The sequence below is a fragment of the Diabrotica undecimpunctata genome, chromosome 1 (genome assembly GCF_040954645.1).
Source record: "Diabrotica undecimpunctata isolate CICGRU chromosome 1, icDiaUnde3, whole genome shotgun sequence".
NCBI classification, from domain to species: domain Eukaryota; kingdom Metazoa; phylum Arthropoda; class Insecta; order Coleoptera; family Chrysomelidae; genus Diabrotica; species Diabrotica undecimpunctata.
In genome coordinates this window covers 72,059,489-72,131,577 of record NC_092803.1, presented here as the reverse complement: position 1 = coordinate 72,131,577, position 72,089 = coordinate 72,059,489, and the positions used below count along the sequence as shown (strand labels likewise).

The following is a 72,089-nucleotide window of genomic DNA, read 5'->3' as shown; positions in this document are numbered from 1 at the left end:
GTAATAAGTGCTTCTATGCATACAAAGACTTAATGAAAAGTAAGTTACTGAATCGTGAGTCTAAGCTTAGAATCTACAAAATGGTAATTAGACCAGTTGTCACATATGAATGTGAAACGTGGACCCTCTCAACCACTAATTAAAATCAACTGAGAATATTTGAGCGCAAAATACTAAGGAAGATATTTGGACCAACCCAATGTAGCGATGGTTCGTGGAGAATTAAAATGAACCACGAGCTGGATAAACTAATGCAAAGCGCAGATATTGTTAGATTTGTGAAGTAACAAAGACTATACTGACTTGGTCACCTAGAAAGAATGCCAGTCACTGTAAAAGTAGTCCAGAGATGGAAGTCTCAAGAAAACAGAACAAGAGGAAGGCCCCGTAAAAGATGGATAGACGACGTAGAGAGGGATCTTAAAGCCATGAACATCAGGCAGTGGCGAAGGAAAGTATCCGACAGGGCAGCATGTAAGAACATTGTTAAGCAGGCCAAGACTCACAAAGTTTTCAAAGCTCCTAAATACATCAAAATATTGAATACATCCAAAAGATTCACTTACTTTCTAAAAAAGTGCATTATGTTATCACTTCATAAATTTGAGAATTTGTTTTTTTTTTAAGTATTTTATCTCGAGATAAAGAAATCTACCAATGTATTAAAATAAACGTCATAATAATGCTCTGGGCATCGAAGGTTATTTTCTTTTTTGTCCGGCTAACTTCGCATACTGTAGATTTAAATTGTCAAAAGGTTTCCCTACTGCGCCTGCGGTTTATCGAATAAGTGTTTCATTTAAATATTTCAGAATTTAAAAATTTGTTGCCAAATTTCTAAAATATTTTAACCGGCTATCATTTTTCTGCATTACACTACAACTCTCTAGGAACACATGACATTTACCAGGTTTGTGAAAGTATTAGGAGTTATTGGTAATGGTTTCGATAATAAAAAAACTCGATTATTTTTCTTTTTGAAAATACTTTTTTTTAATAAAATATTACAAAACATTACGGAGAACTTTTAAAAATACTTAAAAAATGAACTCAGTAACAGATTTTTATAGATTACGATTAGTTTTCAACATATAACATAACAGGCTACTACTGTTGAAGTACTTCCAACAAAATATTGGATGTATCCAAAAGAACTTCGCTTACTTTCTGAAAAAGTGCATCATGTTACCACTTCATGAATTTGAGGATTTGGATTTTTAAAGTCTGATTTTTCTAAGTTTTTTACCTCAAGGTAAAGAAATCTGCCAATATACCCAAATTGCTGCAAATACGTTAAACCTCCGTCATTAACATTATTAGTTTTTAGTAAAACAGGAGCAACAACATTTAAAACAACACTTCTCAGATGTTTGGCTTCCAAAAGGACTTGGTTGTTTTCTTTCAGCGTAATAGTACTTGCGGATTGTTCAAACAAAAGAAACAATATTTTCCCAATATTGGATAAATGGGGAAGTAAAAAGGTTTTAATAACTTCATCACCCAAACTGCCTAGTCCTTTGATGGCCCCATACATAGAAGTTAGATGATACTTTGCACAGTTTTTTAAAGGTTTTAAATATATTCCTATTACCCTATTTGTTATATTATTAACTGGGTTATTATATTTTTCGCAAATAGTAGCTGTTAAAAACACAGAAAAATCTCGTAAAGTCCAATGGTTATCGTAATAATATTTACTTATTTTCCGTGCCAACGCGCATGACAAAATGGCTGGAATGATCTCATGCAGTACTGGAACTAGGTTTATATGTGGGTTACCCAAAAGGCTCTTTACCATACGTACACAATATATTAACAACGTTAAGTCGGGATAGGCTATATTCGCGTGGATTCCATCTTTTATAAAAGTACTTAAATAGGGAAGTAGATACTGGATATTACAATCTGAAGCCAAAATTCTAAGTCTTTCATTTCTTATTTGCTCGCTGTATCCAAAAATGCCCTCAGTTAGTCTCAAAAAGAATACTTGCTGTTCCATGGAGATCTCGTGAATATCTGGTGATATTTTTATGTATACCGTATCACCTTTTGCTATAATTTTGTTTGTCATGTTGTCCTTTTCAACAAAATGTTGTTTGTTATTTTTATTATTTAAAACTTTCGTTTTATTATTTCAAATTTATTCACATTTATATAAAATGTATTTTTGTTCTTACTTATATGTACAACTGATATTTTTTTTTATGTAGTTATGTCAAAAGTGATGATTGACGTATTTACAAAGGTGACCACGTGTAAAATTTCGATTTTTAAATAGAGATCAAAACGTCAATTTATTTTTATCTTTGTGAATAATACTGTTAATAAAAATATTATTCCATTATCAAAAAAGATAATAGGCACAAATACAAACAAACAGTATTATAACAATATTTACGGGATGTGATACAGTGTCAACACTTTTCAAATGTGTGAAAGTTTTAGTATTATAATATGCAACAATTAATTTAATTACTACAAAAGAAAAATAAAATTAACTGGAATTACAGAAAAATAAGGGGTACAGAAAACTAACACTAAGATAAAAACAAATAAAATTAACAAGTTAACAAGAGCTTTACAATGCAGACATTATCTCTGCAGACTTTGAGTTTAATTTAATTAAGGGTACAAACAAAATTGAATATTTATTTATTTTTACAGAAAAGTCATCTTGCCGCAGAGGAACATGCTTTTTATATTGACTGTGCATAGTTTGATCTATTAAGCTACTAGAAAGTTATAATAAACTATAATATCTATAATAATCTTCAACAAATGAATGTTTTAAAAACTGTTAAAAATTAGATTTGTTAATTGCATACTCTTCAGTCAGAGTCCACGCTAGGTGCAGTAGAAACTAACTACCTGCAACATTACAAAAGAAAACAGACAAGGTGGCCAAGCTACAAAACATTAGTAACCGAAACAATAGGAGCAGTTTCTACAATAAATACAAAACATGAAGTAGAGAAGTGTGCGTTAAAGTTAGAAAAAAACATACAAAACGCCATAGAAGGCAGCAAAAAGGAGGGAACTACATTAACCATCAAAGGAAGGTTAAGATACATCAGGAATGAGTTTAAGAAACTGATTCAAGAAAAAATCCTACAAAGAAGAGGAGCCAAACGGACGAGGAACCGAGAGGACAAAAGAATTGCTAACGAGCTAAATAAGAAAGTCAATAAACAAAGGACAAAAAATACATTTCGGTCTTGACAGAATGGTGTACACCGAAAGGGACAAAGCGGAAGTCATGAAAAACACACTAAAATGGAGGTGTAGGAATAACTACTACCCCAATGAGGACTTCAGAAATCACGTTAAAAGTGGAAAGGAGAAGCCGAATTCTAGGTAGCAGAAGGGGCGCAATAGAAATCAGACAGTCCTCTAGTTAGGACAATCCTCTTAGGACAATCAGAAATTAGGCAGTGTTAATGCTGTCAGAAAGAAAAATGTAGAAAGTATACGATACATTGTTCTTCATGCATGATTTTATTAATAACTGGGAGTTTATTTTTAACAGTGGAAGTAAATCTGGTGACAACCACGATCCGACGAATTCAAATAATTTTGAAAAATGGTTTGAGAATAAGCTTTTAAAAAATTTAGAAGAACCATCATTAACTATAATGGACAATGTTCTTTAACCATGAGTTTCTTCTTCGTCTTGGACTGCGTTTGCCTGCTATTTTTCCTTGCATGATATTTTGAGGACCCTTAAGCTAGCGGGGACAAATGAGCGGAATTCAATTTAACCTACGTAATATTTTTTCACCCATTTTTCACTAATTTATTACCACTCTAATAATTTTTCACCACCAAACCACCCTTAATGGGAGCGATTCTGCTGGCTTAAGGTTCAAGCTAGCAGAATTCGGAAAAAAAAACTTTTTGCAGATGACATATTTTTTTACCCATTTTTCACTAATTTATTACCATTCTAATAATTTTTCACCACCAAACCACCCTTAATGGGGGCGATTCTGCTGGCTTAAGGTTCAAGCTAGCAGAATTAGGAAAAAAAACTTTTTGCCGATTGCGTATTTTTTTACCCATTTTTCACTAATTTATTACCACCCTAATAATTTTTCACCACCAAACTACCCTTAAGGACAGAGAGTTTGCTGGCTTATGGTTAAATCTAGTATAATTCCAAAAAAATATTTATGATATACCTCAGTGCTCTGCTAGGTTTTTATGAATTTATTACCACCCTAGTAATTTTTCACCCTCAACTAACTCATTTGGTGGATGATTCGACACCATAAAGTCAGACTGGAAACACGTAGCAGCAAAGTAGGCGGATCCTCAATGCCAATTTTAGGTCTCTGTTACATAATACCTTGGACATCCTTCTAAAAGCCGCTCTAGCCTGCTCTATCGTAGATATAATTTCGCCGTGACTTTCTGCGTTACAATTTAATTGCTGTCCAAGGTAAACGATTTTATCAACTTCCTTAAGTTTGGTATTATTTTCATATATAGACGGTTTTATATACTGTTGTTTACTTATTACGAGTATTTTGGTTTTCCGTATGTTCAGATCCAGACCTGCCTCCCTACAACTCTCAACGACACTATCAAGTAGTGTTTGCAGATCTTCTTGACTAGAAGCTAGGAGTACTGTATCTTCCGCATATCGCAAATTATTGATGACTTCACCGTTCACAGGTATTTCTTCTTGTTTTTCAGAAAGTGCTTTTCTGAAATTTTTTTCGGAGTAAACGTTGAAAAGTAGGGGTGACAATGTCATCGAATGCCATAGTCTGTGGACTAGTACGCAGTTCGATGCGCATCGCCCCGCCTCAAATTTTCCCATTGGCTCTTGACCTGGAAATCCCTATTTATCGCTCGAACAGCGCATATAAATATTGGCGATTTTCAGGTCAGTCATACTCCGTGGCTGAGAATTGTTTCACCTTAACTTGGTGTTTTTATTTCGACGAAGAAATTGTCATGTAAGAAATATCTTGCCTTTTTCAAGGCAAGACACCGAAATATTTACAAGTCCATAACCCGAAAATGGACTTAGAGGAGCTCCCGACGTTTACTCCGAAGCCCTCTACAGAGCACCCGGGGATATCAGAAGGTGGTTAGACCTTTAATTGTTCCCCCGAGGTGACAACAAGAGGCATCCCTGCCGTACTCCTCTTTTAATATTAAGAGCCTGTGATTCCACACCATCTACTAAAACTGATGTTGTTTGATTTCAATATAAATGTGCAATTATTCGAACATCTCTGCCGTCTAAGCCAATGTCTTTTAGAGCTTCGATCAATATAGAGTGCTTAACACGATCAAATGCCTTTTGGAAGTCAATAAAACAACCGTATATGTCTACAGATAAATCTCGACATCTTTAAGCAAGTATGTTCATTCCAAACAGTCCTCTGTTAACGCTGTTCAGTACTGACATATTTACGCATCACGGTATCTTTTTTGAAAATGAGTAGACCAACTTTTTCCAGCAACAGCGAAAAAGTGAAGTTGTCCATTCTCAGGTAGTTTTTGTAATCATCCTCATCAATGACATTAAGCAATTTCGTGTCACAATAGTTCACACGATCAACAAATAATTTCTTAATCCAACATTTTTTCTTCTATTTTTCAAATGATAAGGATACCAAGCACAATGCTGCCATTTTCCTTCTCCTCATTATATTTTGCGTAGTGTTTACTCGATACATTTTTTGGTTAAGCGATATACACCGTCGTGAAAACAAACTAAAACTGAAGTTGGACCTATAGTTGGATAGCAAGTCGGAGCGTGAATGTCCAGCATTACTGTTGTTTCTGGCGTTATGACTAATGGGATTATATTTCTAAGTATTCCTCCTTCTTTCAGTATCGTCTCTTTCTATTGTATTATAGGCTTGTATTAAATGTATTAAAGTTGTATACAGTTTAAAAAAAGGTAACTATTTGATTACTGCGCAACTTGCCTATCTAATTACTATCGATCAAAATTTTATGTAGTATGTGGAGTGGTTTGGAAGTGACATAGGCACAAAAAAATACAAAATATTCGTTCTCTAGTTTTATATTAAAGTCTATCGTATAAGCGTAATTGATATTAAAAATAAAAAAGTTTAGTAAATCCTGACTTAACTGCTTTGCCATATTTTGTTAAAGGCCTGCATCACATAAGAAAAGCTGCAAAGTAACATATCTTTGAATTAAAATCCCGGAATATTTCTGCGACTTTCTCGGAAACCAACTATATAGAAGTAAAGTTTTTTGATTTCTTATTATTTTTTGTCTCGTTGCTTATATTTCTTTGATCATTTTTAAATTCCTGGTATAAAAACCTTTGGAGAATCAACTTAAAATAAAAATAATCGTTTTTTATTGTCGATAAAATTTTCATTCGGACCGGCATACTTATTTTGCTTTGTTTTGAAATAATCCTTCGATTTTATTTATCGCGTAGCTGTCAAAAATCTATTCACATACCTTCATATTCAATTGAAGAAATATTGATATCGCTTTTATCCGAAAAAGCAGATTTGTTTGTTTTTTATTGGCAATCTGATTGTATCCAGAAAACATTTTTGGCGTTTAGAAAGGAACATAAATCAGCAATTATTGCTAGAAAAACAGCTCCTCCTTTATCTTTTATTTTCTGGCTGAATTAATGCCAAATAAAACAAATGGAAATCGCTGAAAGAACCCTGAAAGGCTGAAACGGTTGCGGTGGCATTGGACAGGGGCGCAATGCGCAAGTTGAATCGGTGTTGCCATATCTTCTTAACACCGCATTAAGTCCGAATTTAAAAAAAATATTAAATGTCTTTGAGTCTTGAGCCACGCGACTATTACGATTTTTTTAATATTACACATTTTTTATTAAACTGATTAGGTATATTGTTATCATTATTGGTGAGTTAAAAACTATATATAAAAAAAGATATTTAATTCAAACTAAACTGACCTAATATTATATAAAACTAACTAAACATCATTTGTAATTACGACGAATAGATCATCATTAGCGGCTACTGTAATTGTAACAATAAAACACTGAAAACTTTGTTTTCAAACTTCCACAAAGTAATTAACCATATATATGTTTCTGTATTGAACTATTCCAATTCCAATCTTATTTACAAGCACGTGTCATCTAAACGACTACTATGTACTTTTTGAACTTCCCCTTTTACCATTAATCACTATAAATGTGACACTTAGCAGTTCTTCATGGCAATTTTTCTTCTTCTTCTTTAAATGCCGTCTCCTTTAAGAAAATTAAATTCAGAAAATTAAATTAAAGAAAATCATTACGGCTATCTTTACCTTTGAAAGTGCTGCACCAAACAGCTCAACAGAGTTACAGTATTATACCATTGTCTCCAATTGTTTAGCCAGGATACTCGTCGTTGGATTATGCTGCTTCTGTTCAGTATCTTTCCTTGTATATTGATCTGCAGCAACGCATATCTGTCACCTAACGCATATCTCTCACCTCTCATGACATGATCCAGATACTGAAATTTTTTATTTAAATTGTATTTAATATCCCCTTTTCCTTTTTCATTATTTTTAAAACGCCGGTGTTCGTAATCATAACGACCCAACTTATTTTTAAAATTCTTTTCAAGTCCACCTTTCAAACGGAGGCGATTAATGTAGAACTTTGTCAAAGGTCTTGTTGTATAACAAGGTTAAGAAAACAGTTATAAAGAGGTTGGTTGACATCTGTGAGCCAAAACATTAAGGGCAAACCTTTTCTTAAACCCATTGAGTATCTGAAACCAAAACTGAGTGTTTGGCTTCAGTATATATACCTTAATATACCTTAAGTATCTAATTTTTTGTCATTTCAACTCTTTTTTTTTAAATTTTATTCTTTTTTGTCACCCATTTAATTATTTTATCTTCTAGTTTACCTATTCAACATTTAGTAGTGTACATCTTACGCTTCCATCAAGTTCATCCATCACGCTCTAACTTCACTGCCTTTATTTCCTTTCCTTCTTCTTTCTTCTTGGTATAACCCATCCTTTAAGGACATTGGCGATCATCATGGCACATTTTACCCTATCTGCAGCAGTTCTAAAGAGTTCTATTTTTGTTTTTCTACTCCACTGCTTTACATTTTTCTACCAGGACATGCGGTATCTTCCTTTCTCTTTTTGCTTCCACTTTCGCTTGTATAACCAATTGCATTAACCTTTTTCATTACTTAGTATGTGATCAAAGTAGCTAATTTTTTGTTTCTTCATTTTTGTTTTTAAATCTTTCTTAATGTTTCTGTCTCCACAATTCTCTATACTTTAACTCCATATAAAAGGGCAGATTATTTCCTTTCCTATAGATATATAAATATTTATTTCATGTAAGATTCTTCCTCTTATTGTTCGGTTTATGGCGATCTGTTGTCATCTTCAGATTTTTAATAACCCTAAGTCGGCCTCAACCATAGATATATAATACAAAATAGACTAACCCTTGAAATACCAGCCCGTTCCCCGAGTGCGACAGAAAAAACTGAAGCAAAGCAGTCCCTACATCTTGTTCTAATTTGCCAGGTTTATCGACCACCTGACCTTAATGACTAATAAGAAGGTCGTTGTCGATAAACCCGGTCCATTAAAAAGATATACAGGGACTGCTTTGCGCCACTCTCTCTCGCACTGGGGCAACGCGAGGGTAATGCAGCAGTCAGTCTATTTGTATCATATATTTATGGCCTCAACACCATCCAACCACTTAATTCGAGGTTGGCCTCTGCTTCTTTTTCATGAAGATGTTTCTGTGGTTAGCTTTTTAGCGATAGAGTTGTCGGACATTTGTATAATGTATCTAGCTCATCTTATTTACTATGTTTTGTAAACATTACGACGTTTGATTCAATAAGGAGTTAGTATAATTCGCAGTTATATCTTTTGCGTCATTGGCCTTGGTCGTTTATAGTTCAAAATATTTTTCTGAGTATTGCCAAGGCTACGAAATATTGTTCAACATCTCGCTTGCTACGCTCTATAATGTCAATGTCATCAGTGTATGCTAAGATTTGTATAAATCTATTGTAAATTATAGTGTCGTCTTTAATTCGCGTATCTCGGACTGCCAATTGCAAGTCAACATTAAATAGAACGTATGCCACCGCATCCCCTTGTTTAAGTATATCCTTTATTTTAAAATTTTTAAAAATCTCTCTCTGTATACTCAAGTTGCTTCTAAGTTTAACCTTCTTTTTCCTATTAGTCAAATAAGTTTTTTTGGTATACCAAATTCAAGAATTAATTGGTTTGTTACTATTTTCTTGACACTGCTATACATTATCTTGTAAAGTAAGGTGATCTTGTCTTCCTGTATTGTGAAAGTCGACGAACAGGTGATGGGTTTCAATGTTTAATTTTAATGTCTTCTGGAGAAAATGTCTTATTAAATGAATTTGGTCAATTGTTGATTTTCCAGCAGTGAATCCGGCCTGGCATTTTTCAATGATTGCCACTGTGTAGTTTAGGCTACACACGCAGACTACAAAACTTGTAGCCCTTCGTAGAGAATATTTACTAGTATGTGCTTTTAAAGGAGTCGTTAACAGAGTTATACCCCGGTAGTTGTCACGCTGGAGCTTGTCGCCTTTTTTATTCAAGGGGCATCTCACATCTTGAGACCATTTACAGGATATGGTCTTATTTTGGCAGCCAAGAAATAAAAGTTTATGCAGTATCTGTAGTAGGGCGCCGCCACTTAACTTGTAGATCTTACTGCAAATTTGATCAGTTAACACGTCAAGCTTGTGGGACCCTCCCCTTTGTGGGAACTTAGTTATTTATGTTTTTTGTTATAAACTGCAACTTTTTTTAAGTACGTCAATGAGTTAGTTCTAAGGTTAAAAATTTCATTACTATTATAATACGCTTTAATTTTTTCAGTCTCACACATTCTTTTGTTGTTTGCTTTTAGCGCACTGGAGATCTTATGTATGAAGTTATACACAAATCAGTTACAATAATTTCTCTAACAAGTAACATTTTAAGATTTCACACACAACCATTAAACTTTTTTTGGGTACCAAATGTTGTCTTTTAACATATAGGGCCTTATTGTTAAAAAGCTTTCATTAAACCATGTCTTACAACTACAACTTCCTCACATAAGGTTTTACTTCTACAATCATACCCAGACTTCTTATTCATACTTCTCACCCATATACTTATTCTCAGAATCCATTTAAGTTTAGTCAATTTAACTAATATTCAGGTGATACATTATATTAACATCTTAATAATCCATATTTTCTTCGACACATCCATCTACATTAAATTACAACTTTTTCTATAGTAGGTTTCTATATTTTAGAAATCCACACATACTACAGTTTATCACTAAGTTTTTATTAACAAACAACTTAGCATTGTATACATATCTAACATCTAATTTTTAGAAACCAAATTTGACTTAGAACATATAGGGCCTCATTAATATTTCAGTTTATTGAACACATAATCTTTCAGGGTATATTACACTTTAACCTCAATTAAATGATATTTGATACTGTTACAAGATATATTAAACTAAAATTTTAACATTATCATTTGACACATTGTTGGTTAGTGTCGCATTAAGATACATACTTCAAGTTACATTGACTGCTTTGTGCAAATCCTCCTAATAATGTCATTTTGATCAGTTGTTACCTTGGGTCTATATAGAAACTACGCCTCAGGACCAGTAACCTCGGTTAGGAGTATTCCCTTGCTATGAAGTAAATCTGTTTAAACTATAACATCTTATAAATTTATCAGCAACGATGTAATAGATAACACATTTCATATTATTTAAAGGGTTTTACCCACATATTTAGTGGCTTCACTTATGTGCACCTTGTAAATATTCCACCACATTTGCGTCAACTTCAGTCAAAATTTAACCTTTACATGTGTCTTCATTAAAGTGATATTCCTTATTCCATGTAATAGTACTGATGACGGACTTACCAGTCCAAAAACGTTCTGTGACGTAGCCCGAAGGGGAATTTTTTAAATATATATACCTTTTATAAAAGTTTTTTTAAATAAAATTTTTGTGATTTATCGTATACAATTTCTTTGTCGAGGCTAAAATTTAATATTATTCATACAAGAGATGTTTATTTCGAAAATTACATATTTTGTATCAGTATTATGAAGAAATTAAATGTGAGTATAATTAAGATTTAACTATCGCTACTGCGTTTTGTTGTAAATTGAAACTTTGGTGAGTAAAAATTTTCGCTATTACACAAATCGTCGAACCAAGTCTCATAGCCCCAATGTGAAACTACATACCCTATGGATAAACTAAATACTGTAAGCTATTGGGCGAAGCAAAAACAACCTAAAGATGAAAAGCTACGGATACCTATACAGAGTCCACTAGCCCCTTTTTTTTCTAATAAGAAATAGAGCAATAAACTATCATTAGTCTGTCACACCTGTCGCACACCTGTCGCGAAGACTAGAGGGATAAACATCACATACTCTCTTTGAAACTTTCTTGTTGTCTGATTTAAAATGAATGAAAGTAGATATCTGCGTAATACTGAGTCCTAATGCAATGTCACCCTCATATTGAATCAGAACTCTCTCCGAAACTTTTTTGAATCTTAATTTTTACTATATAATATCACACCTTTCATATTTTGACATTTTCACTAAAAAATCATTTTTAATTCGTACCAAATGAATTTTTCAACATCAAAAATGTATGAACATTTATTACTTCTTGCTAATATTCCTCTATTAGCTACCTGACATTGCAAATCTTATCTATTGTTCATCTATCTTCCATATATCCAAATAAATTTTAGGATATATCTAATACCCATCTTTCAATTATATCCCCCATTATTTTTCGACTTGCCAAGTAGTTTAGTGGCCCAAAAATCTGCCCGTCATTTAATAAACCCCCTACACTTTTTATACACAGGCACGGATATTCCGCTTCTGCGTTAGTCCGGCAATTGTTGTACTTCCATAATTCAAACAGCAAAAACAGTAAGGTCTTCTAACATTGACCATATTTCCCCAGAAATATTGTCATACAAGACAACTGCTTTGCCTTTATTTATTGTATGTAGTGTTCAAACAAACTTTCTTCTTTGGTACTTTAAATACCATTTCTGTTACTATCTCCTATTCTATTTTATATTTTCTAGCGCATGTTTACATACTTTTCCATGTAGCAGTGAATTGCTTTTGTTAATACATTTGATGTGACTAAAATCTTTTGATTTTTTTGCTCTATATTTGGCATTTCTGTCCCATCTGGTCCAATAAAATCTCCCATCTAATCTCTTTGATGTTAAGTTCATCATGAAGATTTTAAAAACTTCGGTTTTAGCTGTTAATAGAATTTTAAAATATGGGTTTGGTTTATTACATATTTTATTTTATTTAAATATATTACTTTTGTCAATGCTTTCTTTTCTGAAAACTGAAAAGTTTCTTCGGGGAAAGAGCATACCCGATTCTACAGTAGATTTCCTAGGAAAATGTACGTTTCATTTCGGACCGATTTGATACTGGAAAGCTTGTCTGGGAAAGAAACCAGGAAATCCTTCCGATACTTTTTCCTCATAAGCTCTGCAAAATTTTCACAAGCAGGCATCATCGACGCCGGGTGCAGTGTAGATCGATGCCGGCGCCTGACATCGGCATCGGTCTGGGTCGCTCCCGGTCGTTCACCTGTTTCATCCCCCGATTCAACCCCTGTTTCTATCTCTCTCGCTCGCCAGTGTAAGTGTGTATACGCTAAAACGCTGCGTATAGCAGGAAACAACGGCTACGTTACAGGGAAAGCTCGAAAAGCGGAATTTCCGCATTCATGTTCGGTTCGCGCTCATCCAGAGGACGATGCGCTAGTTCAAGGTTTGCACCATGCAAATTAGAGTTAGAGTTAGAAGTTTGGACCGATTGTGGAGAGAATTTCGGTTCGAATAAGAGCTTTCTAATCTAATATCAAAAATTGATGCGAGAATATTCATGAAATTATGATTTTGAAAGCGTCAGATTGAGTTTTGGCAGATTAGTTAGATTTGCAGCCAAAAACAACATTTGGCTTAAAAAATAATTACCAAATTTTTTAATTTTTTAAATTTCTATATACATACAATGACTTTATTTTACAGTATAAAATTCATAATCAGTTCAAATGTTAAAACAAAATTTTTCCTACAACCTATTTGCTTAAACTTAAATAAATAATTTTATTAACCAAACACTAAATAATACTGAAAATCATCAAATTAGACTACTATTAAAAAAAAATCGATAAAATGCAATCTTATTTCAAATCGTTAAACAATTCTTCTTCTTCATGTGCCTTGTCCGTTCCGAACGTTGGCAATCAACATGGCTATTCTGACTTTGTTTACGGCAGATCTGAATAGTTCAGCAGATGACAATCCGAACCATTGCCGCAAGTTTTGGAGCCACGAGTGTCTTCTCCTCCCTGGACCCCTTCTGCTGTCTATTTTCCCTTGAACGATCAGTTGTAGTACTCTATATTTATTATGTCTCATAACGTGACCCAAGTATTCCAACTTTCTTTTCTTTATACTTATTCCTACCTCTCTCTCTCTTTACCTATCCGGCGTAGTACCTCTTCGTTGGTCACGGGCTCAGTCCAGGATATACGTAATATACGTCGGTAAGCCCACATTTCGAAGGCCTCTACTTTTTTCATCAATGTTGCGGTCATTGTCCACGCTTCCATTCCATATAATAAAACCGGAAATACATAACATTTCAGAAGTCGAATTTTGAGAGGTAGGGTGAGGCTTTTAGAGGTGAAAATTTGCTTCATGCTAGTGAACGATGCTCTTGCCTTTTCTACTCTTATACGTATTTCCTTCGCTTGATCCCAATTTGAGTTAACTGTTGTTCCCAAGTAGATGTACGAATCCACGTGTTCAATTCTTTCATTGTCTAATATCAGTTGCTGTGGTGGTTGTTGGGTTTTGCTTACTAACATCCATTTGGTTTTTGTGATATTTAGTCTGAGTCCGTATTGTGCACTTGTTTTTTGTATCTTACTCATTAGGCAACTCAGTTCCTCCATGCTACTAGCTAGAATCACAGTGTCATCCTTATGTTATTAATTATTTCTCCATTTATCATTATGCCTTCTGTGCTTTCCTCCAGCGCTGTCTTAAATACTTCTTCTGAGTATATATTAAAGACAATAGGAGACAAGATACAGCCCTGTCGTACCCCTTTCTTGATCTCAATTTTATTGGTCAATGTAGATCCTACTTTCACTTTAGCTGTTTGACCCCAATAGAGACTCGCTATTGTTCAAATGTCTCTGTAGTCGACTCCGATCTTATGGAGAACTTCAATTATCTTTTCGTGCTTTACGTTATTGAATGCTTTTGCGTAGTCTATAAAGCATATGTACACGTCTTTGTTCATATCTCTGCAGCGCTGGATGAGTACCTGTAGACTAAAAAGTGCTTCTCGTGTCCCAAGAGAATTCCGAAACCCAAACTGCGAATCTCCAATGTTATCCTCGCATTTTTTGCTTATTCTGTTGTAAATAACCTTGGTGTATGCCTTCGAAATGTGGTTAATTAGACTTATCATCCAATGTTGATCACAAGACTTTGCTTTTGTTTTTTCGGTATGGCAACAAAAGTTGACTTCATTAACCAGTCTTCAGGAAACTCCCCGCTGTTATAAATATTAAACAATTATCTGGTCAATAACAGTAGTATCTAGTCTTAAGTACTTAAGTAGTTAATTCTATATACAAAACTCTATCCATTTTTGGACTTAGGTCTCTTTGTCTCTTGTATTTGCCTTTATCCCGTGCTGTTGTCAGCTATTTTATTTCAGCGAGTTTCTTAATCTTAAGATCGACACTTAATTATGTCCACGTCCTCTCTTGAATTCTCATAGTCGCCAATATATTATCTACTTATTCTATCTCACAATATTTTGTCGAATAGACCTATCTTACTCTTATCATACCTTTAGTTAATTTATTTCTGATATTAGTTTTATATACTACATTTGCCATTAAACCCACCTCAGTATCATTTTTTAATTTTTATTGTTTCATCAGTAAGTGTTTAAACCGAATTAACTATAAATAAATAGAGGGATCATTAACCATTCTCTTTTTAAGATATTTTAAGTAACATAACAAATAATATGCTAGGATGAACCAATCACTCTTAGATGATGGGAGAGATATTATAAATCTCTTTCAAATAACCCTAGTTAAAATTTTCAGCTAACAAATATATTTTTAACTTTTATTTAACTAAATTTTTACACACTTACAATGGTTAGATAAGGTTCTTCTACGTTCTATTGCTGGTCTTAGATTTATAAACCACAACCAGACTATGAGTCTTACTTCTATCAAACTTCTCTCTTCTAATACTAACCTTTCAAAGAGGTGGGCATATATTTTATCTAAATCTTATAATTACAATGAGTTCAACATATTGGATTTTTTCAGTTCTGTCAATTCACTAAATATTACTATAACTGTTAATAATCAATAAATTAAGGATTATGTTTTGGGAGTTTTGATGTCCCAGAGACTATAATAAAAAGAATAAAGCTATATCTGGATAACTTGGTAAACGAATCCTGCATCTCATCGTACCACCAATGTATAAATCAATGGGCGGTACTTTCTAATGTAACTATATCTTGCCTTGAATGGATAATAGCTACATATTAAACTTGTGAAGTATCTAGTTTATTGGTTACTTATATATACACATTCAAACGAACTATGATTGACTAATGTATTGGAGATAAGTCAATACTCACAATCTTAAGTTTTTATTATTGTAGTAGAATTTTTAATAGAATAAAATTAAAAATAAATCGTTCCCAAGTCGCAGAACTCATGGTTTTGTACAGAAGTGAAGGAAAAATGTAAAGAAAAGAAAAAGCTTACATGAAATACATGTCAACCAAAACACAAGAGGCACATGATCACTGGGAACAATTTCCGAAAGAAATAGAACATGATTTTTACGATCTGCAAAAGGAAATATGGCGCTTCAAAAAGGTCAAAGAATGGAGGTAAAGGGAGTAATAAAACAAAAATACATATAAAAGGATACGTTGATTGACTGCTTAAAAAAGCTCTATTCAGGGGAAGAACAAACGACGCTAGAACCGTAAACACCAGAAATTACCAAAAATGAAGAACTTAATATAAATGTACAGCAAGTTTGTAAAATACTTGAAAAACTGAAGAACAGAAAAGCAGCAGGTAAAAATAGGATACCAAATGAACTACTAAAATATTGTGGAGCAGCAATGACAGAACAATTAACAACATTAATTAATAAATTAGCTGCAATATTCGTTATAAAGCAAATGACCGAGAAATCACCAGAGTATAGTAGACCAGCATTCTGTCTAATTGACCTAAAGAAAGCGTTTGACAGAGTAAGACTCAAAGATGTAATCCATCTTCTGCATTGTTACGATAAATATGACTCATGTCTAAACTGTAAACATGTTTTTCCTATAAGTATTTTTCTAATAAGAAGTTTTCAAAATGTGGTTCTACGAATACAGAAGGATTCTAAGCGTGTCTAGGACATAACATAGAACCAACCTGTAAATTCTGGAAGAGCTTAATATAAAAGACATGCTATTAAATAAAGTGAATCGAGAATAGTAAAATTATTTTGGCCACATAGCCAGAAGAACGGGGACGATGGAACTATTGTAAGTAGAAGAAAAGACAGAAGGGCGAAAACCAAAACGAAGATCAACAAGATAATAAAGAAATTGGGCGGACAAAATGAAGTCACTGGTGAAAAAATCCCTACATGAAGCCATCTATCTGGCACAGGATCGAAGCTCAATGAAGGCAGCCAGCCTTGTGGGAGTGTCACAACACCCTTACAATGAATCAAGGAATAAGGAAGAGAAAGCGGTACAAAACTAAATCTGGTGAATAAAGTAAAGTAACTACAGGTTACATTAGATTTTAGGTTAATGAACGTCACATCGTTAATAGTGGACAGATGCACTCAACCAAAAACGTGGGATGTACAACAAGACATGTTATATTTATTTATAACTTGGTAGTAAAACCAACAATTACATATGCATCAGTCGTATGGTGGCCGAAGGCGTAGCAAAAAGTGCTATTCTTAATTTAAAGAAGATGCCAAGAATTGCTTGCTTTAGAAATACAGGAGCTCTGAGGGGCATACCAGCAGCAGCTAGGAACGTTCTACTGGACCTCCCTCTTTTAGATATTGTTATAAGAAAGGAAGCGACAATTGAATATTATAGACCGCGAGAAACCCGAGCAACGTAATGTTTAGATAAGGATATAGTAACATATAAATAAAGTCAGGAAAATAAAATACCGTAAGGATAACTAACTGATTATATAGTAGCCCGCTACAAGCATAAAGTATATTTTCAAGTGGATATCTACCCATGAGAGGGATGGGACAGAGCAAATGCACAACCTAGGCTACCAGGTTATATCTGGTACACAGATAGGTCTAAAACTGATATCCAGTAGTGGAGATGTAAATATATCTGTTCTAGTTGGAGAATATGCCTCTGTATACCAGAGTTTTACGCGATCTAGCATGGTGTAAAGAAATTAACATCAAACTGAAGCGGATCAATATGCATAGATAGTCAAGCAGTTATTGGGGCTCTTCGAAGTACTAAGGTAAACTCTAGGCTAGTGTGGAAATGTTAAGAAGTACTCGACACACAGAATTCGGGAAGATAAAATAAGAAAATTGGCTGCAGTATGCTCGGTTTATAACAGTTGTATTTCAAAAAAATAAATCCACAAAAAGCATAGCCGGATAAGAATGTCAAAATTGCCTCAGGGGAAACTTGACACCAAATTTTTAGATATTGTTAGGCATCACAAAAGATCCACAGGGCCAAATCTAGGGTTTAACTTAGAGTCTTAATTTCTCTCCTAATCTCTCCAATCTTTAATCTTTCCCATTAAAATGGCTTTCAAAAGAATATATTTGCAGCCTTTTATAATATGGTATAAATATGATACTTTTCGAGGTTACTGTGATATTTAGCAGCACTTTTTTGGTATTATTTCTTTTTAAGACCTCTTGTAATATGGTCGACTCATAAAGTTTTAAGTAACCTTCTGAGACACCACATTTCAAACGTTTGAATACGGTTTAGCGATCTTGCCTTAAGTGACCACGTATATTCTTATTCGTCTCAGTAGCACTTACTGTTTAACGTAGCTCCAAGACGTTTAAATTTTTCATCCCAATCTACAAGTTGATTGTGTGTTTTCAACTGTGCTTGCATATATGTTTGCTAATTATCAATAATTTTCTATTTATGATGTCAATATTGATAGCTCACATGTTTACCACTGTGCTAATATTATTTACTATCTCTTGTAATTCTTCTGTATTGTCTTCTGTGAAAGTTATATCATTAGCATATTGCAAATTATTTATGGGAATACAATTCATTTTAAAACCATTTTTATTTTTAAATATTTTCTAACTATATTTTAAACAGCAAAGGACAAAAGATGCAGCCCTGTCTCACGCCCTTACTTATTTCTACATGTTCTGTATATAGATCGTTAGTAATCATTAATTCTTCCTTTTGATTCCAGTATAGCTGCTAGGTTATCCTCCTATCTTTTCCATCGAGACCAATCTTCCTTAACGCCTGTATTAATATCTCATGTATAACACTGTCAAAAGCCTTTGGGTAATAGATAAAGCAAATAAAAACATCACTTAGCTGGTCTTATCATTTATGCACCAATAACTGGCTGCAAAAAGTGCCCGCTATGTTTCCAAATCATTTTTGAAACCAAACTGAGTGTCTTTCATTCTCTCTTTACATTTGTTATAAATCCGCTTATAAATTACTTTTAAGAACGCTTTGAGTACTTGGTTCTTTAAACTGATTAGGCCAGATCTTGGTAGAGACTAGCATTGTGCTTCTTTGGAATTGCTAGGAAAGTTGACTTCAGTCAATCTAATGGTGTTTTTCCATTTTTGTATATATTATTAAAGAGTTTTCATAGGTGCTTTAAATTAAATAGTTTACCTTGTTCCAAATTTGCGTTCTCGGATCCTATAACTTTATTATTTTTTTATTTTTTAAACATGAGCTCGCATATTTCACTTCTGATGCTAATATATATGGTCCAGTTATCCCGTGATCAGGCGCAAAAGCTGTATCTAATGTTCAATCTCTCTAAAAGTGGTTTCTTACACTGCTGCATTGCTGTTAGAACGAAATAAATCCATCGCAGTTTTTACAATTAAAGTTATTGCTATTCTATTTCCGGTTTAGCATATTGGGGAGTGCCAGTTCTTGTGCCAAGTTTTGTAAAAAAATCCTTCGCCTACTTCTGTCATTACTTTTCCAATCGGGAAACTTTCTGGTAAATGTAATATAGGCATTCATCATCATGCAACCTCTTCTGTCCACTGCTGGACATAGGTCTCTCCCATTTTTCGCCACTCTTCACGGTTCTGTGCTTCTTGTTGCCATTTCTTGGATATTCGTCCAATGTCGTCCATCCAGCGTGTTGGTGGTCGTCCTCTGCTGCGTTTGTCTTCTCTTGGGCGCCAGTCAATTAGTTTTCTGGTCCATCTTGTGTCTTTTAGTTTCGCTATGTGACCTGCCCAATTCCATAGGCATTGAGTGCAGCCATATCCATAATTTCCATAAAGATTCTAAATGGTTATACCCACGAACTACTTCGGTACTACTACCAACGATTCTAAATGGTTATACCCATGTAAACGAACACATGTATGTGTATCCTCTGGTAATTTTATTTTCGGTGTAAATTGACTCTTTGGTTTTATTATAGTGTAAAATAATTTTAAGCTTACGTTTTGCCTTTTCATCAGAGGATATTTCGCTGCTGTGAAACTGTGTTAATGAAAGTATGACTATTTTCTTTTTTGTATGTACATAGGATACTATTGTGAGACCATTAGAAAATTAAAAAAAAAGAAGAACGTTCGTTGCCCGCAGAATTCAGAGCAAATTCGGCAAGAATCTCTTTTTTTGGCCCTTAGGGTTCCCGTAATTGTAAATTCATTTCTTAGCAGTTCTTCAGCTAGGGGAATTGAGAATCGGAAACTATCCTAAAACCTTGATAAATTGCTCGCCGATTTTCTGTCGCTTCAGTGTATATCTGACTGTCCAAAATACAAGCAGTATCAGAGTCCGAACAAACCAAAATTTTTATTCCATATGAACCAGGTTTCCTTTTTATGTAAACTCCAAGTGGACATTTTCCTCTAAAGTAGCAAACCTCTCATCGAATGTGATATTTTCAACAGGTAAATATTTATTAACGCAATTTTTTACAAATTAATCATATGTATTGCGAATTGCTTGTAGTTTATCTTTTGTTTCTATTATTCTACTTGTTTTTGTGGAGAGGTCATTAATTCTTATGTATCTGTATATCATCTTGAATCTATTTCGAGACATTACAGCAGTAAAAAATGGTTGTTCGAATGTTTTTAAAGTTATTTGAAAGTAAAGTTGTCTTCCGTGCATGCATTGCACGGAACATTGCATTGCATAGCATTGCAATGTTCCTTTTATTGAAGTAAAAGGCATGCTAAAACGAATTGCGAATTTATCAAAACGTTTGTTTATTTTCAAATTGTATACTCACCTATTATTTTGTTAACCTTCACTTGAATTTACTATATTAAAATTTGTGTTTCCCATTCATTTCCCGATTTCAACTTTAGTATTTCCGCAAGTGGCTCAAAAGTACAATCCGTATTTACTGTTCAAACACTACTCACAATTCGTGTTAAGTTGTAGATATTTATTAAGAGAAAGATTGGGCGACCGGCTTCGCTGTTTACAAGCTATACAGCATCATCAATTGATTAAAAGTAGTATTTTGAATGAATTTTTTGTTTGCATACATATTGACTTAAATGTATCATCTATTTCAGCATTTAGTTTCTTGAAGGCCTGATGATGCTGGTTAACTTGTAAACTACGAAACCGGTCGCCCACTTTTTATCTTAATAAATCTACAACAACTTAACACCGATTATGAGTATAAGAGTATAAATGTGTGCTCATACCAGCAACATTTTCATCATTTGACTGTAATTTTATCTAGAACTGTTTGTTCTTCTTCTACATGTTTTCATCATTATTTTGCGTTATTAATATATTTATAAATACAGTTTTCTTAATGTCTATTGATAGTTCATAGTCTCTTCCACACTCAACTATCTTGTTCATTAGCCTCTGGAAGTCGTGGAGATTTTCCGTCATTATGACAGTATCGTTCGCATACCTAATGATATTAATATTGGTGTTCCATTGTCTTTTATTCCAGCTGTTCCTCCCTAGAGAGCTCTTTCCATAATTTCTTCAGAGTATTCGTTATTAACATTATTGGCATATTCGAACATTATTGGCAATAGTACACATCTCTGTCGAACCCATTTTTTAATTTCGAACTCTTTTATAGTATATTGCGTATATATACGTATATATGCCCGCTTATGCGGTATCGGATGTAGAGGTACAAAGGATATTAAGAATCCCTAGATTCGACCGGGCTACACCAGAACATTGATCGAGGATGACAAACTCGCGGAACATGAAAACGAGCTGAAGTATATTAAATTAGATATACTTGAATTATCCGAATTACGGCGAAAATGTGAAGGAGAAATAGTACTTTCGTCGGGAAAATTATTGCATTATAGAGGAGAGTCTTCTAATGGTGGCGTCGAATTTATGGTAAATAAAAAACACAAAAAAAACACAGAATATACCTACAATTAAAAATACAAGTGGTAAAGTCATACATATCTAAAAAGTCAACAAAAATATTTGATTAAAGATCATCCAGGTATATGCACCGACCAGTGCCCACATAGACAAAGAAATTGAATTGTTCTACGATGACGTTAACTCTGCGATATAAGACGTAACCACTAACTATACTATACTGATGGGAGACCTAAACGCAATATATTCGTTTATTTTTTTACCAGCACTGCAATATACAGTTTATAACAACCAAGCCATTTCAGTATTTTATTATGAATGGTAGAGTTTAATGTATTGTTGATCTCGTGCTTTATTTCAATAAGCAAGGTTTTGAAGATGTACGTTTTCAATAAATTTTCGTTTGTCCGAACATTAAGTTGGTAGGGCTCGTACATATAAGCAACATGTAGGATAATCAATCTACAGTTTGGTACTGTGTTTTCGTATTTTACGCAAAACACATCCCCTTCTCACGAAATTATTCAATAAGCTTTCAGAATAAACCTTGAGCTAGACCTCATTAAAATATATCGTGTTTTCACAATTTTCATTAGCAACCCCCTCAGGGATGCGGTTAGGCACAGGTTTGACACACACATACAATAAATAACGAACGTGGGGTATGTTTCTGAGTGTGAACACTTCATTTTTCTAGTGTTTCTCCTAACATCAATCTCTCTTTATTTTACCCCTCTGACGGGTGTCAAAATCAGAGAACATGGGAGGAAATCGATATATGGACCGCTGAATTTACGATGATGTACAGGGCGATTGGACTAATGTTGGTTAATACTGTTTAATTATATTTACAAATTTGCACAGCTTTATTTTACAATCTTGCTTGTTCTTTCTGACATATATTGTTTACGATATATTTATCTTAACTTAAATATAATTACATCTTCTTTAGAATAATATATCAACTGACTTGATCATGAAAACTTCTCCTAATTCTTACAACTTTTAAACTTTTCCTAATCATTTGCAAGAGAAACATTATGAAATCTAAGGAACTTTGTAGCATTTTCATTTTTTAATTTTTACGGAACTAATTAGGTGCATCCCTCGATAGCCCTGGTTATTGAGGAAGTACTGGTTAACATCAGAATATATTTTAGATTAAAGATATTAATACAAATTATATATATATATATATATATATATATATATATATATATATATATATATATACATAGTATATAAGTTATATACATATAATATAATATAAAATATTTTTACTTTGTTGAACTTTTTTTACTTTGAAATAATTCTAAGATATAGTTTCTTGACCCTGGTTGATTTGTCTACCCTGACCTTACATCACCTAGTCTGTCATTTAATAAAATATTAAAATAAAGTAAAAAAATTGCGACAATTTTTATATCTAAAGACTTATCTCTAAACTCATTGTTTTCGGATAAATAAGTAATTACTTGTTATTTAATTAGTCAATTTTAAATCTTGCCTATCTCCCACTATAAAAATTTCACACTTCATTAATTTTTTTTATTTAGACAAAAAGAGTTCTTTACAATTTTACCGGCTAGTTCGTTATTACAACTTGTTAATGATATTGTGAGATGGAGTATAAATTTTGTTTATTATTTCTCTGGGTTGCAAGGTAAGTAAAATATGTAGAATATTTAATAGAGAAGATCGGAAACTTTGATAATTAGAAAAATATACTGCTCGTCATTATTTAAAGGTCTTACTAGTATTTAAAATACCCTAATTTATAATGAAGGTGGAAAGTATTGGAATAGCTCGCAACAAAGGAAAACAATATAATAAATGTGTGTATAAGATGGAAGGCAACCGTATATACGCATTTCTGACAACTGGTCATCTTCAATAAGGTACAGTCAAGTTATAAAAGGAGTATGTTAACTGCACCATACTGAAGACGACCAATAGTCAGAAATACGTATATTTATAGGTTGCCTTCCATCTTATACACATATTATTTATTAAATTGATTTCCTTTGTCGCGAGCTATGCCCATACTTTCTACCTTTATTTTAGTTATAAGATAAATTAGTTGAAATAGACCCATAAATGTATTGGTTGCAACTAGTGTCATTTATAGAGAAGCAATTGTTAAAAATGTATAACGATTTAAACGTTCCTTTCTTGTCATCTCAGAACACAATGCTTGCACTGGGTTTATCTCTTGGAGTTACCGATTGGAGTTACTTAGAAATTCAGCATTAAGAAACCATTTTTTATCGTTTTCAATTTAAGTCAATTTATAAACTGCAGCTGTCCACGTAAACTCATTTAGCACTAACACGCTTTTCAGGTGTTTTACTTTTTTAATTTTATTTATCACGTGTGTTGTTCTTGTACTCTCTAGCTCTTTAAAAATTCTTATAGTGCCCAATACAAGTAGCTGACAAAATGATTAGTATTTAGAGGAAAGAAAAATAAGTTTACTGATATTGACATCTGGATAATACATTATTTTAATATTGCCCCTATAGGAAATCTAATATACATTACAATGTAATAAGCGGCTTCATTTAGATATTTGGTCATAAATTCCTACAATTGAAAAGCAAACGTGTCTATAGCGTGACTTATTAGAAGTAGTAGCATACTAATACATTTTATTATTGTATCAATATGATTCAGTATATATTCGCCAATTTTTTATTGAAATTAAATATTATAGGTACCTTTATTACTCAATATATTGACCACTTAACAAATGGCCAAAAAATAAACAACGTACGTTTTGCAGATGACACAGCCCTTCTTGCAAATATCCAAGAAGAGTTAATTCATGCGACTGGTTGAAAACTAAAGTCAAATATTTGGTCTGCAGTTAAACAAAGACTAAGATTATGTTAATGGATAGACTACATACCAATGATCCACACATAACAACTATAGACCGGTTTTATTTTGTGAGCTTACATTTATATCTGGGATCATTGATCACAAACACAGGGTCACTATAGGAAGAAATAAAACGTAGATGAGATCAAGCAAAAGTCGCTCTAGGAAAGATGGCCAAAATATGAAAGGAGTCTCAAATTTCACGACCTCTAAAAATGAGGTTGATTAACCGCTTAATATTTTCAGATCATCCTTTGGGATTACCTGAGCCATTCTTCGAGATTACCTGAGTCATCTTGGGCCAACTGAGTCGTGATCTTTCTCTAATCCTTCTTCTTTTCAGGACTCCCAGAAATACTTTCTTGGTGATTATTTCCTTTATTTTGCCAGTTTATGTATATTGATTGCAGATACCTTAGCTTACAAAACTATTCAGGAAAATTTGCGTAGTACTATTTCTAATATTAGAGCAGTATTATTCGGTATATGCATAGGGATAAAAAATTGAATATTATAATAATTACATTAACATTACTTACACTTATTCATAAATATTTATTTCATAATTGTCTATATTTCCTTACTTACTTAACTCCGCGACGTTACAGCCTTTGAAGGGCCTCGGTCTGCTTCACATCTCATTATTATTTACTGTTGTTGTCTCGCTGCCGCCACTGTCGTATTATTGTTCCTCCACATTATCCTGTACTCAATTAATTCATCTACGAATTCTTGGTGCACTCCTTCTTTCTTCCGGATACCAAGAAACACTTTGGTGATAATACTTTCCTTTACCGCTCTCTACACGTGACTATTGGTCCACAACTTTTTCTGAGGATTTTTCTCTTCCAGCTTCTGAGTTTTTATTTATCCGCGGTAGACAAAATACGTGTCTCGCTTCCAAACGTTAGTACTGGATAGCTTAGGTATAAGATCTTTGTATTTCTACTGACAACTCTGACCTTAAGGAACTTCAGTAGATTGAAAAGCTACCGTTGGCCGCTTCAGCGTCCCAAAGCTGAATAGGACTCTTCCCAGTATGGCATTAATCTGGTAAGTTTCCCCACATTATTTGAATAAGCAAGCAAAATTTTGTATCATTCTGTTAAATTTAGTTTTACCCGGGTTATCAGGTAATCTTCTTATGATTTCTTCAAGAAACAAATTGAATAACATAGTTCTTGTCTTAAACTCTTTGATATTTCCAGAGGTACCGAGAGTGTTTTTTCTACTACAACTACCTACCGCTTGTTGATTCAAAAGTCATTTTCACCAGCCGTATATATTTCTGCTCAACTTCCAATTTACTCATAATTCTATACCACCATTTTCAATTATAATTATATATTTTTTTAAATATATTTAGAATTGATACACATATACATTATGCTGCTCGTAAGACTTTTCTAGTATCTGCATCAGTGTGAAAATTGGATCAGTATGAGAGCCGTTATTTGAAAACCTCATTGATAGTCCTTAATAAATGCTTCTGATAGTAGTGTCAACCGCTTGTTGAGTACTTTTGTAAAAACTTTATATAATGAACTCAGCAGGGAGATTCCAAGATCCCATGTATGGATAAGAAAGATGACACTTTTACTTTATTTTGTGGGCATCGTCACTGTTACCCATACCTCTTTAATAAGCTCGTAAATTTTGTCAACTAGAAATTAACCCCCTTGTTTTAAGTGTTTGGCTGGTATATCACCTGCTCCTGCTGACCTCATTCCATATTCAACATTAAATATTTTCTCTACTTGGTTATTTATGTAGACACAAAAACAAGTTAGAGTCTCTCTTCGGAATGGAAAATCTAGTGAGATATATAAAGTGATACGCAGTAATAACAATCGTCTTATAAATAATGTGTTTTGAAAAAGACCAAATTGAAGAAGGTCTGTAGGACGGCCTAGAAAAAGGTAAAAAGATGCAGCTAAATAGGATCGGATAAATAGGAACCTACAAACAAGAAAGGCAATAGAAAATGGGTAAAAACTTCCAAAGAGTTATAACGCTAATGATAATGATGTTTATTCATATAAGCTCTATATCTACCGTAACGTTCAGTAGCTGTCTGAAATACTTTGCTGCCTATCTGTTAAGAATAGCTGTTTTATCTCCAATGAGGTTTACTTGTATACCTTTGTGCAAATTGGATTTGGTTTAAAACTGTTGCTTCCGTTCTTTATCCTATTTTTATCACTTATTTGGTTTGCTTTACTTAGTTTATACAATTTTGCAATATTTTTCTTTCCAAAAGCTCTGTTTGTCTTTCGGTACATCTTGTTTGCTGTTTATAGCTTCTTTTATATCGCTTGGTTGTTGGTCTAGTGCGTATGATCAGCATATTATGTTGCCACGCTTAATTAGTTAACTATTTGGGCACAGTATTCACCAACCCAATCTTCCCTCCAACCTCTAGTTACCATACCTATTACATTGTTTTTATCTCATTTCACTGCTTCTTCTCCTTCTATCTGTACTTTTCCCTGGAAATTTTCTCTAATCTTTTCGTTTTTTAGAGCGTTGACTTTATGTTTACCCCGAATCATGTAGTTGCTTGAAATAATTTCAGCTCCTCTGTATATCTGTACGTTTCTTGTCTTAAACTGAATCACCCATTTCGGGTCCCTCTAATTTCTTGATGCAGATCCCGGACTTGGAATTGGCATAGCGGTGTTACGCGTCTATATTGGTCTGTATTGGTCATTATCTGAAGTGGTCGCTCGACAGAGAGATTTTAATGAATTCAAATCATAAGAAATTCGTTGGAAAATGACCAAAGTAGTGGCTATGTAAAGATGGTCGTTAGTTGGAGTGGTTGTTATCGGAGTTCCGAGTGTACTATCTTATTTTAATGGTCTAAAATCAAAAGGCAACATTTATTAGATTGTGAATGTGGCTTTATGCTACAATAAATGTTAATGCAAATGTTTAAAATTTTTATAATCGTTTAAATATTTTTAAACGTAATCTTTATCTAAAGCTGATACCTACTTAAACCTTAGACCAGGGTAGAATTTTTGGATATCTTATAAGTTATATTCTCTTATATAATATAAAATATGAATAAACTGATAATTTAAAGGTCTTCAGAATATTAATATGGATTAAAATTCAGATAATCTACAAATGGAAACAATTTTATGAATACGCTACGCAAAATCTAATTAAACATATCAAAGTGATAATTTAAAGGTATTGCAAATTTAGATCAAAATAAAGATAAACAAATCATACTGACAGTTTTTATCTTTATCAAGAAACGTCCTGTGATGAAAAATATATACACAATTACCTATATAAATAAATACTATGCATTTATCTTAAACCAGCAAGTAATAAATAATTTTGGCGTTGAAAAATTTGTAGAAAGTTTGAAGGTTTTAAATTACTATAGCAATCCTTAAATTGAGGTTGCAGTAAATATTTGGTTAATACAGCTTAACTCTTAAGTTTTTGTTAAAGTAGTTTTTTTTAAGTAAGAACAGGGTTAGGGCGTAGAGAACTGTTTTCAATAACTACGTCAAATTTATTTTTAAAAAGATAGTTATAAACGTTGAAACGAAAAAAGATTGTTTTACGACGTATTTCTCCGTTGAGGCACCCAACAGCGGGCGCTCCATAGCCCTCTGAGCCAGGCGAATTTTGTTCACTACCTTATTGTGAGTATTAACGGTTCCGCTCCATAAGTGAGTACTGGTAATACAGATTGATCAAAGATCTTACCTATGAGGCATATGGATAGGTCCGATTTAAATACATAGTTTAATTTACCAAACGCTGCCCAGCCTAATCATATGCACAACGTGGGAGCTCACATGTATGGTTATCTCTGTTCAACCGAATTTCATGCCCTAAGTACTTATACGATTCAGTCTGCACAATATCCCATCCATCAAGAGCCATATTTCGATTTAGCACCAGATTAGTCATTATTTGTGTCTTGTTCATATTGATCTTTAGTCCGACCTTCAAGGAAGCGTGATGTAATTTTTTAAACATTAATATTGCCTAATCGATACGATCGGATTAGGGCCAATCCGATTAGAGTTATTTGCAAATTTCAAATAAGTAAGCTTATCTCCATTTATATTGATACCATACTCTGGTTCAGATGTGTCTTCTTAGAAGTATGTTCTAAAATCATCGTCAATAGCTTTGGAGAGACGGTGTCTCCTTGTCTTACTCCACCATTTAAAGTGTCTTCTCTTCTAAAATGAAATACGTGTTCTGATTTAAGAGTAATTTGGACTTAGCCCTTCCTCCACTTCCATCATCTTCTGGTCTGATATACGAGTTCTAAAATTGTATGAAGTAATTTGCATTTGTCGTTCTTTGTAGTACAATAATTTTTTCTGGGGATTCTTAGCACCATCTGCTCCAAACCTGTTTCAACCACTACCTTGGTTGGGGGTGTTGGAGCCGCCGGAGACTGAAGGCCGTTCAGTAGTTTCATCTTTCATGGAAAATAACTTTTGGGGTTTTAAGCCATTGAAGGTTTCCCCGGAGGTGAGAGGCTGGAGATATCCATGAGCTCGCGTGGCAGATGTGTTCACATATATTCTTGTAAAATCTTTTAATGAGCAATAAAGGGTGTTGTGTATATCATTATAGGTCTAATTATTGTTTTGTAGATCCTGTTTTTGTGTCTTGTCCTAGGCGCTTGTTCTTCCAGACTATCTCTTAAGGAGATTCAGCGCTGCTTTATTTGCTGTTAAGACTGTATACTAATATATATTTAAATCTATTCCCAGATATTTAAACTGCATTTCGTCACTTACTATTTTTTCATCGATTTCGATTTAACATCTCAGTGGGTATTTCGATCTAGTCATACATTTTATTTTTTCTGAGATATTCTGCTGAGATAATCATATTGTATTTTTGCTTGCTATATTAGAAATGTGCCTTAATCTTCCTTAGTTATAACATCATAACATAGTATATGAATCCCTGTGTCTCTTATTCCGTAACCATGAACTTGGCGTACTGCTTGCAATATTTAGTTTATGATTATATTAATTCAGCAGTGGGCTTAACGAAATGTGGGTCAAGAAAAGAATTCTACGCGTGTCCTGAACAGAATATAAAACCAACCTGTCAATTCTAAAAACAGGCTATTAACAAAAAGTAAAACGAGCATACCTAATTTACTTCAGCCACATAGCTAGAAGGACGAAGACCATGTAACTATCCTTGGTAGAAGAAAAGGTAGAAGACCAAGAGGTTTAACACGTCAGGTCTACGAACTATGTAGGTTTATTAAATTAAGTGACCTTTTCCTGTGATTTATCTTAGTATAAACACAGCGTCTACGCACAATATTCCTAATTTGAATTCCTGATGTTCTTCTGATAGTGTTATTAATTTATTGAGTCTTTTATAGTAGTGACTTTTATTTTAGTAAAAAGTAACGTTTTTTTATTTTAGTACAGCGTCGGCAACACTTCCTATGTATGATTTCCACAAAAACTTCTCGTTCGGCGTGGCCACTTCAGCATTTCAAATAGAAGGTGGTTGGAATGTTTCCGGAAAAGGAGTGAGTATTTGGGACAACCTTGTACATGATATGAATGAAATCATCGTAGATGGGTCAAACGCCGACGTTGCTTGTGATTCTTACCATAAAGTTGATTACGATATTCTATTGTTAAAAGCACTTGGAGTAACCCATTACCGTTTTTCCATTGCTTGGACTCGAATACTGCCCAATGGATTTAGAAACCACGTAAACGAAGATGGTGTGAAGTATTATAATTATTTAATAAACAAATTATTGGAAAATGGAATTGAACCTTGGGTAAGTAGTACTTTTATAACTATTTAATAACTTTTTAGTTTAGTTCTATCAAGAAAATTCTACTGTACCAGATTATATATAATATGCAGCTTCACAATCTGACTAGTTTCAGATGATAAGTTGTAGTTTAATATCTAAAGAAGCTACAATGTTGTTAAATATGTTATGTGTAAGTAACTAAGAAGAAACTTTTAAAAAAATAAATATCAAATTTAATTATTTTGTATTATAATTCATTGCCAAGACGTTAAAGTCTCCTTCGTTTTTTATTTTTTTTTTTATTTAATAACTTATCCCCCATGCAGGATAATTAGCGTACTTAGATTAATGTGACAGTTGATATTAATAATGTATATTGATAAGTTTATAATATGTGTATTACAATGTGTGTTTTAGAGTCTTAAAGGTAAGAAAATGTTTTTTGAATATCTGTATTTTTTTCTAGGGCATCATTTAGAGAGTCGGGTATGTTATATTTCCGTCATTCACTGTTATATTTGGGACACTGTATTAAAAAATATTTTACCGTTACAACACTGTTGCACATTTTTTACATACTGGTTAACATTTCTAAATGGATATAATACCCATTTATGTTCCACTAAATTAGAGAGTTGAAAATGATATATTAATAAGTCTGTAATAAGTTTTTTTTTGTTGCATAGACTTTTGTCATTCAGCCAGTCTCTACAGAGTATTTGGAGTGTGGGTTATCAAATAATGTTTTGGTATAACTTAGTATTTCTTCTATTGTTTTTCTTTTGTTTTGATATTTTAATTTATTGAATTTTCTTCTCTTTATTTTTTGGTGTTATGAAAGTAGGTTTCCCTGTAGATGTAGTAGCTCATGAAGAGATTTGGGATATTGTGCCTTTGTGTTATGTTTTGCCTGTATTTATATGCATTGTCTCATTTTCTAAATGAAATTTTAGGTAGTTTGTTGTTTCTGAATTCTCGTTGGTTGGGTGTATGTGTGGTTTTTGCTGCTGGGTAGTTAGTGGTTGAGTTTATTGTTGAATGCTTTCTTTTTTGATTGTGGTTGGCGAGTGTTGTTTGAGTTTTTTAAATTGGTAGATTAGTTGTGTTTTGAAAATGGATTATAATTTGATGTTGAATTATCTGTTGTAATCGCAGTAGGGTCTGATGGGCAGTTTTTTGTTAAGAGGTAGGTTTGCGTAGATGTTTGGCAGACTTGGTTCTCTAATGACAGGTGAATCCTCAATGTCGTTTTCTCATATGTGACAAAGCTTCAAAGAGTTTAAGAAAAAAGAAAACTCACTTCAAAAGCATTATCCACCAAAGAACTATTAAAAATCTACGACAAGGAAACTCCCAATGGAGCACAAAAAAGTTTTTTCACTTTTACTCATTTGAACTTGCTTGGAGAGGCAATGAGGTCGTAAACTGCAAGATTCACTTTTTCCAGAAGGAATTTGATGTTATGGGAGAATTTACGGACCAAATTGAATATAACAGCATTTTTTACGAAACAAATGAAGGCAGTTCGAAAAGTTTGGCAAGCAGCAAATGGCTGGTGAAAAATTCATCAAACGAAAATTTATGCCCAGTTAATTATTTTTGAAATTAATGGAAAAAGGGGGACCAAAGATTTTATCAGACAGACTCTTTCTTGCCATTCACCTTAATTGAAAGGATGGATCTTGCTGCATATCTGCAGTTGGACTCCAGTCGCCACCAGAAGTTGATCGACTATATAGCATATACTAATTGTACATTTAATATTGTTACCAAATAAATAAAGATAATGTTTCGTTGATATGGTGCATTAATTGTCTTGTGAAATAGTCTCGAATATCATTCGAGAGAAAATTATTTACCGGCAAAATTTTCTTCTGGTTTTATTTAAGTTTGTTGCCTTTTGGCAATTTTTGTTTATGAAATTTTGGTTAAATCACGAGACTGGCATCTCGTGATATAACTGTCAAAATTTAATTCGCGAAAATAGCCAGGCAACAAACTTATTGCCGGCAAAATTTTCTCTCTTATGATATTATATACGAAAAATATGTAGGTGATTCATTTAATGGATTTGAATATAAGCTATTTGGTGTATTATTAGTAGTAGAAATTTCAGATTAAATAAAAATATTCATTTTTAGTTATCTTATCATTTTATTATTTGGAGTACGGTCCTGGCAAACAACCTCTGTAGTCCGTACTAGAAAGAGTTTACCTGTTCTAGTTTTTGTAGGTTATCTGCTTATATTCCGATATATCCAATAATAATTATAAAAACTATTATGATTGTTATGAAAAAAGTTACTTATAGTCTTGGTGGTGTTTATTATTTGATATTAAACTACTGGATAATTAATTAATTATTGAAATATTCTTTAGTATTACCGTATTACACTGGTTTTTTAAATTAATTTGCGAAGCTCGATTTTAAACACGTATTCGTCGAATTCGAGAGTCTATTCCTCTTTGTTTTATAAAAGAGTATTTGTTGACGACAATATAATTATAATATCAATAAATTAGTATGACAGCAACCGTAAAAAATTCTTATCTCCTCTCTTGTGGAATTGACATGGATGGATTGATATCTACACTCAGCAACTACAGACAGCATGTATTTTTGATTGCCTTAGAATTACAGGCGCTCTAAACGACAACCGAACTACAGCTATGGAGGTTCTACTAAATCTTAACGAAAACCTAACACCTTATGATTACATCAAAGCACAGTAAAATTATAAATAAAATTACTGATACTACATGTATGATGACTTCTGAATATGCATTATCCAGACACAGGCTTAAAGTACCTTTCCAGCTACAAATATGTCCACCAGGGGGATGTTTCAGAAAAAATGTTTCTTCTTCTTTTTATGTAGACATGGCTGTCTGTTTTGCAAAGTGCCTCAGTTAGTTGTCGTTCCATAGCTTTCGTGGTCTTACTACTGATCGTCTTCCTAATAAAGAAGCATCTCTTGCCGTCTTTACTACACTATTTGTTATAATTTGGCTAATATGAATGTACTTCTAGCTCTCTCATACTGTTTTACCACCAATTTTTTTAACTGTTTTCATCTTTGTTATTTCTAACATCCTTTTTGACCTCTCCGTGTCAGGTCGTGTTTCTGCTGCGTATGTTATTAATGATCTGATGTCTGTTTTGTGAATTCTGCCTTTCATTCCTTTCCCTATATTTTTATTTCTCCATATTGTTTCATTTAGGCAATCTATGGCTGTTTGCTCTATTCACTTAATCTTCCACTTCTGTTTCGAGCTTTTCGTAGCTAAATAATGTGATGCCTAGACATTTAAACTCTATCACACGTTCTATTACCTGACCTTTCATCTCCAATTTAGATCTTATTAAATTTGCTGTTACAACCATGCATTTTGCCTTTTTTGGTGAAATTAACATGTTTAATTTTAAACTTAAGCGGATCAATATATACGCCGATATTCAAGTGGCTATTGATATGTGTGCTAGTATAAAAGCAGGTTAAGGAAAATACATGGCAAAAAAATAGCTGATGAACTTTGAAGAGCATTAGCTACAAAATATTTCGATCCAGAGCCGGTCTTATTCAAAAAAGCAGCGTCTCTAACCGAAAAAATGCCTGGAACCGAACACAACATCTACTACTGGAAAAGTATACTTGACCAAGCACATGAATTACTGCAAAAAAAAAAAGAAGAAATGAGCTCAAAATCATAATACGATTCTTTTCTGTACGCATTTTAAAATCGCATCTTATTTAGTTTATATGGTAATTAAATTTACTATCAAATTATATTTAATTCTATTTTATTATTAATTTAATATTTCATCTGAATTTAACAGGTCTGTCAGAAGTTACCAACGTATATCAATAATTTATTAATTTTTATTAATATAACATAACTTATTTAAAATACAAATTATAAATAAATAATAAAATTACCTTAGAAAATTTTAAAAATACTGAAAACATAGTACCTATAAAGCTTCGCGTTAGTCTACTGTATCGCCTACTTTAACATCTTTTTTTGTTTTAGGTTACTATCTTCCATTTCGATATGCCCTACAGCATTTTTCTGGTAGGTGGAATGTTCCAGGATAAATTCAGTGAATACCTATCAGACTATGCTGATCTATTGTTCAAACTATATGGGGATAGAGTAAAAACGTGGATTACTATAAACGAACCTTATTCATTTTGCGTCAGCGGCATAAGGATCTTAGGTGAACTTAGGCCTAACGGTATAGTAGAATATCTTTGTGGTCACACTTTCCTCAAAGCCCATGCAGCAGTTTACGATCTGTACCAGAGGAAATATAAAGCAACACAAAATGGTAAGTTGTAAGAATAGGCTTGGATAAACTTTTTATAAAGAAAAAATAAATTTGGAAAACTTTTTCTCACTTAGTTTAATTTTTACAATGAACAGTTTTTTTATTCATTTTCGAGTAATATTTTGTGTAAATTAAATGTATGTTTTTATTACTATTATTTTTATTTCTGTTAATTTTAATATTTAATTCATTGTAGGTAAAATAAGTATGGCTTTTAACTTACAATGCAACTATCCCGAAACAAATTCAGCAGAAGATATAGAAGCAGCAGAAAGGGCCAATCAATTTGCAGTAAGGGATTTAAAATATTATCATTCCAATTAATTAGTACTTGGCTGTTCTTGCATTCACGCACATGCACCTTCTTTTTTGTCATAAAATATTAATTTTTATTTATTTTTGCATGATAAGTAGAAATCTAGAAGCATTGTGGATCTCAGAGTGCATATACGCAGACGATCTTGTGATATTTGGAATAAACGAAGTGGCACTCGAAATTTACAAGTATGGGACGCTGCACTAATGAAACGAAATTTGAGGATCCATGAAGAGAAAAAGAAAGTAACGGTATGCGGGAAAAATAGAAAACAAACGAAGATACAAATTAACGGAAGTATACTTGAACAAGTCAGAACCTATAAATACTTAAATAAGTGCAAATTGAGAATAGAGGAACTAAAGAACCTAAAGTAAGTTCGAGAATAGAAAGTGCTTCTCGAATGTACCACGCAATCAAAAGTATGCTTTTGTCCAAAAAAGAAGTATTCCAAGAAGCCAAAGTGGCCATGTATAAGACGGTGTATGTGCCGATTTTAACTTTTTAACAGGTTTAGAAATGAAGCAGTTAAAGAACATCTTAAGGTCCAACTAAGTTAAGTTGTAAGAGTTAATAGATTAAGAAGAGTACAAGCAGGATATTTGGACGAGAGAATAAATGAATTAAAGCGAATACAGGAATAAGATAAGAAGATCTAAGAAAGAAAGGTGGAGTAACCTGCTTCAGGACCTCGAAAGGGATATCCAGGGGCTGGGCTTCAAGATTGTCTGTACCGAATTGAACTGGAAAAAGACCTACCCCCTGCCTAAGGAGGAGAAACTCCGTTTAATACGGGAACTCTTTCCTCTGGTAAAGGATAGGAGTGAAAGCGTTATTAGTTTCATAGATGCGGAACCATTTACTGAGTTGAAACTCGTATGTCCAGGCTGAGATAATTGGGCGTTAGTGAGTACCTGGTTAATGTAATTGACAGATACTTTACTGACAGGTCCATAAGAGAATAAGATACCAGCACTATTTTGCCACAGGGTGTTCCGCGGGGTTCAGTACTAGGTCCCATCCTGTGGAATGTCCTGTACGACGGGGTGTTAAGGCTACAGATACCAAGGTGATGCACTCTTGTAGCTTATGCCGATGATCTCATACTAGTTGCGAAGGCGAGTCAGGAAACGAACATAAATAATATGGCTAATACAGCCCTGCGTCGTATTAGTAGGTAGGTCAGAGAGAACGATCTACAGTTAGCGCATCAGAAAACTGAGGTGTTATTTCTAAAGGGAGCCGGGAAAATCCTCTCTTCGCTTTATAGTGGAAGGTGTGGAGATTACACCGGTTAAATCGATTAAGTATCTGGAAGTCTGTTTGTCGGAAGGATCAAGATTCGGAGTGCACATTCAAAAGACGGTATAGAAGGCGTTGATATGGCTGATTCCAAACATTGGAGGCCCAGGTAGCGCAAAAAGAAAGGTGTTAAATGGAGTTTTCCAGTCAGTGGTAACCTACGTTGCCCCCGTGTGGTGTAGCGTACTAAACACTGAGAAATACACTAAGCTGATGGAGACTTCGCAAAGGCGAATGCCCCTTAGGGTATGTAGAGCATATGGGACAGTTTCAAATGAGGCTCTATATGTCATTGGAGCGGTGATACTGATCGTTTTTTTGTGAAAATAGCGAGCGAGGGTGTATGCGAGGAGGATGGATGTAAATATAGATACAAATGAGAGAGAAAGAACAATAGTAGAGTGGCAGAGACAATGGGCGAATGATAGCGGAAAGGCAAGGTGGACGAAGGAGCTTATTCTCGATCTGAGGCCGTGGTTGAAATGTAAGTTCAGGAAACTCACTACTTCCTGACGCAGTTTCTGACCGGACATGGTAATTTTGGCACCTTCACAAATAGAATAGGTAAATCTGCCTCGGCAGACTGTACTGTTTGTGGGGTACTGGACGATCCCGCCCACATTTTTAACTGCCAGAGATGGGCAAATGAGAGGGGAGATTTCGAGAGTCGAATGAGTTTCGGGCTGGATGAAAGAAACGTTGTAAACATAATGTTGAGAGGAGAGAAGTACAGTGTCTGATTTCTGGGATAATAAAGAAAGAGGAGCAGGAGGACAGAGGAGGAAATTAAGCCAGGGATCTGAAATTTATGGTTAATATTAATTATTAGTTTATGGCCTAACGTCTGAAACATTTTCTGATTTACGGTAATGGGTATGGTTATTTATAAATTTTTATTTCTTTTTATTTTAGTTGTTCATTGAGTGGCAAGACCATCTCTCTGGAACGGTGGTTAAAGTTTTAGCCGGGACACGGTTAATTCGGCACTACCCTGGGGTCTTCTGGCCTAGTATCCTACTCGGCCAAAAGATGCCAGGGTGTCTTGTTCTGTGACGTAGATGTCCAAAAAAGATTTCACATACCGTTGCCTGTCAGAATTCAATGGATACCTTCTTAGGCTCTTACTTGAATCTGGCAATATGGCAATTAAAAAAAAATAGGTCCAATTAATTATTAAAAAAAATTGAAGAGGCCCAACTAAGACGGTATAAACACACGATTAGAATTAATAAAGAAAGACCAGTTAAGTAAATATGGGAAGCGAGAAAACCAATTAAGAAACAAAGGTCATTTAAGGCATGCGACAGTAATGTGACTTTAATCATAGAGACAAGAGTAATTAGCAAAGAACAAGCAAGAAACTAGGCAAAGAATAACAAGCAATAGAGAAAAATTGTGCATGCAACTCACTAAAGACATTACACCCGACATAACTTCTAATAATATATTAATAAAGTTCAATATGCATATGAGAGTGTTAACAAGAACGTCGGAAGATCTTAAACTTTTACTAGAAAATATAAATAGAACATGCAATAATTACAGTACAAAAAATAATGTCAAATGTCAAAAAAACTAAGTGTATATCAGGTCTGCAACCAAAAAGCTGTGTTTAATTTGATGTGCTGAAAACAAAAAGAATATCAGATAAAGTCTAGGACGTTAGGCTCAACTAAGTTTATTGTCCATTTGCTTTTGTCGTGGTTAAATATTTTTTTTTTGCATACTCCAGGTTTTCTTAGAATCCTAAATTATGGTATCCAGTGTAATCTGCTGCCATATGTCTAGTGGTATCAGTTTTTTAAATGTTCAGGAAAGTGCAATCTAAAAAGTTCTTTTAGGGTGCACTTTTAAATTGACTTTTCTGTAGTCTGTTTTATCACATCGCAGTGCCTTCTTCACAATTTTCTTTTTGCTCTTCTTGTTTTCTATTATATTCAGTCAGAGTTTCGCGATAATCATCCCACTCACCTGATCTTTTTGGTGAGATTACAGTTTTTTCTGACATCTGTCCTTTGATTTGCAAGATTGTTATTCCACTAGGGTAATATCTTGATATAATTCCTGACTATTTTCGGACACATTTTTTTAAACGCTGACATTACATTTCAAAGTTCTGAAACATACATTTTTAAGTGTGAAATACGCCTCGTCGATCATGTAGACGAAGGTTTTGATTTTGTTTTAGACGGGTCCTGATAACTGCTTCATCAGCCTTTTTCTTTAGGATTCGTTTAAGAACCATGGGGCGCTTGGTCAAATTATTGGGAGCGACTACATTTAAATTGGCTTCCTCATACATGTCCTTTATAGTCCTGACCACGTTGGTAGTCCATTTTTTTGTATACTTGTTACTATAGTTTACTCATAGTGTCCCTGTGCTAAACGATTTTTATGGAACATACAGAAGTTGATTCCAATTTACGATAGGAGCTTTATCCACTGCGCATTTCACTTTCTTGATGATCAGGTCTGCTCGAGCCTGATCTAGTTGAGTATCAGGATGGTACATGTGTGTTACGCCATTCTGAATAATTTTATGACATGGATTTATAAGGTAGTCTGCTCGTTAGTGTTCTCTTTTTACGCTCGGCTTTTACTGGTAACTCTATATTGATTTTATGTGGTTTTTCTGAGGTGTACTTCTCAGCAATCAACTTTGCATTTCTCTTCATCATTCTTTTCAGGTTTTTTAAATTTTTTTTTGCACGTGCAGGGATGAAATACTGTGAAATATAGTAGTGCGTCGTTACCGTGCTAAGGCTATAATCACCCAGAATTCGCCACTTCTCTAAGGCATCGCTTAAATTAACAATTTCACCCTTGTGTCAGGCATGACCTGGGTATGACAATTGTTACGATTCGGAATTAGGGAGTGCACTAGTTGCAGAACTAATCTAACTGTATTATGAGCCACTTGTGATTAAGCTGTCTGTGATTTGCCCATTGAGTGTTAGTAAGTATGTGTGTATGTAGTATAATAACGCAAAAGATAGAAAACATAATACGTTGTGAAATAAAAAGAGATGAAAGTAGTAGAGGTGGGAAATTATCGATAGAAACTTCTAATTTATATTACATTACATCAATCTATCAATAGTTTCCCACCTTTAGACGTTAGCTTATAAGCTAGTTGACTTCAGTCATAATATTACAAGTATGACGTCGAACATTAACATTTTTTAAATTTTGCATAAAGTAAAAACTGATTGAAGGCAATAAAGCAAATGTAAGTAAACAGTTTAATTAGTAGTAATTTGATAAATACAGAATAACAAGCTATGATAATTCTGTATTGAGAAGAGTGTATGCGAAGTCTCAAATCACAGTTTATTATTGATCAATACTTTAATTTTGGATAAAAACATACTCGTACTTGAACTGTTTTTACTTACATTACATGATACGTATTACTATGACTAAAGTCAACCAGCTCATAAGCTAACGTATAAAGGTGGGAAATTTTCGATAGATCTAATGTAATGTAAAGTAAATTATAGGTTTATATCGATAATTTCTCACCTCTACCACTTGCATCTCTTTTTATTTCACAAGGTTTTATGTTTCCTATCTTTTGCGTTATTTTGCCGGTTCTTAAGGCACTCATCCCTGTATAAGTATGTATGTACCTTGAGATCAGTATAAAATAACATATATAAACATTTTAACAGTCACACTTTAAAATATATTTCCTATGTAATTTATAATTGATATTGTTTTCAATATTCTAGTTAGGTTGGTTTGTCCATCCTGTCGTGTTTGGAAACTATCCACAAGTGATGATCGACAATATTGCCAATATAAGCAAAACTCAAGGATTTCTCGAATCCAGACTTCCAGTTTTCACTACTGAAGATCAAAAATTGTTAAAGGGATCTTTCGATTTTATTGGACTTAATAACTATGATACGTATTTAGTGTCAGATGATAAAAAGATCGATATTGATCCCAGTTATATCAATGATCAATGGGTTAACTTTACATATTTTCCTAACTGGACTGTGGATCATTCAATTGAGGTAAGATATATTATAAAATAATTTATTATTTATTTAAAAAATATTTCTGGCTACTCGTTTGATATGTTTATTTGATCTCTTAGAGGTAGACAACTTATTCAGTAAATTTTCATTAAATTTTCTACCATTACTAAAAATATGGAAATATTACTATCATGAAAAATTTTACGAAACGTAATGTAAGCGAATTATATTGAGGAAGGATATACTAGTGATAATTTACAAATAGGACAAAAATAAGTTGAAAAAGCAGTAAGAACCATTAAAGTAGGAACATGGCGGAAAAAGCGAGTTTACACCAGAAATAACAAAATGGCTATGCGAGAAAGAAATAGAATGATTAAGGACTAGACTAAAAGAAGCATAGAGAATAGAGACAATGATGATTCCCAAAAGCTGGGAAAAGATTTTAATAATATCCAGACCTAAAAAGGGAGATCAAACAGTATGTGCAAACTATATAGTAATATGCTTCGCACAAGTATGCTTCAAGGTGTACAAAAAAATTTAGAGAAAAGATCGAAAAATTACGTTGACGAGATACTAAAAGATATACAAGCAGAATTAAGACCTGGAAGCCAAGTAAATGATAACATTTTCGAACTGAGAATAGCAATAGAAAGAAGCTTGTCAGAGGGCGAAGAACTCTTTCTAGCCATTATGGATCTAAGAGTAGCTTTTACCACGGTTCTTAATATTGGAATATAAGTTACTTAGAGAAGTTACAAAGGAAAACTAATAGAAATAAAATTATATTTACCAATAAGACAGTAAAAGTAAAAGCATAGATATCAGGAAAAATATCGAAGAAATTTGGGATGAGAAAAGAAATAAAACAAGTAGATAGTCTGGGCCTTTTTTATTCATGATTATAATAAACCAAACAGTAAAGAGAATATAAAAAAGGAAGCCAATATTAACACAAATATAGACTATAGGAACCCACATCCAGTAAAAGATTGCGATCTTCTCTAACCAGAAGACAAAAGATGTGGTTTTTATGGCAAATTCTAAATATAAAAAGGAAAAATTGGTTTTCATATGGACAGAGGAAATAGAAAAGAGAAAAATAAAAATGAATATAGAAAACAAAAGGTTAGAACAGGTAACCTCATTTAAATACTTAGGTACATTGTTAACAAATGACGGAAAAATGAATGCCAAAATAGTGAGCCAGTGAAACAAAGGAACTAAAATATATTATGCACTAAACAAAACAATATTAGGACATAAAAAAATTGACGTAGAAGTTGAAAAAATTCGCAATACTATAACAATACCAAATGTAATAACAACAGCTAGTGAAAACTGGATACTTAACAAGAAACAGGAAACAAAGATAACTGCAATAGAAATGAAATATATTAGAAACATAGCAGGCAAGACTAAGTGGGATAAAGTGAAACGTAAAGATATACGAAACAACATTGGTTAAGAACCAATATTGACAAAAATTAGGAAGAAATAAATAACTTGGTTCGGTAACATGGTAAAAATGGTTCGAACTCAACTTGTAAGAGAATAAGGAAAATAAGAAAGTCAACAAAACAAAGAAGAAAAAAAGAAAGAAAGAAGTGGCTGGAGCAAATAAAAGAATATGAAAGGAAAAGGGGCAAAAGAAATGAAGGAATTAGCAAAAAATAGAACAAAGTGATAAATATTGATAAATGATAAACCGGAATTACAATCTGACATCTGAAACGGTGCGAGAAACAAGAACAGAAGATTTTTTAAGATCTTAACTGTGATTTTTAACTTTAATATTTTCGTTTAATAGTTTGTTTTATTTTTATGTATCAAAGTATGTCTGTGATATAATATACTTCATTTAAAATTACGCCAACTAGGAGGATGAAAAAGTTAATAAAATTTCTATTATTTCACAAAGCTGTAAATCCCTCCGATATATAAAATTTTGAGTTCAACACCTGCTGATAAATAAAGCAAATGCTACTATAATGTAGTGATTAATAATTTAATATTGTTACAGATGAGAGCCAAAGGTTTAGGTATTATTCTTAATTGGATAAAGACGACATATAACGATCCAGAAATACGAATTTTGGAGCAAGGCTTTCCAGAAACCTCTACTGACTTATATGACAATAACAGGCATAAATATATAGTGGTATGATATTTTTATTGGTATTACAATAATAGTTGAGTTATTAGATTGATTTATGGAAATAATCCGATTTAAAACCTGAAAATTAACACTTGCGTATAACTGTGGCTGATTTACACTTCTACCATATTTACAACTCGGTATTACTTCCTGTGGATCAAAGAGCCACAATAAAACTTTTTATTTTTGATCTTCTTATTGCGCTGTCTCCGTTTGGTGCCAATATAGTTCTGAGATAATCGCAAGTCTTGTTCGTCAATTCCAGTTGTTCAAAAAACGTCAAACAACTGTCAAAGTGTATAGACGCATTTCAAAGTTTCTCCTTTAAATTTAAATATTTAAATGATTATTCTTAAAGTCTGAACGAGTAAATAGTGAATAGTGGTAAAATCAAAATCCTATTCCATTCCAATTTAAGCAGCCGACGAGTAAAGACCGATATGTGACAATTTCACCGAAACATATTAACTTTAATGGTTCAAAAGTGCATTGGTAAATTTGACTTTCCAGTGGCGTAAAAAAATTAAGGTAACTGTTATTTTTAATCCTTTTATCCACAGAGTCCCACTAGGACATCTGTTGCATTGATAATAAAAATTTATGTATAGTGGTTTTGGTATCCAGAACCGCTCACTAAAATGACCTCAACTACTACTCAAATGACCTCACAAAATAACCCGATCAATAATACCAAGTCTTATGTTGCTGCCACTTTATCTAAACCTCCACCTCCTACGTTTCCTCATAAAAATCAAGCCATTATCTTACATGCCCTTCCTAATGTCGTTCTATTTGAGTACATAAAAGCTATAGGAGACATCGTTACCCCAAAAAATATCATGTTTGCGTCTCGAATCTCAAATAACCGCATTTGTATTTATTTAAACTCTGTTAAACTAATCGACGATCTTCTCAGGGCCCACCAAAGTATCATTATTAACTCAACAGTTGTTCCTATCCGAAGACTTATAACACCTGCTAAGCGTATTCTTATATCAAATGTATCTCCCACGATACCTCACAGCACTATGGAAGAAGCTTTAAAAGATATCGGCTTACAGATAGTCTCTCCTGTATCATTCGTGAAATGTGGCTCGCTAGGTGATGAATATGCACATATAATGAGCTTCCGAAGAGTGGCGTACGTTATTCCGGATAAAGAAAACTTTTCAGTCCAGACCTCTCTTTTAATAACTCATGACTACACATCATATCGAATATTTGTGTCTACTGACAAATTACAATGTTTTTTATGTAAACAAGATGGTTATACTGCTGAAACTTGTACCAATGAACCAATTTCTGTAGCCCAATCCGAGCTTCCCTCTCCCACTACCTCCGTATCCATACCCACAAATACAACGATACCCGAATGCACTCCCAATCAAATCAATGCACCATCCACATCTTACCCCGAAACTACAACTAATGTGGCAAAAAGCATCCCCTTAGTTACACAGTTAGCATCACCTCCCGTACAGAGACAGAAACGGGCTATATCCAGTGACAGTAATGCTGGCACCCCTTCTCAACTTTCTCCAGTTCCTACTCCAGAACCAACTATCAATCAAATGCCTCCCCCCTTATCTGTAAAATCTACCACTAATTCTTTTAGCCAGCTGTAAAAGAAAAAAAGTAAAACAATTGAAACAAATGAACATAAATTGACACCCATTTCTTATAATGCAGTCCAAGCCATTTATAAAAATAATTTATCCGAACTAACTCTTACTGAAAACCAATTTATAGCTTTTCTAGAAATTACCTACGGCATACCGGACCCACTTAGAGAAGCTCTCAATTTCACTTCCAATATCCAGGGATTGCTTAATGATTTATCTCTTCTTCATTCGCAATCAAAAGAAAGATCCTTTAAAAACCGAATAACAAGATTGCAAAAAAAATTAAAAGACAGCTTAATCCTGAAGACTCCGACAATTTAGGTTCATCATCCGATTACCTATCTGACGATGAAACTAACGCTCCTATTTCTCAATGCTCTCAACAATCCTTACAGTAGTCCCACATTTAAACATTACATTCAAAATAATTCAATGGAATTGCGATGGTTTCGTTCCTCGCATATAAAGAATCCAGCAATTAAGTACCGAAGAACAACCTGAAATCATATGCTTACAAGAAACTAACTCAAAAATTACTAAATTTCCTAAACTAAACAATTTTGAAGGATATCATTATATTCGAGCTGACTGCAACAGAGCCAGTGTTGGAACTTCAATTTTTATTTCCAGTGAACTATTTTCTTCGCACCTTCCTCTCACCACCGAACTTGAGGCTATCGCCATAACCACTTGGTGTCCTAATAAGATTACTATTTGTAGCGTATACATTCCACCCAATTACTCTCTAAAGGAACTAGAACTTCTTGACCTCATTTATCAGCTCCCTTCTCCCTACATTCTTGTAGGCGATTTCAATGCTCACAACTCTATGTGAGGTTCCAATAGCACGTCAAACAAAGGTAAAACTGTTGAAAACGTAATTAATTGTACAGATTCCTGTCTACTAAATACAGGCTCTAGTACACACTTGAATTTCTCATCAGGCACATTTTCTTCTATAGATCTTAGCTTTAGTGATCCAAAATCCGCACCTTTACTAAATTGGAAAGTCGCTGATGATCTTTACGATAGCAATCATTACCCCATATTTATATCCACTGATATCCCCAACTCTAAACAAACTATATCCAGAAGCTCTTACAAAAGCTTAGGGCAGATGTAAGAAGGCTATTCAATAAAGCCAAATTCAACCAGGACTGGGCCATTTATAGAGAAAAACTGACGCAATATAATAAGGAGATCCGAAAAGCCAAAAGAGACTCGTGGCGAAAGTTCTGCGAGGAAGTCGAACAGGCTCCCGCATGTTCCAGAATCCACAAGGTCCTGGCTAAGGATGGTATTGTGAATCAGGTCGGCCTCTTGAAGAAAGAGGACGAAACGTATGTAGAAACCCTGGAGGAAAGCTTAATAATGCTCACCAAGGTACATTTTCCCAGCTCATCCATTGACAATAATCCTTCGGTAGAGGTAGCTCATCCCAGAAGGCCTACTAAGGCGGACTGGAAATTAGCTACCGACATCACGAGACCGGAAAAAGTCAGGTGGGCCATCAATAAATTCCAGCCATACAAATCACCTGGAATGGACGGGATTTATCCAGCCTTGCTACAGAAGGGACAGGATGTGATCATCCCGCATCTAACAAAGATCTTCAAAGCTAGTTTGGCATGGAGATATATTCCAACCGCATGGCGAAGGGTGAAAGTCACATATATCCCCAAGGTTGGTAGGGTAATGGACCAGACCCCCAAGTCATACAGACCAATAAGTCTATCCTCTTTCCTAGCAAAAACGCTGGAAAGATTGATAGACAGGTATATTAGGGACGACGTGCTGATGGAGAATCCACTTAGCGATCACCAATATGCATACCAGCCAGGAAAGTCAACTGACTTGGCGCTGGATGATCTTAACAGACTGCTCTCAAAGTCGCTAGATGACAAGGAGATAGCGGTGGCGACGTTTCTGGACGTGGAGGGAGCGTTTAATAACGTCTCCTTCGAGTCTGTAACGGACGCGCTTAAAAGAAGAGGAGTTCCTGCCTTCATATGCGAGTGGACAAAGGCGACCTTAACAAACAGGATCATTGTGTCCTCGTTAGGTGAAGCCACTATTGAAGCGAAGGCAGGAAGCGGCTGCCCACAAGGAGGAGTTTTATCCCCATTACTGTGGGCTACGCTTATGGACGACCTACTTAATACACTGACCAGGGAGGGTTTTTACTGTCTGGGTTATGCGGACGATTTGGTAATTGTAGTCCGAGGACGCTTTACCAAAATAATTTCGGAGAGACTTCAAGTCGCTCTGAGGATTGTGGACAGCTGGTGTGAGGAAGAAGGCCTGAAGGTTAACCCTAAAAAAACATCTGTTGTTCCCTTCACCAGAAAAAGAGCACTGCAAGGCTTACAGCCACTAGTGCTCAAGGGAGTAGAAATCCCATTCACAAGTCAGGCCAAGTACTTAGGTGTAATATTCGACCAGAGGCTGACATGGAATGCACACATTCAGAAAGTCACACAGAAGGCCACTATGGCCCTGAACACATGTAGACGAATGTGTGGTAAGAATTGGGGGTTAAATCCTAAAATGAACCTCTGGTTGTACACAAGGGTTATAAGGCCCATGATAACTTATGGTTCAGTGGCGTGGTGGAACAAAATGCAACAGTCCGGGGCGATTCGATTGCTCAGTAGCACACAAAGGCTTGCATGCTTGAGTGTTACCGGAGCCATGAGAACAGCCCCAACGGACGCGCTAGAAGTTCTGCTAAACCTACCACCTCTGCATATATACATACAGAGTGAAGCCAGATCAACAGTACATCGGTTGATCCAAGGCCAAGCTCCAATAAGTATGATGCAGGGAGCTGATAACTTAAGGCTATACCAGGACATAAAGGCAGACCCCGTTCTAGGAATGCCTGTAGACCGAATGGTTACGAGGTATAGTTTTAACAAAAATTTTCAAATTATAATACCAAAAAGAGATGACTGGGAAACTGGTCCGCCGCTAACAGCAAACTCAATATGGTATACGGACGGCTCCAAAACGGATACAGGTACGGGGGCTGGAATATATGGCATAAAACCAAGGACGGAAGTCCGGGTATGTCTAGGAACATACGCGACCGTATTTCAAGCCGAATTAGCTGCTATACACAGGTGCGCTATGGAACTAATCGGCCGAAATGTAGATAACGACTCCATCGTTATCTATTCGGATAGTCAAGCGGCTCTAAAGGCTCTCAGTTCGGTACAGGTCGATTCATGGCTGGTATGGAACTGTTTGGATGTCCTCTCTCAGGTGGGAAGTCAAAACAGGTTGACACTTGCCTGGGTGCCGGGACATAAGGGTCATCGTGGCAACGAGAAGGCCGATGAATTGGCCCGAGAAGGCGCATCTACGCCACTGGTTGGTCCGGAACCCTTCTTTGGAATCGCAAATACGATAAAAAGGGCAGCCATACACAAATGGGTGCAACAGAAGTCTCTTGAGTGGTGGAACAACTCACCAGGACAGAGGCAGGCCAAACAGTTCATCAAAGGACATTCGGCTAAATTTACAGCAGACTTACTTTCGCACAGGCGCAGGACTGTCAGAATGATAGTGGGTCTGCTCACTGGGCACTGTAGACTCAATAGACACCTGAGTCTCATAGGCCTGACAGAAGAGGACACCTGTCGTTTCTGTCTAGAAGAAGAGGAAACCGCTCTACACGTTCTGTGCCATTGCGAAGGTCTCGCACGAATGCGGTTTCTAGAACTCGGAGAGGAAAAACCGGAAGCACCAGGCTACATGAAAAGGCCACTATCAAGGCTGTTGAGTCTCATTAAGAGGACCAAGCTAGATGAAGTGCTTTAAAATAAGGGGGAAACACAATAGATCTGCAAAGGTCGCAGTGTATCAGGCTCTATTGGCCGCCCCATTTTCTACATTCTACATTCTACACATATCCAGAAGCTACTGGCAACTCAAAAATGCCGACTGGCTAAGCTACACTACCAAAACAGATACCACCTTACCTTTTCTCACACTATCCAACAATATTGACTACAATTTATCATTAGTCACAAACACGATACTCTCAGCTGCCAATTTGCATATTGGCAAAAATTCTGTTTCACATAAACATAAAAGGTTTCCGTGGTGGAATAATTCTTGCAAAATCTCCGTAGAACAACATAAGGAGGCACTTAGAGATCGGAAAAATAAAACACCAGAAAATCTCACAGAATTAAAAAAAGCTAGAGCCAGGTCGCGATTTATTATAAAACAAAGTAAAAAATCGTCATGGAGAAACTATCTATCTTCTATCAATGAAAATACCAGTCCTACTAATCTCTGGAAAAAAATACGACAAATTCAAGGAATCAATACAAATACTAAAATATCTAGTCTAATTTTAAATGATAATGTAATTAGTGACAATCAAGAAATTGGTGAGACCCTAGCTAGTCACTTCGACAAAAAATTTAAAAGCAAAATAAATTGCTCTCAAATCGAGCCAGTAGTCGATGCTTCCTTTCCAAGTTCTTCAGCAACTGTCAAAGATATCGATTACTTAAATTCCCAATTCTCTTACATAGAACTTACTTCGGTTATTAAAACTCTTAAGAACACTGCTTCCGGCCCCGACGATATTCCTTACATTTTTATATAAAAACTATCTAGTTTAGGTCATCTTAAACTTCTTGAAATGTTTAACTTAATCTGGTCATCTAACAAGTTTCCTAATCAGTGGCAAACCTCAATTGTAATACCCATTAAAAAGCCTAACATATCACGATCATCACCCAGCGCTTATCGACCAATATCTCTAACATGTCCCATCTGCAAAATCTTTGAAAAAATGATCAATAAACGTCTTACGTGGTTTTTTAACAAATGTAATATAATTCCAAAAGAACAGTCAGGGTTTCGAAGTAATCGCTCTACTCAAGACAATCTAATACTTCTCCAAAGTCATATTTCCGATGCCTATAACAGGAGACAAGAAGTCATTGCAGCAGTGTTTGATATTGAAGGTGCATTTGATACAATAAGCAGGCAATCTATACTGAAGAAACTTTCTCATTATAACATTAAGGGTAACATATTTAATGTTATACAAAATTTCTTAACTTCACGAACATTTAGAGTCTCTGTCAATGGCATTTTTTCATCACTTCACCATCAAACTGACAGCGTACCACAAGGTTCAATATTAAGCCCCACTCTGTTTAACCTAGCAATAAGCGACTTGTGCTCTGATATAATATCCCCTATTAGGCATGTCCTATACGCAGATGACCTGATAATTTACTGCCACGGACGATCTATCTCTACAACTTCCAAGCTTATTCAATCCGCAGTAGATACACTAGTTAAAAAAACAAGCTCCATAGGCCTGTCTTTATCATATACAAAATCAAAAATAATAAAATTTAGTAGACTATCACCCTTTCAATCCCCTAATATTATGATTGAGAGCGAATCTTCCAGTAGTCAAGGAATGCAAAATTCTCGGTGTAACGTTTGATTCACGACTCACCTGGAAACAACATATTCTAGAAATAAAAGGTGAAGCAAACAAGAGGCTTAACATTATCAAAACACTTTCAAACTATCATTGGGGCGCAGATGAGAACTCCCTGCTTAAGATATATAGGTCTATCATTCGTTCCAAACTGGATTATGGTTGTTACATATATATCTCTGCCTCTAAAACACACCTTAACCTTTTAAATTCGATACATCACACAGCCTTACGAATTTGTTTAGGAGCCTTTAGATCTAGCCCCGTAGAAAGTCTATATTGCGAAGCCAATGAGCCCCCACTTTGGATTAGACGTGAACAATTATTACTTTCCTATGCTGCCTCCGTTTCATCCAATACCTCCAATCCAGTTTATCTTCTTCTTACTTCATCAACTAACAACCAGCATTACTATCCTAAATCACCATCAATAAAACCCATTCCACTAATTTTAACACAATTACTTAATAACATCTCTCTATCACAAACAATCCCACGACCCCTACCTCCATATCCTCCTTGGTCTATAATCACTCTATAATCACCCATCAGTTTAACACATCTCTTACAAGATTCGATAAACTTACAACACCCAGGGAACTCATTAAAAAGTCTTTTAAAGAAATTATATTTACAAATAAATACGACATAGTACTTTACAGTGATGCCTCAAAGAATGATACAGGAGTAGGCTGTTCTGTTACCACGTCAGATAACCTTATCACATCATCTTGTATCCCCTCGTTTTGTAGCGTTTTCACTGGCGAACTATTTAGCATATTTCAGGCTTTCAAATCCATTTCTTCACCTGATAAACAAGTTGCAATATGCACAGACTCACTAGCCTCAATACAATTTATCCAAAATATATTCACTGATCATCCTATTGTCCAAAAGATCCTTGATTGTTACCAACTAATCGCTTCCCAAAAAATAACAGTTACATTAATCTGGCTACCATCCCATATTGGCATCACAGGCAACGAACTTGCAGACAGCCATGCAAAACTTGCCTCAACATCATCTGATAATACGGTTAATATACAAATTAGTAAAGATTTAAAATCTCACATTAAGAAACGAGCAAGAACCCGATGGCAACAACACTGGGACACCAATAACTCAGCATTACATCATATCCAACAGTTAGTCGATAGCCCCCTTGATTTGATCTCTGCCAGTATGTCCAGACGAGATGCTATTGTAACACGAAGACTTCGAATAGGACATACAAGATTAACACACGGATACCTGATGTCATCCAGCAACCGACCCACTTGTGGGACCTGTCAATCACATCTAACAGTTAACCATATGCTCACCGAATGTCATCAATATTCAGCAAAAAGACTATTTTATTGCCTTAAAAGTGATTTAAAAGACATACTCAATAACTTGGATCAAATAACCTCAAGTCTAAAATTCCTCAGAGACGTTCAGTTATATTATAAAATATAATTTTGATTGTATTCTAACAATATGTACTCTATAACATATTCTTGTAATTTATTGTAACAGTTTTACATTTGTAACCGTTTTCGTGTAAGTGGCCTTTGTTGCCGAGCACGTTAATTTCCAATAAAAAAAAAATTCCAGTTGTTCTCAGAATTTTGATCATCTTTTAATGGGTAATGCAGTAAAATGCTTTTTGATAATTAATAAAACATGAATATACATTTAAATTTATTTTTTTGCATCGTTGTGTTAACACATTTAAGGCAAAAAGGGCTTCTCGTGTTCCCAATCCATTTCGAAATCCGAATCGAGTGTCACTTATCTGAAACTTACTCTTCTTGAAAATTCGTGTATGAATGATTCTGAGAAAGAAAAGTTTTAACAACGTGAGGCATTATGCTTAATATACGATACTCATCGCAGTGTGAGGCATTGGATTTTTTTGGTAATGTTAGGAATGTTGATTTTAGCCAGTCTTATGGTATTTTACCTGTATCATATATCTTATTAAATAGTGCTGTTATCAAGTCGAGGATTTTACTTCCGTTTTCTGCAATTAATTTAAGTATTTTGACATTGATATTAATATCAATTACATTACATTATTTTTAATAAAGACTGTATATATTACATTTTTAGATTTTGGGTAAAATTTTACATGCATTCGATATCAGGTCTCATACATAAAATATTAAGTCATTTATTTTTTGTCAAAAATTTTGATAAACAGACACAATAGTTTGAAATTACTTTCTAAATCTATCTGTTCTAAAATACTTTCTTAATATATTTAAATAATAATAGACCTCTATACCTCTCTAATGGTTTCTAGTGATAATAATGGCCCACCGTTCTTCTTTTCTCGCTCAAAATATTTAATTAAATTTGCAATTAATTGCTTGCAATGGCTGGTCAAATGCGACTGCATTTTTGTTTTGATACAATTCAATTAAAACATCCAAGAATTTGAATTAAAATAACTGAGAAACTAAAGTAACAGAATTTGGTATGTAGACAGTTTATATTTTAATGAACTTCACAACTATTAACACAAATCTTACATAATCTTCTATAGAATAACATGGGTTTGACAGTTATTGCACAGATAGTTATCTTTGTTTCACACTCTTTAATGAGAAAACCGTGTAGCCGGTAAATACATTTATGCTTTTTATATGGCAACAGCGCTTTCCTACGAAACTTGACAGTAGCGAAAAAACTAATATATGACGAAAAATTTGTTAAATTCGTTTGCTGTCAAGTTTGTACCAGTGGGTTATGATGTCATTAAATCGGTATACAGGAGAGGGGGTCTCCCTGGCGCAGCCCGTTATTTGTTTTTTAAGGTTCAGACAGTTCACCCTGGATTCTGACGGATAGAATGTAAATATGATGGATACAGTATCTACTATAGGAAATATCACACAAGATTCTCAGCATAGACATGGAGTAAATATCCTTATAAAAAGTTCCTTAACAAAGTACATTACAAATTTAATATCTATGTCGGAGAGAGTAATTATGATACAGAAAGAAATCAAGCCGATTAATATAAATAGAATCTTATGGCAGATAAACCGAACACAGAGGTTAAACACTTTTTCAAAGGAGTGCAAAATATCACCAACAGTACAAAGCCAAAAAAAAAGTTAAAATATTTCGCGGCGAATTTAATGCCAAAGTACAAAAGGGGGTGGCAGGAGATATGTCACATAATTCTTTCAGAAAGAACTAGTCATATCATTAAAAACACTTACTATGATCTGCCACCCTGAAAGTTCTATACGCAAGACAATGAAAAACATATAGTTAGGAAATAAATTTATTTTATTCTAGTCAACAAACGATTAAAGACCTCATAAAACAACAGTGAGAAGGCATCAAAACTAATATAAACAAGGCGTCACAAAACGTTCTAGAACAAAAAAAGAGAAACAAACAAAAATTAGATCACAAAGAAAATTCTAGACATTATGGAAGAAAGAAGAAAAATAAAAAGAGATAAAAAACAATGGATAGTTAAAAACTGCAAAGAATCAGAACTGCTACTTTCAATTCATGACTCTTTCTACTTTCATAAAAACTTAAAGAAATAACAATCTCTTTCAGGATAACAAACTTTTTAAAAATAACAAAAAATAACAGCATTATATTGGACCAAAAGTTGAAACTATGTAAACTCTGGCAAACGTACATATGTATTAGATCTTTTTTCTGACAATCATAACATAAATGCTTAGGATAAAAACATATAATTAACTGGACCACTACTTTTATAGTCAGAACTAGACTATGCACCATAATGCGGTTAGAACTAATGGTATAAATGCGGTAACTCTTAAGCTATTTGACATTAAACGTTTATGCAAACTGTTTCACAACATATACAATACGGGGGCAGTGGCGCACCGAGGGGGGGTTTTGGGGGTTAACCCCCCCCCAGGACCCTATTCCGACACTGTTACTTACACATTTTAAGGACTCAAAATGGAGGTAACATCATAAAAAAAATTTTGGTGACCAACCAAAACCCCCCCAAAGGCAAATTCTAGGTGCGCTACTGTACGGGGGAAATACCAACAGATTGGCTAAAATCAACCATCGCGGCAATACCAAAAACACACAATGTAAGTCTCTGCGAAGAACACGGTTTAAATACCTTAATGAACCATGGACTAAAGGCATTTCTAAAAATGATAAATTCATAAGTTAATTTTTAACAAATGTGAAGAAAGAACAGAAAATACTAAGTTGGCAGTTTGCAGCACTTCTACATGAAGTTGCTGATGCAGAAATTCTACTGCCAAATGTTTTTATTTCCTTTATTGAATACTAAAAGACCTTTAACAACGTCAAACGTGAACTATTAATACATACATAAAACAAAATTGGGTTCGATGACAAAGGTATAATCATAATTTAACCACTATATCGGAATCAAAAAGTGGGCCTAAGACTCGCCAACGGCCCGAACAAAAAAAAATTAAGATAAGGAATAGCGTAAGACAGGGTTGTATTATCTTTTCAGTAGTATTCAACATTTACGTAGAAAAGATATTTTAGCTTGCACAAAAGAACGAAAAAAGCATCAAAATAATTGGTCTTTCTATTCATAACCTAGAACATGCTGACCATACGGTTACAGTAGCAAACAATATGGAAAGGCTGCAAGATTTACTAAATATCATGAAAATGGAGTGAGAGAGGAGTAAATGATTAACATAACCATAGCAAAATCCAAGCATATGGTAACCAGCAGAAAATCTCATAGGGAAGCTCGGTTGAATATAAATAATAAAGCTACTGAACAGGTTAAAAGATTAAAAATACCTTGGAGATACATTAAATAACCAGTGAGACTGTAACCTGAAAGAAAAGATAAAAGGAGCAATGACAAACTACGTCTTCATTAAATTTGATAACCACCTTTTTCGCCGTGAAGTTATTTCACCATTCCATCCTAGGAAATAAGATTCGAAATATGGTGTCTCATAAGGCTGCTTAGAGTTTTATGGGTGGACCATGTAACAAATGATGAGAAGAAATAGCTAATAATAAAAGGTTAACCTAAGAAAAGCTAATGTCCAAAGAGAATTGTTGGATCCCGTTAAGTAGTAAAAAGTTTTATATTTATATGGCAATATTCTACGAAATAACAAATTTAATGTCCCAAACGTCATCTTGCTCGATAAAGCTGTAGGTCAAAGAAGCTCTGGGCGGAACCAACATTCATGGTTCAGAGACTTATGAAACAAAACAAAAAATAAGTTATTTGCTTTGGTTTCACGGATTTAATACTGAATAAGTATTCAATTGTTTCAGATAATATTTTTATTAAAATACAAGAACTAACAGTCATTAATCCTCGTATTTTTTTTAAAGATCTAGTAATCATTAACCCATAATAATACAAAATCAGTACCGAAAGGAAGTTACGATATATTAGATGATTTAATTTTTATTTTCACCTCATAATTTTAGGCTAGTCTACAACAACTATGGAAAAGTATTAATGAAGATAATGTTCATGTAACAGCGTATACCTTTTGGAGTTTGATGGATAATTTTGAGTGGGACAAAGGATACTCGTAAGTACTTTAAAATAAATATATTTTTTAATTTATATATATATATATATATATATATATATATATATATATATATATATATATTTATATATACATATATACTATATTAAAAGTACATCTTTCAGCAAAAGCTTGCTATCGCTTTGATGAATAAAGCCAATATATGGCGTAGGAGAACAATTTGTTCACCCCTCGTATTTAAATTGATAATAAACAGAGTGGTATGACGTCATTTCTGCATCTTTGCCTCATCAGATACGCATGCTAAATACAAAACCAAAAACGATAGGCTAAAGAATGTTTACTGATTATTTCCCACTCAAGTGAAATTCTATCTGTCAAGTCGGCATGCAATGTTTCTGCAATAAGTTTTGCAATGTTAAAAATAGTTTTTTCTAACTTTTTTTAAATTCTTTAGATAAAATAACCATCTCTTCCTTGCTGATGTTATCTGTAGAATCATTGTAGTTATTTTTTCTGACTTACTTACTTACTTAGTCCTAAGCCTTTCTACCGTTAGGTGTAAGGTTTACTTGCAGTTTTTGCCCTACCTTTCAAAATATTGTCTAATTTTTCCGGGAACAACTTCTTATATCTTTCTTCTTTTAATTTGTAGCTTTTTACTTTTTTATTTACTACCTTTCTCCTCTTTTCTTTATTTTCTTTTGCTGTTCTCATTCTCATTATTACTAGATGATAATCACTGCCAATCTCTGAGCCTCTTTTCACTTTCGTGTCTTGTATTTTTTTCTATTTTTTGCTACTTACCAAAAAGTAATCTATGATTGATTTTTCATTTCTGCTTTCTTGTACTCGTGTATTTATGTACTTTTTTATGTTTAAATTTTGTATTTGTTATAACAAGTTTATTCTCCATACACATTTCTATTATTTTTTAACCATTTTTGTTTAGTATTTCTTCTCCTTCTTTTCCCATACATTCCTCAATTCCATTGTTATTATTTCTGTCTCTACCGTTTAGATCTCCCATTACAATTATATTTTCTTCCCCATTGTCAATTTGCATTTGGAGCTCCTCGAAAAATTTATCCTTCTCTTTCTTTTTTGCATCTTCATTTACTCCTTAGGCTGTTATTATTGTCCCTATTTTCTCGTCTATCAGTTTCATTTTCAGCGATAATATTCTCTGGTTAACATATGTTTCTTCTATAACGTATTGTAGTCTATTCGGTGCAATTATTATCCCTACGCCTTCTTTTGCTTTCTCCTTTGCATCAGCTCTAACCGAAAATAACCAATATCCTTTGTGTATCTTCTTAAAACCTCTTCCTTTCATTTTCGTTTCCATTATTCCTAATATTTCTATTTTTTATCTGATTAATTCTTCTACAAGTTCTACCTCTTTTCCATTGATGCTTGTTACGTTCCATGTTCCCATTTTTATCTCTCCTTTTTTCTGCGGTATATCTTTCATCTTCTTCCTATTTTCATCCTTGTTTACCTTTGCATCGTGCTTTTTCCTATAGTTATTCTTATTCGTTGCCCTGGTCGTCATTGTCAGATCCTTTCCGTTGCTTTGGTCGTTATCAATATTCCTCTTGTGGGTGTAGTTTTCTAGTTTTTTGGATGTTTTTCCAGTTCCTTTTTTATTTTGTTTCATCTCCATTCTTCTTGGTTTACTAACACCTTGTTGTAACCAATTTTGACGTCTTTGCCTTTCTCTTTTTCGTTTTTTTGCAAAATTTCTTAGGTGTTTCTGCTTTTCTTTCTCTTCTTTAGTCAAGCCATCATTGATGAATACTTTCTCTCCTACGACGTTTTTTAGTTTATATTTTTTTGCCATGATCTCGTGTTTTTCCTCTTCTTTTCTTAGTTCTATTACGCATGTATTCTCACCTATTTTTTTACTGTTGTAGGTGTAATATCAATTTGAAGATGTTTATTAAAAAGTCCTTTTATTATTTCTTTTAGACTGCTCGGTTCATTTGTATCTATTTTTAGACCATTCATTACAATGTTGTTTTTTCTTCTATTTTTTTCGATTATTTCGACTGCTTTTTTCATTTATTGTAACTCTCTCCTTATTTCTGAATTTTTTTTTCTCATATCCTGATTTTCTTTTTTTAATTGTTCGTTTTCTCCTGTCAGTTTTAGTAGAGCTTCGTTTGTTTTGTTTTGTTGGTCTTTAATTTCTCTTATTTCAGTTTTTATTTCTTTTTGTTCTTGCTTCATATCTTTTTGAGTTGTGTTCATTTCTTTCATCATTATTAATAACTGGTCTAATTTCTCAGATTCAGTTGTTTGGCGTTTTGTAGGAGTTCTTGGTGTTTTTTTGGTGTTTACAAAAAAATATATATTTTCTCCTTTCCTTTTTCTCCCTTCATCTGTAGAATATTCGTCGCTGTCCATTCTTACAATACTTTCCATGGACTTTTCTTGTTATTTCGCTGTTTATCTCCTTCCCTGTCCTACACCGCGAAAAGAGTCGTCGACCAGTCAACCCGTCGAATCTCCGACCCTTATCGGTGTTTATATGTGGGTCACTTCTACCGAGTTACTTTTCGTTGTAAGTCCCGTTTTCCGAGTTTTCTTACAGCCGAAAATTAAAACGATATTTATTCACCAACGCCACTTTGCCGTCGATTTTAGTGTGTGGTCACCTTTATTGTAGCGAACCGTAATTATTGTTTGGCACAAAAACGTTACTTACAATATAAAAAGTTAATATTATGTTAAAGTTGATAATACTAAAAACTTTTACTTTAACTTTAAACATTAATAAGAATTTTAAACTTTTCTCTTAATTATATGAATTGGATTATATTTCTGAACCGCCTTCGTCTCCAACTCTTCTTTGCATCTATAGGTATAGCGTCTGCCAGATTTTTAATTTAAATATAAAGTATACATACCCAAATTCACAATTTTTCCGAGAGAGCACTTTTAAACCTACTTGCTTGTAACAGGTGACCACACACATCTTTTCTGACTTAAGTTACTTAAAACAAGAAGTAGTTTGGGGTAAACAAATTGAATAACTTTTAAACTAATTGATAAATCACTTTGAAATTTTAACCTTATTTTTACCAGTATAAGGCCTATCTTTCCACTTAAGATCAAAATTGGTGGTTCAATTTTTACAAAAGTTATTACAATTCATTAAAATTAAGAATTATTAGGTTTTTACAGTTTTCTAAGCAACAAATTACTAAATCAACATTTAAAAATTGTCATTTTATCAAATAATTACCTTTAAATCCGTTAAAATTGCTTTCCTTTTTGCTGGTAGACATAAGTTCTCAAAATGCTGCATTTTTGACCTTAAATTGTTAATAATTTAAAAAGTCCACCAAAACCAGTGCAGAAAATATATAGGTTTTGATTATCGAGGCCCATAAAGCTCAGATACCTGGCCGGTAAGTACCCAACAAGGTACTTTTTTACCTTATTATTTCTGGATTATAGATGTTATTTTATTTAACATCGAGAAATTAAGGATACCATCAAATATACGAGCATTTGCAATATCTAGAATAAACTCTTATTATAAAAAATTTAGCCAAACAGTACTTTTTCTTTATGAATTATAACCATACTTTCTTGGTAGCATTTATTTTTATCTACATTTATTAAAAATGAAGGTGAAATTAAGTTTTTTATATTTTTTTAGGGTGAGATATGGACTCAACTATGTAGATTTCAACGATCCTAATAGGATAAGAATACCAAGATTGTCAGCTTTAACATACAATCATGTTTCTACAAAAAAAACATTACGAGGTTTACTATAATAGAATGACATGTATACTTCGATTTTTTTTTACTTTATACATATATTCACTTTACATCCCTTTATAAATTTATTTTTGTTTACCCATTGTTTTTAAGGTATTTCTAATAAATTAGGAACTGACTTAAAATACCAAAACCGGGTCCGTTAGTATTCCTATAATGTTTTAAATTTTTTTTTTAGAAAGATTATAGTATACCTCTCAATATATCCTTTTAACTTCCTTAAATACTTTGCTGTAAATGTTAAATGGTTCTGGTTTTGGGATTTTTTCTTTAGTATACGCCCCAGCAGCTATTTTTTTATTTTCTTAAGCTCAAAAAAGTTCCTTTTTTGAGCTCTAGTTAGGCGTTTTTTTCTAGCTGGATAAGATACCTTCTGACCGCCCAATGAGCTGTCTACCTCGTTATGGTGGTCAGAGTTATTATTTCCGCAGTAATAGAGCGTTTTATAATTTTTCTGTAATTTACCGGATTTCACGCATCTGAATTTACTAAATCGTAGAATATCCAAATTTAGTCTCTTCATTTCTTGGTACATTCTCCCAATTCGAACATTTTTGAGAGTTCCAGGTTGCTATTTTTATTTACTTATTTACTATTTTCGTTGCAGTATTATTTTTCCGCCTGGGAATTTTTAGTACTGCCTGACCATTCAAGATCTACCGGGAACTGGGAGCCGAATTTGAGTTTTGTGCTGCCATAGTAGTATCTTTCTGGGGATTATACCGAAGTAGTTTCCCCTTGCTTTCTCCATCGAACTATATGAACCAACACCACCATGCATTACGGTCTTGATTGGAGAGAGGGAGACTAAGGCTTCACTTTGAAGAGCCACAGTCTATTTATCTAGCCGTGTAAACTTATGAGGAACAGTGTTCAGTGAATCTGATACAAAGGTACGACCTGTTATCTCTTAAAGACTAACTTTTGCTTTGGCTAACCTATAATTTTGAACATCTATGTCAGGCCTATTTCCTTGCCATTTATTATACAATTGTCCCTTCTCTTTCATTGTTCCTTGAACTACATTTGATAACCATAATGTTTCTCTTTTCTAAAGTTTCTTTTCTAAGCAATAATTTTAAATACACGAAATTATGATTTTTCATTTTTCTAAAAATTCTCAATGGGCATTACTACAAGTATAACCTGTAAACTAATGATTCGATTGATTTTAATTTGGGATACGTGACGTTTGAAGATTGCTACTGTAGCATGTATAAATTCCTTATAACTATCGAATATTTAAGGTATAAATTTTCTTCGTACGCCCCTGGGCTATGTATAAAATTTCTTTAAAAAATTGGTTACAAAAACGTGTTTGTGATGCAATAAAGAGAACTGCATAATAAAATAATTCATATATTACGTCTTAGTTCTACAATTTTAAAAGCAAGCAATGATGAAGGTCAAATTCTCCCTTGAAAAGAGTTCTGATTTGGCCCTCTGCGAGGACTGGTACAGGGGATGAGACGCGAGAGAGGAAGGAGACGAGAGCGTGAGGTCGAAGTGAATTTAAGTTAGGTTTGGAAGAATTTTTGAAAAAAAATTGCCGGAAAAACCGGCAAATTTGTTGCGAAAAAGTGAATTCTACTAAATGTATTGTGTCAGTTTTGATAAGAGTTTGTCGTTTGCTCTGTGTTATTTTTATGCCGTCTCTCATCTGAGAGATTTGTAAAACGGCGTTTTTCAACCAATTTGAAGGATGGCCACATGATTCCATTGTGTCCAGTTGCATTCCAGTTGTATTCGAGTTTTTAAGAAGCCGAGTTTCAAAGTTTGCTTCACAGTGCCGGCTTCCATCCTCATTTTGTTTGTCTTAGGTTATCGTTCCAGACTAGATGTAGTCGTTTGTGTTGCAATGAATCTAAATTCAGTTCCAACCCCAGAAATTTTTAAAGAAAAAAGAATAACATTTGGTGAAATTCAGGTAACTTTTTTGTTGAACTTTTAAAGTAAAAATAGACATTTGCCATAAATAATTGCTTTCATAACAAGGTTAAGAAATTGTAATAAGTAAAATTATAAATGTTAGTGTGTGGCTGAGCTGTCATATTAATTATTCCCAAAGTTTGGAATTTAACATTGACATCTGACAGCTAGTTTTATTTTTTGACATTTGGTACATACCTAATTATAATTCAGATCTTGTTTGTTTCTTTTTTTTTTTAAAAGGTTAACCTCCATGTAGTTTCATTTAAAAAAATATTTTTTATTTGTAATAATTTATTTCTGCTACAAAATATCGCCCATTAACAATTGTAAGTTCTTGTAGTATCTCCAACTTCTAGAGTTTGTAAACCCATAGTAAAATAGTAAGTTTGTTTTTTGTTATTTTGTATTTTATTATTACTATTTATATTTATAATTGTTTGTGGTGAGATAACAATAAATATTTAATTTTTTTCCCTGAATCGATTTGTTTATGTCTTTTAAAAAAGTTTCTAACCCCTTTTTGTGTTTTTTTAGGAAGGACGAGCCTTTCTTTCATCCAGCTGGAAGATTCTTGTAAGCGGCGTCCATTTCAAATAGCTTAAGAACCTTCTTGTGTTTTGTTTGTTCCAGGAGATTCATGTAAATACCCCTTTTTGTTTCATTTTTGTAGTTACCCCTTATCTAGTCCTGTGTCATTCACTTATCCACGATCCAGTTCTCCAGAAAAACCATGAGTAGCCGTTCGCAAACGTTCCGTTTTGTTTTGTTTACCCTATCTCTAGCCCCGTAATTTCTGTCCCCAATTTTTAACCCCTTATAGCAATACCCTATGTGGTAGGCAAAATAATCGTTACAATACTCATATATATCTGTTAATATTTAGAGGTGTGGTAACTATTATGAAATCTACTCCAGCTATTTCCTCATGTCTGTATTATACTGATTACGTATATCTATAGTATCTTAATTTAGCATCTTATTTGTAGCAATAACTTTATCTTCAAATGAGCACTATAGGCTTATTTTCTATCTTTTGCTGTTAGCCTATCCAACCAATCAGATGAGTAAAGAATAATTTCATGTTTTTATAATTATCTTTTATTTAAAATTATATCTATAAACTGTAAGATATTGTAAGTAACGTCAATATCCACTATTTGCTTAAAACTATCCATAACGTAAAGAAAATTCACTGATAACAACTTTTCCTACTCATGTTTTTATGATTATCTATTATCTCTAATTATATCTATAAATTGTAAGATGTTGTAAGTAACTTATATTTCCTCTATTTGTCTAAAACTATTCATATTGTAAAGGACATTCACTGATAACAACTTTTCCTACTTTTGGCGGGTTAGAAGTCACTGAAGAGCATATATGTAGGTAATCTGCTACGTTTCACCCTAGATAAGAACAAAACCAAGTCAAAATACTTGATATTGTTCGTAATTTTCTAAAACCAGATTAGACCAAGGCCAACATACCAATTTGCCTACTTAAGAAGTATCAGTGTTCGCAACTGACTTTTCCACCAAAGATGAATCTCGACCTTCTCATTTTTACTTCTTTTTAACAGGGATGTGTTTATTTTGTTAAAATGTTTATATGTAAATGTAAATATATAAATATGTAAAAAAAAGTAGGTCTAATTCTCCATTCCCTATTGTTAGATGGTATTTCATGTGCAAAAAGGATATCTAGTAATTTTTAATCCGTAGCAGAGGTTCTAAAAAAGTATTTACATTATTGAAGATTATTTTATGTGTAATTTACTTTTGTTGCTGTGCTACGTTAGTTTTAACCAATAGTTCTTCTTCTTCTTGATGTGCCTATCCGTCTGAAGAATTGTAACTTTCGAGATTTGATGGTGCCTCGTCAGTACCTCTCGGTTCTTATTCATTCTCCTGAGGACTTCCTCATTTATGAGTCGGTCCACGGGATCGTAAGCCTTCTCAGATATAGCCACATCTCAAATGCTTCCAGTTTTGTGCATATATCTTTGTTCATGGTCCACGATTCAACACCATAAAAAAGGACAGCAAAGACGTAGCATCACAGCATTCTTACTTTTGTATCAAGAGAGAGGTTGTGACTCTTGAAGAAGGCCCCCATCCGATTGAAGGTAGATCTAGCTTTTCCGATGCGTGCTCTAATAACCTGGTTGTTGGTCTATTCTTTATTTATTGTGTTGCTACTAATAGTTAGCTAATATAATCTTTCTTGTCATATTTCAGTTCACAGAGTAATATCTTAGTTCAAAATAATAAGTTTTGACTTATTATTTTGAACTATATTATTATAGAAGCCTACTAGTTTTGGTTCTCTAAATGTCAAAATAAGCACTTATTCATATTATTTTTGTTAATTATGTAAGACACTTCTACAAGTCATTAATCTTGTAATAAAATAAGAAAATGGCAAGATTTTAATACATCTGAACAGAACTTTTCTGCACACCAAAAATAAAAAATACATTTTTTCATAGTTGAAGCCTAAGTTAAAATTCAGATGTACTACTTTTATTGCAGCGTTTGGGGTCTTCCGAGTGTCTGCAGGTGTGCGCTTTCCCTTCTTTTACAATCTGTGCAAACCTATTTACCCATCCTATTAACGTGGCCTCGTCATGCTCTTTTCTGACTCTAGAACATTTTACAACCTCTTAGATGTTGTCAAGTTTCATTTTACAACTTACAAACAATGTTTGTAGTTGCAAAGTACAAAATACAGTAGGTATCACCATAAATTTGTATGTATTAGCTGAATATTTTAGAAGAATGCTAGAAGCGGAAATGTCGGTAAATAGTTCCCACTTATTAATTTGCAATTGATTTTTAGGTCATGAAATAAAACATTATACCTATTCCTTGTATTTTTTAGTATTTTGAGAAATTTTGATAAGGAAATGAACAACGTGAACTTTAACAAAAGAATATGTTGCTTAAATAACAAAATGACAAAAAAATATTAAAAATATTTTTAGTAATAGGCAAATTTCGATAATAATGGATCCAAAAAAGAGTTACCTGTCCTACAGAAGAGATACCAAAGGGGATAGTAATTTAATCAGCTTTACCAAGAGCATACAGACTGTTGTTAAACAAGGGATAACTGTTTGCAGTATCAACCCTTAAAACCTTGGTTAATAAAATTGACTTGAGTCGAGGAGCTAAAAATTATGTTTTTAATGTTATAAAAAATTAAAATGCTATGTTTAGAAGAAGTTTTAATTCTTTGGTTTTGACGAAATAAAACTGAAATATCCTTTTCATATGATAGGCGTAATGATGAAAATCTTAAAAGCCTCTAATAATATACAGGTAGAAATGATACGTAGCTTATCTAAAAAGTGGAAACAGGCAATTTTTTCTATGTATGATTGACCAACAATTAAAAACTTTTCCTTTAAGATTATTGAATTCTACGAGTGCTTAGGATTTCCAATTGATTTGATTTCCAGGCCTTGTCAAAAGCTATTTTGATTTATATTTGTACGTCTCCGTAGTAGTACTTGGATACTGAACATGGCTTTTGCTCCTATCAAGCCAGTCCTAAATCAAAACTGATGATTACTAATTTTCTTAAATACACTATATCTTCTATTATGAATTATCCAAAGAAATATCGTTAATAACTCATCAGACATTATTCGGTGATCATTGCAAGTCGGTGCATGGTGTTTCTTTGATATTATGAGCAAAAGTCGACTTAAGCCAAGTAGTTGGTAATATCCCCTTGTCGTAAATTCTATTAAAGAGATCACAAAGTGATTTAATTGCATTTTTTTCTAGAAACTTTAGTACTTTAACACTCACCTCATTGGCGCAGAGAGTGGCGGCTCTAGCTCAGTGGCTAAGATACTAGCATATTAAGTCGAAACGCATGTTTTCAATCCTCGGCGCCGACAACAAAATTTTTAATTCCTAAAAATTATTTAATCTGTCACCGTGTTTAGGAGGGCACGTAAAGCCGTCGTAAGCCATCACGTAAGTGATTGACTCGTGTGAAAGAATATCCTAACGTCAGACCTGAGCCAGAAGGTCACAAGAAATTTACTTTTTTATCGGGAGAGGGTGATTTTTTTTGCCAATTGTCCTGTCCGTGCGATTTCGTTTACTGTACGCTTTCTATTAATGATAAAATTGCTTAGGCAATGCTTTTCTATCTTCAATAGAATTTTATACCTGTTTCTATCTTGATCTTCTTGCATTAAATTTGTGGTTATGCGCTTTATATCATTCATGCATCTAGTCGTTGGTCGTGCTATGCTTCGATATGTCTCTTGTCTTGGTCGTCATTCCAGAATCTTTCTGGTCTATCTATCATCCGTCAATCTAGCAATCTGCATCCGTGACTCCTTTTTTTATTTCTAGGTTTGATGCTCTGATGGTAATAGCTAACATTGATCTTTCTATAACGTGTTGTGTAACTTTTGTTTTATTTATTGTTTTTTTTGTCAGAGTTAGTGTCTCTGCAGCATATGTAAGAACTGGTAAAATACATTGTTTAAAAGTTTTCTTTATAAACAAACTGGAATATTATACTTGAATACGTTGTTTTATCTACCGAAGGCATCCCATGTGAGACCTATCTTTAATCACCTCTTATGTTCTATATAATTGTAAGCTATTACTAGATTCATGCTATGGTTTTCAATGTGAATTTTATTCTTACTATAAGATTAGTCATAAATTTTGTCTTTGAGGTGTTAATTTTAAGACCAATTGACCAATTCGCGCTTCATGGAACGTTTTCAGAATTTTTGTAGCTTTATCAAGTCTATTAGATATTAAAACAAACTATGTCATCGAAAGATCTGAGATAGTTGAGATCCTCTTCATTTTTATTAATTCCCATATTATCTTCTCGTTTCATTCGCTTTAACATATATACAGCTATAAATAGTTTCATGACAATAGTATCTCCTCTATTTCAGTTTTGTAAATACTCCTAATCAAGGTAATACATTTGTAGTCAATGCGATAGTCACTCAATCTCAAAAGCTCGAAGCATTTAATGATGATCTATAGTATCAAACGCCTTATCATAGTCTGCGGATATGAGAAAGGTATGGTTTGTTGTATTCTGTGCTTTTTTCTATTAGTATTTTAATATCTTGTAGATGATCATTTGTTCCATATCTGGAGCGGAAGCCAGCCTGTTTGCAAGGTTGGTAACTGTCCAGTTTGTTTACATGTCGTCTTATTATTATTTTTAGGAATAGTTTAAATGTACAAGTAAACTAATAGGTATGTAGTTCTTTAGGTCTGAAATGTCACTTTTTTGTGCCTTATTTGTAGGTTTTATTACATTATGTCATTAGGAGGGGGTTACGTCTCTTGTCAAACAAACATTAAACATCTTTTTCAACACATTGATTAACGTTTTTCCTCCTTCTTTGATTTGTTCAATGACCATCATATCTTCTCCAGGTGTTTTATTGTTTTTCATCTTCAAGAGAGCTCTTTTTATTTCCTATATAGAGCCTATATTTTGGACTTTATGTATTTGACTTTGATCAGGATAAATTCTGAGTAAGACCTGTATAAGATTTACAAAATTTTCCGTGTATTTGTCTTTCAAATCTCTTCTTTTAGATATAAGATCTTTAGTAGCTTGGGTAAGTTTAGCGTTAAAAAATCGCCCATTAAGATAAGATGGTATATTTTAGCTTTTTCTGTAGGCCAACCTGCGGTATACATTAAGACATAGTTATGGTAACTATAACAGAAAATAACCCGGTGTTCTAAATGGGGTGTTGGGCATAGGTCTAAAAGTGACAAAGGGAAAAACCTGACTGACTACTAAACAACGACGACTGAGACGTGAGAAATAGGTATACGATTTAAGGATTGTTACCTGGAATGTAACATGTAAATTAATAAATATTTAATAGACGTAACACCTTTCCAAGAAATTAGTTGGACGGGAATCGTCACAACGGAAAGATGACACCATAAAATACAGACTTCATAAAGCATCCAACGAAAATGGCATTATGTTAAACCTGGCTACTTCGCTTAACATGATCATTGTTCTCATCGCAAAAACAAAAACAAAGGGACAGGGATATCTCCAAATGGTACCACATAATACATAATATTATTGTAAACTGGAGACACCAATCAGACCTAATAAACGTGCGTAGTAGCAGCAGAGCTAATGTTAACCCTAATCCTTGTGGAAAATAAAATAAGAGCTTGAATTTCTAACGCCAAAAAAGTAAAAGGATCCAAAAATGAAAGATATAAAATAAAAAAATTAAAAGATTAACAAAATCATAAAGATATTGGTAAAGAATAGGAAACACGTAACCAGGAAAATAGACAGTAATACCAAAAAGTACACAAATACTAGCATTTGCTGAATGGGTGATGTGATAGCTAGAAGCAGACGGGATATAATAAAGGCCTTGGAGAAGGAAAGAGAGGGGACGCGTAATCGTATGTAATTGACTGAACCCTAAACTGGCACCAGAAAGGTTACCAGGTCATATTTTATTTCTTCAGTAGATTGAGAAAAATGAATATATATCAAGAAATTTTTTTTTCAAAATTTATAATTGAACACTGATATAACGATTAATTTTTGACCATGATTTTATCATTACATATTTTTTAGTAGATCGATATAGTGTTCAGTAACTCAGTACATTGAAGTTGAAATCAGTAGATCTACTGAAAAATCAGTAGACCTGGTAACCCTGTAAGAAGTAGTAATGGATAACGTACAGGCACCAAAACATGGAGGTTACATCGAAACTGGCTTCACTTTGCGAATGTTCATTAAATGAGCGTTACCTGTCCTCCCTCTTTCCTTGTCTATGATAGAAGCATTCAATTTATTAGAAAAAATAGCAGAAAACTGAGGCAATTCCGACGAGAAACTGCTAGAGACCCCACGTTAGAAGGTTAGAAGGAAAAAGTTTAAGACATTCATATACAAGGAAGTACGAGAAAACAATGTATGGCGAAGACGATACAATTTTGAATTGTACAATACATATAAAGAACCAGATATCACCACGTTTATAACAATTGGAAGACTGTGCTGAATGGGTCACGTAAAACAGATGTGGGAAAATCGAACCTCAAAAAAAAATAAGATTGTTACAAAGTTAAAGGCGATCATTGATCAGAATGACGTGGAAGTGATGGGAAGCTTTTAGAATCGGCCAATACCTACAAAAGGCTTTCGGGCTACCTACTGAAGATGATGACACATTAGGATCACAATTACAAACAACGGTGTGACCAAATAAGATGCTAAATCAATTATTAATACACTATTAGGATTTTGCAACTTAAAAATAAGTTTGTATCTTAACTTTTGAACTTTTACACACTTGATTTTAGAAACTTTAATTGATTTATATGAAGTCCACAATTTGGCCGATTTGTCATTTTTATTACTACATATTATTACATTTCAATAGATTTTTAGCAAGAAACTTAAAATTTATGTTTTAAATTATACAAAAGCATATTTTGAGGGCAAAAATAAATCGTTTTAGAAGGATGGCATCGAAACATTAGAAAAGCGTTGGAAAGACTATTATTTGGTGGAATTTTCTATATATACATAGCACTCTTAAACTAACGATCCCACCCCGCAATCCACTCAGGATCATGCACATCCTCGTTATCCTGCAAACTGAAGCGGTCGTAGGGCGGCGTGGCGGGTTTCCGGGTAGTGCACCGACGACAGGAGGGGTTCTGGGTCGAATGAACGGGACGTAGCCGTTGTTTCCCGTGGAATGGTCTACGTCGGGCGGCCCGGACAAGGTAAGGGTTAGTAACCTTCCGTGCACTGGGACGTATGTGTCCGATTTTCTGCAATTTCAGGTGGATGCTTTCCGCAGGATCGGGAGTCGATGGACGCACAAGGGCGTCGAACCGTTAGTATATTGTATTTACGATCGGCGATTGAAAAGTAATCGGTATTGCGCTCATGTTTACAACTTTATATAGATTTATTCTATAAGTAAACGTCTAGTAGTTAGAGAAGGTTCAGTAGCCCGGAATACCAATTTATCTTAAGTGTCATAAACTTTACTTAATGCTTGAGATGTGGAAATTAGATGAGAACTCAATTTAAAACCTAGACGACCAAAATACAAAGTTTAAAGAAATGATGTTACTTAAATCATTTTTATTTTAGATGAACGATTTTTCTTGATTCCAAAGAAATAGTACTGACCTTAATTATGTAAAAATCAGTTAAATTAAGGCACGTAATTGCACAGAACTAGAATGGCTATCTGCACAGTATTATAAAAATTCAGATTGAAATATTCCATGAATTATAAGTTCCAATACTAGTGACAACTAAATGTTTTGTGGAAATGTAGGGACAAATTTTTTAAGACCTAAATATTTTTATCATTTTTAATTGTACAGTATTTCCAAGAACATTTCTCGTATAATTATAATTTTTGTAATTCGATATGTTCGAAGCCCCACCCGATTAATAAAAAAAAATAAATGTAAATAACTCTGTTGTTAAAATTATTTTAAATAAATGCTGCGAGTTTGCTTCTCAGTATAAAACTAAAAAGTATTGCTGAAAGTCGATTTCTGTTCCGTCATCTTAATTGTTAGTAGTCGACGTTAAACTGTAGGTGCCGTATATTTATGTTAACTCTATGATACGAGTAACTTATTTAAGTATAAATTCAATTGATATTGGTGAACAATATGTTGATGAACATCATTACAAATCTAGTAAAAGTAAAAATCCAAGTGGTTCGCTCTATACCATAGTTTAAAAAAACTTACTGAGAAGTAAAGACTTCGGGTTTGTGATGGTATACTTTATTAAAATTTATCCAAAAGGATTCTTCTAAAAGGAAATCTTCTAAACGTTTTCGGTCCGGTCGGACCATCATCAGTAAAACGCAGAAGTATATTTTCGCTTATTTTACTAATTATATATCGTAGTGGTCAAGTCCTGCTGCTAATAGGCAATTAAAAAGTGTATCTTATTATACTTGGTCTAATACTGACTTAAAGTAGATGAAACAAACATAAACGTTCTTTCGGAACTCACAAATATTACTTTTTAAGTGAACGCGAATATAAAATAGTGCCACTCTAGTTCCTAGGCCATTTCTAAATCCAAATTGCTTATTACCGATTCTAATTTCTCGTAGAAGAAATATTTTGGTTTTGATAATTCGAAAAAGTATTTAAGTTAATTATTCATCGAATTGGTCAGTCTAGACTCGCTGCTTTTGATCAGTGTTGCCCAAAACCTTTTTGGACTTTTCACAAATATGTCAACTTAGCTGATAAAAAATATAATAAGGCTAGCATACCTACTATTAAGGACACCAACTTAATAATTCAATTTGTTTCCTTATTATAATTTAGTTAGGCGGAATCTAGCAGCTATACAAACTTCAAAAACACATTACACATTGATAATTGCAGATTTTAACGCCAAATTGGGATTCAAACAAGATGATGCAGAATCTGCTATGGGAAACTTTGGATTTGGTGAGAGAAATGAGAGAGGTAACAGGCTTCTTGACTTCTTACATCAGGAAAATCTCTTTGTGATGAACTCGTTCTTCGGAAAGAATTCCCAACGTAAGTGGACATGGAAGAGTCCGAACCAAAGAACAAAAAATGAGATTGATTTCATAATATAAAATCGGAAAGATATTGTTCAGGATGTAACAGTATTGAATAAATTTTCAACAGGGAGCGGCCATAGACTAATTAGAGCAAAAACCAGTTTTAACACTGAAGTTGAAAGAACAAAAATGATCCTCAAAAAGAAAAGTGGAAGGTGACTGTTCCCAGAAGATATAACACTTTACGAAGAAAATATTAAGACTAGTTTCGATACACACGACTTAGAGAATATCAGCATCAATGAAATGAACAATAATATTACTCAAATATTGTAAAGAAGCTGAAAAGAAATACTGTCCTCGTCCTGAAAACAATAACAACAAATTAAGCCACAACACAAAACATCTTCTAGAGGAAAGAAGAACACTTAGGGAAAATCAGGATCATAACCAAAATGAACTAAGAATTTTGAATAAGAAAATTAAAAAGAAAGTTAGAAAAGATCTGAAACGATACAATACGATGGAAATAACTAGAGTAATAGAAGAAAACAAAAGCTAACAAATTAAGAAATGAACAGGGACAAATCATTGAGGATAGAGTTCAAATTATAAACACGATAGAGAGTTTTTATAGACAACTATACAAAGAACAGCAATGTAACCGGAGTGGATCATTACCAAAGATAATCAATCAGGGATCTGAAATTTTACCGGACGTAACACCCAATGAAGTTCGAAGGTCAGTGCAAGAAATGAAAAACAATTAGTCCCCCGGAAGCGATGAAATAGTGGCAGATGCCTTGAAAGTGGCTGGAAAAAGAGTATGGCAGGTCCTTGCCAAACTATTCACTAGATGTTTGCAGGAAGCAATAACACCAACCCAGTGGTATAACGCAGAAATTATCATACTTCATAAAAAAGGGGATGCTACCGACCTCAGGAATTACAGGCCCATAAGTCTACTTTCACATATTTATAAACTATTTACAAAAATAATTACGAAACGACTAGAAAATAAATTGGAATTTTATCAGCCCATAGAACAGGCGGGTTTTAGAAAAGGCTATGGAACAAACGATCACCTACTGGTAATAAAAAATCTTATAGAAAAATGCACTGAATATAATAAACCACTAGCTTTAATATTTGTCGACTATGAAAAGGCATTCGACACCGTAAATCAACAAAAAATGTTGGAAGACTTGACAGAATGCCGAATTCACTATCGGTATATAAATATAATTAAACACATATACCAAAACGCAACAGCCAGTGTTAGAGTGGGTGATCGTCAAACCCAGAAATTCCCGATACAACGTGGAGTACGCCAGGGGACACCATATTGCCGAAACTGTTCACTACGCTTTTGGAATATATATGTAAAAAGGCAAAACTGACCGACAAGGGCATAAATATAAACGGAGAAAAGCTTAGCCATCTAAGGTTTGCAGATGATATTGTACTAATAGCTGATAGGATAGATGAGGCCAAAGAACTTTTAAATCAGCTCTACCTTTCCCCGCTAGAAGGGGGATTGAAAATAAATATATTTAAAAACCAGATGATGACAAATCTTGTAGTCAGCGAAGATATATGCGTAGGAACAAGATCCATAGACCAGGTAATGGCCTATAAATACCTAGGTCATGAGATTCGCATAGGAAAAGATAACCAAACCGTTGAGCTTCTTCG

The 72,089-nt window shown here is 33.8% G+C and overlaps 2 protein-coding genes across 2 annotated transcripts in view; one reads left to right on the top strand and one right to left on the bottom strand.

The window, feature by feature from the left end:
• LOC140439214 (transcription initiation factor TFIID subunit 6-like) overlaps positions 1–2,213 on the bottom strand; it is a 4,389-nt gene extending 2,176 nt beyond the window's left edge. The window contains exon 1 of the mRNA XM_072528984.1: positions 1,165–2,213. Coding sequence (XP_072385085.1) covers positions 1,181–2,071 — 891 coding nt within the window. The 5' untranslated portion in view covers positions 2,072–2,213 and the 3' untranslated portion in view covers positions 1,165–1,180. The remainder of the gene's footprint in view (positions 1–1,164) is intronic.
• Positions 2,214–23,242: 21,029 nt separating this feature from the next.
• On the top strand, positions 23,243–60,776 carry LOC140450597 (myrosinase 1-like). The gene is made up of 8 exons (XM_072544255.1): positions 23,243–23,397; positions 30,048–30,417; positions 34,429–34,726; positions 34,923–35,017; positions 40,076–40,363; positions 42,354–42,491; positions 55,023–55,129; positions 58,761–60,776. Exons 1-8 carry the CDS (start codon positions 23,357–23,359, stop codon positions 58,879–58,881), a joined length of 1,458 nt encoding a protein of 485 aa, XP_072400356.1. The 5' UTR covers positions 23,243–23,356; the 3' UTR covers positions 58,882–60,776.
• Positions 60,777–72,089: the final 11,313 nt, after the last annotated feature.

Coding starts and splice junctions, on each gene's coding strand:
- LOC140450597 (XM_072544255.1), top strand. CDS start 23,357: ATGGAGTATAAATTTTGTTTATTATTTCTCTGGGTTGCAAG. Junction 35,018..40,075: donor AAAGGGCCAATCAATTTGCA/GTAAGGGATTTA, acceptor TCAATATTCTAG/TTAGGTTGGTTTGTCCATCC. Junction 55,130..58,760: donor GAGTGGGACAAAGGATACTC/GTAAGTACTTTA, acceptor ATATTTTTTTAG/GGTGAGATATGGACTCAACT.